The sequence below is a fragment of the Wolffia australiana genome, chromosome 4 (assembly GCF_029677425.1).
Source record: "Wolffia australiana isolate 7733 chromosome 4, ASM2967742v1".
In the NCBI taxonomy this organism is placed as follows: domain Eukaryota; kingdom Viridiplantae; phylum Streptophyta; class Magnoliopsida; order Alismatales; family Araceae; genus Wolffia; species Wolffia australiana.
In genome coordinates, this window is record NC_135838.1 from 12,667,626 (window position 1) to 12,739,714 (window position 72,089).

At 40.2% G+C, this 72,089-nt stretch overlaps 1 protein-coding gene and 3 long non-coding RNA genes across 4 annotated transcripts; 1 reads left to right on the top strand and 3 right to left on the bottom strand.

Annotated features, from left to right (window-relative positions):
• Positions 1-3,362: 3,362 nt before the first annotated feature.
• On the bottom strand, positions 3,363-6,159 carry LOC144701981 (uncharacterized). The gene is made up of 2 exons (XR_013581159.1): positions 5,040-6,159; positions 3,363-3,767 (listed from the first exon to the last, which is right to left on the bottom strand). It is a non-coding gene; the product is annotated as an uncharacterized LOC144701981 (long non-coding RNA).
• A 14,364-nt stretch (positions 6,160-20,523) lies between these two features.
• On the bottom strand, positions 20,524-22,491 carry LOC144701982 (uncharacterized). Its single transcript, XR_013581160.1, has 2 exons — positions 22,353-22,491; positions 20,524-21,346 (listed from the first exon to the last, which is right to left on the bottom strand). It is a non-coding gene; the product is annotated as an uncharacterized LOC144701982 (long non-coding RNA).
• Positions 22,492-22,995: 504 nt separating this feature from the next.
• LOC144701983 (uncharacterized) lies at positions 22,996-23,593 on the top strand. The gene is made up of 2 exons (XR_013581161.1): positions 22,996-23,133; positions 23,221-23,593. It is a non-coding gene; the product is annotated as an uncharacterized LOC144701983 (long non-coding RNA).
• A 6,884-nt stretch (positions 23,594-30,477) lies between these two features.
• On the bottom strand, positions 30,478-30,903 carry LOC144701984 (uncharacterized). Its single transcript, XM_078573820.1, has one exon. The coding sequence runs from the start codon at positions 30,811-30,813 to the stop codon at positions 30,622-30,624; it is 192 nt and encodes a 63-aa protein (XP_078429946.1). The 5' UTR covers positions 30,814-30,903; the 3' UTR covers positions 30,478-30,621.
• Between the last annotated feature and the right edge of the window lie 41,186 nt (positions 30,904-72,089).

Genomic DNA, 72,089 nt, shown 5'->3' on the forward strand with positions numbered 1-72,089 from the left:
AGACGAGGCACGGCGACACGGCTGCGGCGCGGGGGGCGGGGTGCGGTGGTCAGGCGCGACGCGGATGCGGCGTGGGTGCGTCACGAGGGCGCGGGGCGCAGCGAGGCACAACCGGGCGCAGCGCGGCGGTGGGCAACGGCTCACGGTCATGGCGTGAGCAGCGCGCGGGCAGCCTGGGGCGTGGGTGACGTCGGGCATGGCGGCTCGCGGCGCTGCGTGAGCGGCGCATAGGCAGAGCAGAGCGCGGGCAGCAGGGGGACCAGTGCGGGAGGTGTTCACTTCCTCCTAGCGGCGACGGCGGTGGTCTGCAGGCGGCGGAGCGGCGCTGAGAACGGCGGCGTGCGGTGGCGATGGCCGGCTGACGCCGGGGCGGAGCTGAGGACGGCGGCCTGCGGCGGTGAGTGGGTGGGGCGGGCGCGGCGCTTCTCCTCTTCTCTTCTCCTCCTTCCTCCCCTTCTCTTTCTTCTTCTTCTTCTTCCTTCTTCTTCCTTCTTCTTCCTTCTTCTTCTTCTTTCTTCTTCCTCCTCAACGAGAGTGACTCTTGGACTTCCAACGTTATAAACTTTCAATAGAAATTCAAGAGTGTTTTGAGGGGGCGCCCACCCCTCCCTTTTATAGGAGAGAGGTAAATGGGACCCTTAACTACAAAATGGGAAAACAAGATGAAAAATAAAAAGGGGTTTATGAAGGCCCACTAAGGGAGGGGAAAATATCCTCATACAGGAACTTCCCCTCTCTACATCATAGATGAGACGATAGAAAACTACGAAAGGACATAAGATGCAAGAAAATAAAATGATAGACAGAATCGAAGAGGCACGTCGTTACCTGGGATATCTGAATCCGGGTGCACGCGTCGTCACTTTGGCTTGTCGTGCGGGCTGGACGCGAGTCAGTGGCGAGATCGAAGGCGGTGCTGACTCCTCGAGCGATGGTGCTGCAGTCTCGGACGGTGCCGCGCCATCACCATCTCTCATCTTATTGCTCACTCTCATCACACATTCATTACTGTATACATAACTCTTCTTGTCATCGTGATTTACCCAATTGAGATCAAACTTTCCCTAATATCCGTTCCCTGTGGGGAAAACCCTTACTTGTCACTAGCTAATTAAATTATTTACGAGTATAGGTTTATAAATTAAAATTCTCAACGACATAATTTTTACCCTGATTTTGAGTTTATCACCCATCATATTGAGGAAGTCCCACAGCCAATACATATTTCAAGGGTGTGGCTATTCAGATTTAGCTGGAATTGTGCTTTGGTTTGTTGCTAAAACCTAATTAGTTAACACGTGACCCATGTAGTCCTACTCACCTTGTGTTGAATATCACTTTTTGGTTTTCTCATGGAGTTAGTTCTCGTACAAGGCTTGGAAGATGGTATCATTATGCTGCTGTGTGAGTTAAGGTCCATGCCATATATCAAAATATTATAAAAAAACCAGTACAAACCTACACATGTTTGGCTGGAGGATGTTGTTATGAGTGTCTCAAAAGTGACTAGCATGTTGATGAGACCGGTTGAGTTCTACACCATGAATGGAAACTTGGAAAACTCATTTTCAAGAAGCCAAAACTAAAATTAATTCAGAATTAATATTCTAAAATATGGTTAAATTTATGTACATTGTGGGGAACTTGTTCCACCCTTGACTCAGTCTCTAGGTGAGTGTCTTGAATCCATTTATGTACAAGAGAATCCATTTGATTAGAGGAGTCTTGAATCTCCAACACTTCTTATAGAACTGTTGATCTCCTCATCATCTAGATGCCGTTTTGGAATGAGTAGAAAATGAGAACAGGAAGAAGGGGGAAAGTTACCCATATCTAGCTGGCATGAGAACCTAAAATGGGTGCCCCTTTATTAATAATTTATTAAGACTAATGAGGAACTTTTCAAAAAAGCCCTTTTTAATAATATATATCTTACAACATCCATTAGTGTTACGAGTGTGACACTCTAGGCCCATACATGACTTAATTAATAACTTCAAAGGCACCCTAATATGTATGGACAAACCTTATTAATTAAATATATCAACATATAGATTAGACAATCAAGGATCAACTTAACCCAATATATATATTTATATAATGGTATTCAATTTTGAAGTATTGTATATTTTCAAAATTTCAGATGAATAGTTAAAGTAGATTCTGAAAGAGAATATGGATTATGCGAGTGCATGACTTGAACTATTTAGTAGACCATGCATATATATGGATTTTATCCGCTACATTGAAATTCAAAAACAAATGTGTCTCCATATCAAATCAACATACGAGTCCCCATACGTTGTGGGAGATAGGTGGGTTTGCTTCGTACGATCATACTTGAATCCATTTTATGCATAAACAGGCTCCGTACGATCCCCTAAAATATATGATGGGCCCTGATATATTTACGGTCTATCTATTCTACTTACTTATTTTTAGTTTTTAGTATGGAAATGCATCCATTTCCTTTGCATCCAGCAAGATACATGTACTAATGGAGTGAAATAATGGATCTTAGGAAACCGTCGATATTTTTGCATTGATTAATAAAACTTAAAACCTGTACTTAAGTAAATATAGCTAGTGATGCGTATGAACCATCTCAGAAACAATAATTAAAGACTTGATGTTTTTTTAAATATTGATGAATGGCATGAGATGAGATTCATATAAATTACAAGGTTACGATATGAAAAAATGGAAGGTGAGAGTATGATAACATTGAATGATTATAGTTGACAATAGTAATCTAGATGTTAGAAGAATGATTAAGAGTGAGAATGAGTTGTTTATGGGGGAGGATAACGAGATGATGACATGAAAGGCATAAGATGTGATCAAAATATGCAAATATGTAAAATATGGTAGAACCGGAGGATGAAAGGGATGTAAACTAAGGATGATCCTGAAACGAATGAATGTAAGTCAAGGATGCTAATCATAGAACCTTATATTCTGTAAATGTCATGAAAGTTTGGGTGTACAAGAAAAAAATGGATCCATCTCAAAAACTCACTATCTTTCTATCAGCCCACAAATGTGAGATGCAAGTTTAAGGATGATTTTTTAATAAAGATACATGGCTTAATTTATTGATCAGATGACATGAATGGAAAGAGAGGGTAAAGATGAAGCTACCCTTAAAATTTCAACTCAATCAATATTTTCAATTGTCATATATCAATAATTGAAGTTGGAGAAATCCTTGCTGTCCTCTGTTTCTCTCTCCTCATCATCAACACGATCTCTTCCTCATTTTCCATTTACTGTTGAAATATTAAATATTCATTTCTTTAATGAGTGGCACAATTCCCTCATCTTTCATGAACACCAACTCTGTGTTCACCACGGTAACAATGCAAAGGAAAAAGACGAAATAATTTATTCCTTATTAAATGACATAGTAATGAATGTGTTTTTTTAGAGAGAGGAAAAGGGAATTCTTATCACTTCATGACATAGAAATACATTTCTGCATGCCATGTTAATGTGTTTTGTACTTTATGGCTTTTTCAGTTCATGGACTAACGCATGAACGTGTATGAATGAGAGCTTTTGAAGGAATGACATGGCCACATAGATTCATGAGCCACATCATGCTTATTCTCCAATTTTCGCTAATCAGCTGCTGCCATGGATAGGAGCTGCTTTTGATGACTTTTCAGCTTCAGAAATGTGGCAAATTTAATCTTTTTTATCCTTGATCTCCACACAATTTACTGTGATTCAAATGAATCCTTTATTTCTTTTTGACTTTGTCACTGCTGAATTTTTAAAAAGTTCAATGTATCAGTCAGTGATTGGAAATTATTGCATCACAATTTAACATGCCATAGTGACAATTTTTTGAAATCATTAGCTGTGCCTATCATTACAGAAATTGCTGATTGGTTGTCATTCGATGAATTAAATGACAACACGTGGCACATGGGTTAGAACGTTTTAGAATGCTTCATTAATATGAAGCCAAAAAATATAAAGATAGAAAATTTCTAACTTAGAAAATTAACATATTTATAAATAGAACGTAAAAAAATAAAATTAATTTTATTAAGAATATGATGTCAAAAATCCCTTAAAAATACCATTACTTCCAAAAATTTAAGTTTCAGTCTAAACTAGATGTAATCATTTTAAGCTTGATTGCATGACATATGATTATTTCTCTTCATAAAACATATAAATTTCTTAGAATTATCTCAAATGATTTACATGCTATTTAAGTCAATGGGCCACTTACATAAGCATTACATGAGTGGACCTTATTGACACTTAGGTATAATACCATTAAGGGATTCATGCGCATCATTTCATTAAACTCTCTCTAAAGAGCATCCATTGTCTGTCTTTAGTGTCTCTACACTAATGGCTGCAAGATCACCCATACTTATCTTACAATTAGTGTTAGAGACTGCTATTCTATTCATATAACTCAATGTCTATCTCGATGGATAATTGAGGTTGACATCAAATTATCGAATATAATAACACTATTGGATTATGGCTGTTAGTGTGACAACACTAAGTACATGTAGTGGGTTCTCTTTGGAGAGTCCCTGAATAGATCCAAAGAATACATGAATGGTATGATACCTAAACTCAAACAAGTTGATTCATGTCGTGGTTGTATAAGTGATCTACTGATCTGTGACACCAACGACATCTCGTGGATAGATAACTATATTTTGACTAGTGATGTCGCACGTCGTCTCAGGACGTCGTCCGGTCGACACCGAGTATGATGGCTCGGTGCCGATAAGAGATGAAGGTATTGAACGTCGACGGTGTTGTCATCCGACAGATGCAACCATAAGGGGTTATGTAATTACGACGTGATGAATGGATGACCAATGTGTCGTACGGTGACGGCGACGGTGGACTCTCAAACCTCGTCAGAGCGATAAAGGTATCTACGACTGAAAGTTAAAGTTTTCTCTCAATTTGTCTCTCTCACCTACCTAGCCCGAGCGTGACAGAGTCGACACGAAAGTATACTGCAAAGGTAAATAAACGAGCTCCGGGAGAGAACAGTGTACCTTGTTAGTGTGGCTCGCGATGCACAGTTTCGTTGATGTTGGCAGCGATTCAGAGCGGGTGGAGCTGAGAGACCCCAGAGAGCATACGGCGACTCGACGAGCAATCGATGATGTCGGAGCTTCTGGTAAAGGTCGGAGGAAGAGAGAGTGCGGAGGAGCCGCGATAGGCCGGCTCAAGCGTCGGCAGCCTAGAACACCCTTTACGGTGGGACTGTACACCCCAGAGGCTGGCGAGCAGCGGCGATTGGTAATCGATAGTTGACAGGTTCACCCACGATGGGTAATCGGGTCGAGTGCGGTTGCCGAGTGGCGAGGGAAATCACTCCACCGACAGGCACCGGATCAAGCACTTGAGGCGCGTGATACCAGAGTTCCTCGGTGGCCTGAAGATGGCGAGTAGCGGCTGGTAGATAGGGGCTCGGGATGGCCTTCGAACCGGGCTTCCCCCGTTCAACCAACACCACCTTGCTATGCTGACGGGCACGCGGGCAGAACCTGGCTTGTTCACATCAGAAGGTGGCGTGCGACGACCTCAAGAAGGTGAATGGCACTTGTCAAGATCCTGCATCAGCGTGTTGCCCAATTAGGACCCTTTCCCATCAGCATTGAGACCACTAGGACCTTCGTTCGTCTTGCGTTTGGCCCCCAATCAAGTTCTCCGTCCGTCAGCGTTACCGCAACTCACAATTTCGAGATCGATTGAGAGGCACCTAACCAACGGCCGCGGGTCTTGCTGTGGACGCAAGATATCAAATTTGGCTCGCCCTGGAGTGCCCCCAAGGGATCAACCGAGACAGATGGGGAGGACGGATCCGAACCACCATGTACGCGGGAATCTGCACCTTTTCTACCCATGGCGAGTGAAAGAGCCGACAGAAAATGCCGAGGCCTTGGCCGGTGCGGGAAGAATGACGTCGACGCCGAGTTGTCCGATCTGGTTTGAGGGGAACGATTGTGTGAATTCGGCCGGAGAGGGGGAAGCAGAAGCCCCTCTGTCTGCCTCAATCCACTTCGCCCTTCTCACACAATTTCGATGTCTCTCTTCCTCCTCCCTCTATGCACTTCTCTTGGTCGAGGAAGGGAGACCAGACAAGAAATAACACACGATTTTCTTTCAACATCTTCCTGGTCTAAGGGATTAAGGAGCACCCTCTTCCGTTATAAAGGGGGAGGTCAGGGAAAAGAAAGGTCCATTAGGGGGCCCTTATATATTGGGCCCCCTCGTTACGATTTTAAGGGGAGAAAATTAAAACAGAATAAAAATCAAAAGAAGGAGACCAAAGATGAAGGCACAAGGGAGGAGATCCAAAGATAGCTTAGAACCCTCCCTTTGACGACGACGAAGGGCGTACGGGACGTATCGCGAACGCGATGAGAAAACAACGACAAGAACAGGGAAAACACAAAACACGAGAAATAGCGACGAAAAAAAAAAGTGATAAATCGAGCGATTTCACCCGATCTTTGACGGCAGTGGTGATCGGCGTGGATGACGTCGTCGACGATCTCCGATAGCGTGCGCCATTAACTACGACTTCTTAATCCTTTCTTCACCACCTCATCAGCTTCATTCATCTTCTTCATCCATCATTATGCATACATATTATCCTGGGTTAGTAGTGTTATGAATGGAACCTTAATATATTAGCCTCATCTATCACCTACAGTATATATTTATCTTTGAGCGTTCTAATGTGTCAATCACACGCGTAGGAACACAATTGCAAAGCACTCATGCAAGAAGGTGAGTTGGGGGGAGTTCATATACACTAGGTTGCCTCCATAAATGAGTGGTTGAGTGATTATTACATTGAGAGGGTGAGGAACTATCTCTACTCACGACAGGGTAAGTGGTTTATCATTCCCATAGCATAATACTCATTGAGAGCTCATTCTCGAAAGAGGTTAACCTAGCAATGGAGTTAGAATCTCATGGATAATGGAAGTGCAATCGATGATTCAGCTGGTCACTTCTTAACTACTAGGATCAATTGATGAAACTCTTCTCCAAGGTATTAGTTAGAAATTTGAAAGAAAATCCTAAGCACATTGCTAACGGACTAGCAATGATTTGAGTTGGGGGATATGACAAGATGCAAATTACGCATGTTGACTCATGCTTAATCATGTGTCTTAGAACATAATTCACTCATTTATATGCATGTTATCATGATTTTATCTAATTTTCACCGGAAATAGATAAGTCCACTTAAGCACTTATTTTACATTAAAGTTAAAAGAACTATTTCAGTGAAATTTTCCTTTAAAAAGGAGTTGTATATTAGGAGACATATAATTCAAATTTTAGAGAACTTATTTTCAAGATTTTATTCAAAATTTCTTAAGTATTTTCAGGTTACAAAGATTTCAAAATAGGGGCCCATATTCCACGGGGCTGATGTGGCACGCCTAAGAGGCAGGAGCGCCTATGTGGCACACCAAGGATCACTCAAGGAGTGCATGAGTGGCATACACTGGTGTACATGTATGCGTGCATGTGTGTACATGAGCGTGCACAATGGAAGAGAGGCATAGAGTGCGTTAGCGCATTTTTGAATTCTACAAATGGCATCCAGTTTTATAGGCAGAAATATTGTGCACATAGGCCATGTGGGACTAGGTGCATGTACTAACCTTGGTTGTCTTTTTCTGTAGGTCAGATGGGACACATGGGACAATCAAGAGCAATGGACCTTAAATCCATTGCATCCAACAGGTGCAAATGCTCAGAAGCGATGATCCGATGGCTCAGAAGCAATCTGTACTCTTAACGATGAGAGCTAACGACACACAGTTCATATGCACTTGATGAAATGATGATCAGAGGGTCACATCTCCTCTGATGATCAGAATTGATCGGACGGCTGAGAAACTCCTAAAGAATTCGAATAAATGCCCAAAAATAAAAATATCCGTAAAGAGGAAGACATTTCAAATGGCCATACTTCCTCGCCTCGAAGGAGTTCGTGGCTGAAACTTTTTAGCAGGTTCCTCTTATGTAACACGACGTCCAGGGTCGTTCGGCTTGTGTTACATCACAGTAGATCAAACACAAAATATGATATGAGTTTGTGAAATGTTGTGTATAGTTTAAGAAATTAACGAGAAGTATGTTGGATGTCAGATGATCCGAGATGTAATTCAATTTGACGACACCGGTCGGGTTATGACACAGTCAAACTCCCATTGATTCGCGTAATCAGTTCCATTGCCGACGAAGGAGGAACACTATTCGTCCAAGAATGTCCACACCGTCGATGTGTACAATCTGATCCATCACCATCAAGAAAATTCCTATCGTAAAGTTCAGTGGCTAATCCTATAATACATAATCTCTCAAGGCAGCGGACGAGACCAGCATTAAAGAAGATAATTAAAACTGAGTAAATAGAAGGGATGGGAAAGGATGTGACATGCGGGTGCAATCTTGGACGTGCCAAATGCGATGTCCAGCACTGAAGAACGGAGGAAAGGATGACGCTTCCAGGATGAATTGGTTAAGTCGTCTGCCTCTGTGAGTAGTCACGTCAAGGAGATGACGATGGTGGCCTCGTCATTGATGGGGCTTGGTCGGAGGAATCCGTCGTGATAGATCACCTGCGGCACATCAGTTATCCGGTTGGACCACTTGGCTTCGTCGTTGTTGGACATCAGCACTGAAGAACATACATCGGATGGCCCAACAAAGGCAATCGTACGTCAGTAGTAGCGATCGATAGTATTAATCGGCTTCCGGACAGTCTGGAGAGGGGGCTTTGGGCTCGCCATAAGGATGACGTTGGTTCCACAAGGTCAAGGGGGACTCGTCGGCAGTCCCCAAGACGGTAAGATTGCTGCCAGCGTCGTCGTGTAGCACTGATCGATGGACGCAGCGGTGGAAGAGAGGGAATCCACGAATAAGTGGGTCGATCTCCACTTGCGCTTCGCCGGCGGATTTGGGGAGGCATACTGCATGCACGAAATATCAAAAGAAGAAAACCCACTTGGCAGCGGAGCCGAAGATGACCGGACGAGCCAATTCCAACAGCGGCGTGGAGCACCGCCGGATCCGTAGCCTGCACGGACGGCCGTAGTGGTAACACCCGCGGCAGTGGATCACCGGGAATCCTCCTCCGGCAACGATTAGCTAGAAATCAGATCGGCACTTCTAGAAGGAAGGACCGATAATGACACTATGAAAGTGCATGAAGTACAAACGTCAGCCAACTTCTTCGATGTTGTCTTCTTCTTCCTATTCGGCGTTGTATTTTTTTTCTTCTACGACGTACTCTTCTTCTCCAAAACAATAACTGTCAAAAAACAACTTCAGATCTGGATCTTTTCAAAACAACGTGCATGACCGCCTCTACCTTTTTAGGATTGGTGCCTCACCCTCCGCGGTCATTTCCTCTTCCTCAAGGTCATCCATACTACAACACTGCCTGGTACCCAAATAGTCGAGCCACCCATCACATTACCGCTGAAGTCCACAGCCTTTATGGACTGTCCCATGTGAAGGATCAGAATTCGTCTGCGTACGGGATGGCACAGGTCTGTTTATTGAATCCGTGGATCTTCCTCAATCCCATTACATAATTCCAATCGCATACTTAGCCTACGTAATGTTTTACATGTCCCTAAGATCTATAAAAATCTTCTCTCTATTCATAAACTAATGTTAGATAATCATGTGTTTGTTGAATTTCACCCTCACGCTTGTTATGTTAAGGATCGCATGACGAGGGAACTACTCAAAAAGGAATGGCCTCTACATCGAAACTGAACAAGAAAAAGCAATTCTGGGAGAAAGGTAGTCTCCAGATTTGTGGCATCTTCGTCTAGGACATCCTGCCTTTCGTCTACTAAAGCAGATCATTTCACGTTTTGGACTTTCCTTATCTCAAACATTAACATCTTCTGTTTGTTCAGCTTGTTGTTTGGCTTAAACTCGAAAACTTCTGTTTCATTCTAATAGGCATACATCTTTATCACATCTTCAAGTTATTCATTGTAATCTATGGGGCTCGGTGATGCCGGATGTCATCGGGGACGTCATCAAATGGGTATCGAGATGATGCTCTGATACCAAGATGATGCCGGACATCGTCGGCGACATCGTCCAATGGGGTATCGAGATGATTTTGTGACACCAAGATGATGTCGGACGTCGTCGATGACATCATCTGACGTGTAAATTCCCTAAGGGAAATGAAACTACGTGATGCGATGAATTCTAGGCGGATGTACATGCATGCCCCAACTCGAGGGAATTTACCAAACTCTAAGCTTTGGGGTGGGTGATCGGTGATGGTGATGGTGACCTTCTGACCCTCGTCAGAGCGATAGCTATGACTATTGCGTCAAGCGGAATAATTCCATTGGTGCTCGAACGTAACTGACAGGCTCAGCCCGTATTTGGGAACTCACTCAATTTGCAGTTTTTGATAGATAAACTCTCACCTGGTCTAACCCGAGTGCGGTGGAGTGCAGCCGAAAGATATAGTGAAGAAGGTAATATAACTAATGAGCAAGGGGAACGATGCACCTCGTCAGCGGTGTCGATCATCGCCAGAATCTTTGTCGGTGCAAGGGCTGGTTGGGCAGGTAGGGCAGAGGCGTGCCAAGGATGAGCATGGTGTAGCTCGACAAGGGGCGATGGAGGAGCGCTGGAGCGAGACGGTGGAGAGAGAGGCGAGGCCGATGAGGAAATGACCTGCAGCAACGAACCGGCTCAAGTGATCGTCAGAGCCTAGTGAGCATGACCTTCAGAATGATCGGCATTGGCAGAGTTAAACAGCGATGCGAACGATGACAGGCAGCACAATGGCGGGGCGTGGACCAGTGCATCAGCCGGCGTGTAGCGAAGCGGCTTGGTGTGGCGGGAGACCGATCAGGTGGCACGCCGGTTAGATGAGTCCAATAGGGGTGTGGGCGCGAACGCGGCCAGTTGTAGTGGCAGCAATGGCAGCACGGAAGAGTGCACTCACGCGGGACAGCGCATACGGCCACTAGCGGTGCTTGGAGGCGTGCGGCTAAGTCATGCACGCTTGGCTGGAGAAGCAAGTTGGCATGCCAACATCAAGTGCAGAACGTAGTCGGCAAACAATGGTTTTGCGAGTCAACACGGTGCAATTGACGGGACCTCGGTGGGACCGCGAGGAAGACACGACGATGGATCAGCTTGCCCTGGCAGCTCCAGTCAGATGCACAATGGCAATTCAACAGTCGGCATCGGGGGTTGGTGATTTTACTCGTAGGGGGTAATTGACGCATAACAACACCGGCAGAAGCTCTGGGGGTTGGTCCGCTGATGTTGTCGCAGGCCATGAGATGGTTGGCAATTGACACATGGTCACGGGTCGAAGATCAACGGTCCATCTTTCTCGTGGCATGCAGTTCACCAAGCACAGGTCGCACAAGGCGACATGACTTGTGGTAAGTCACAGATGTTGGCTCGCAGACTGCCGCAACCAAGTGCCAACAGTGGTAGTCCACCGTAGGGCACGATGGCTAGTCACAAACGGGCTTGCAGGTGGTTGCAATCCATGTGGCGACCAAAGTTTGCACCACGGACGATGCTGAGAAGGTAACTCCGGGGTCACACGTGGTCAGCGCACAAAGCACATGTCTTGGGGGGAAGGCTCGGACTGGTTACCAGTCGTTGCAACTTTGCTTGCGGAAACTAGTCCAGGCATCGTGTGACGTCATAAACAATCGATGGTGGGTCAAAGATTCCCAAGGAAGCCAGGGGAGCAAGATAAATCCCACCCCTCCTTCCTTCTCCTCCGTTCCCCTCTTCTTCCTCTTACTCCTCTCTTCTTCCACTTTCGTGAGACCAAGGTTGAACAACAACAATTTCAAGATAAACTCCTGGTCTGAGTATTAGGGCACCATCGTGCCCCCTTATATAGGGGCACGATGCCCCTTACTAAGGGCAGAGGAGCCCTTAGTAAGAACTCAAGTGCCCTTACTAATGAGGGGTCTTATACATAGGACCCCCTCTTTAACACAAAATACAAACCTGTTTGACTCGTATGCGAGGAAATGAGTCGACACGACATGGGATGATATGAACATGAACACGACACGATGGATACCGACACAACGAAAATGAAAAAATGAACACGGTAAAATGACGAATACAACGAGCACGTGCCGATGAAAACCAAAACGTTCTTTCACAGACGTGCTTTCACCCAGGGTATTGAACTGAGGTGTCCTTACTTGCGCCTTGGCGTGCCGATCAGGCTGGATGCGAACCAGCGGGGCCGTTGATGGCGAGGATGGTGTCCCCAAAGACATCTCCAATGGAGTGAGCTGGTGCGCTCCATCACCCGACCCTTATTAAATCTTATCTTGGTTTTTCCTACTATGTTACTTTCATTGGTGAGTTTAGCAGGTACACCTGGCTTTATCCACCTAAGGCAAAAAGTGACATCTTGCCTACATGATTCAATTTCAGCAGTTGGTGGAACGAAAATTTTCCACTAAGATCATGACATTCCAATCAGATTGGGGAGGTGATTTCCAATCGCTTAACAAACATTTTCAAACTTGTGGCATAAAACATCAAGTTTCATGTCCACATACACCAGAAAAAAATGGAAAGGCTGAACAAAAACACCCTGTTATCGAAACGGCTCTGAGTATGCTTCATCAAGTGTCTATGCCAATGAAGTTCTGGGATGAAGCAGTTGCTACTACAGCATATCTCATCAATCGCATGATCTCTCTGGTGCTTGGTAACAAGTCTCCTTTTGAACTTTTACATTCTAAAACACCCGACTATACGTTGCTTAATGTTTTTGGATGTCTTTGTTTCCATAATCTTTGTCCATATAGCAAAAAAAAATTTCACTCAGATCCGAATGATGTGTTTTTGTCGGGTATAGTTCATTACAGAAAGTTTTGCAGGCATCAAAGAAATTATGGTAGATAGTACCTATTGATCACTCCTTTTCCATGGAGTGTTTTCATTGTCTATATCACGTACTTTAGGAGGAGGTAGAACTTCTTCCCATGGCCTCAAGCTGTCTTACAGCAAGAGAGGCCTGGGATAAGCTTGCTACAAAACTATCTTCTGCCTTAGAATCGCATATAATTGAGTTGACCTCACGGTTTCGCTCCCTTAAGAAGAGGAGCCGATCCCTGCTTGGCTGCATTTCTGCTTTTCTAACACGACTTGCTTTTCTAATGCATCCTCGCTCCAACTTTGTCGTCCCAAGTTTTGATCTTTGATGGGCCATTTTTTTGTGGCTCGTTGAATCTTAATAATCCTCATCTGCATCTACCTAGCATGAGAACTTTGATTCTGCAAATGAATATCGTCTGTCTTCTTGATCTCTTGAATCTTCCACTGTGATCGTGGCACTTATATTTGTTTGATATGGCACTGTTCTCTTCCAAAGAATGCCTAAGCATGAGATTACAGGGCTGAGAACGAACTTCACGGTTATGTATGAAGAACATGAAAATTTTGGGCTGTGAATCAGGGACTGAAATTGGAAAATGGGTTGATGAAAGTTGGGCATGGTTTCTCTATTTAGATCAGCCAAATTACTTCAACACAACACCCTCAGGATAAAGTTTCAAAAGAAGAAAAAAAACGTAGTAAAAAGATATGCTAAAACGTAACCTGTACTTTATTCTGGGCTTATATTATTATGTCTCAGATAGCTCCATTCCATCTCGAGTCTTCGGTAGGAATATAAATGAACCAATGAGAGAAGGAAGAGGAAGAACAAGTGCGATGAATAGCGCTAGAAAGTGCAGAGAAACTTACTAAAAGCACAAGAATATCTAGATGTGGGAAGATGAAGAAGAAAATGAGAGAGAGATAGAGAGAGAGATGGAGAAGTAGAGAGAGGTGTTAAGATCATCGTAATTTGCTGAAAATGATCGGTAAATCAATGTTGGTATTTATAGAGTAAAGCTTACTCTGAGATATTTTATATAGACAATCCACGTTCAAAAAAATGGTACCATCATTTTAAGTCATGTATGAGATTTCAAATAATTATAATTTTGAAATCAAATGGATTGACTAAGGATATACATTATTCTTATACATTTTGTATGAGATAAATAATCATTGGCTAGTGTATTTATCTATAGAAATCACAAGAAACTATGATAATAAATAATGAATAGAATAATTTGCTTTGCCTTTGGAATAATTCATGCTTACTTAATAGACAATTATTCATCCTAGAGATTCTACAACACATTTCTTGCTTGTGATTTTAATATTCTAATATTTTATAAAAAATATGGTTACATTGAAGATGGTTCATCCCCGATCTTTTTACTTTATGATAGAAGTATACTTGTCCCCCACTTCAATCACACATCCCACATCACATTCAGTATTAATAGTACAAGTTAATTTCATGAGTATGCACATGTGATGTTTATAACAGAGTCTAATGGTATTTTAATGATTGAGAAAATAATGATGAGATCATAATATAATGTTTTCTTGTCATTAAACATAAATCATAAAAATTGCTTTTTGCATGATATGCAAGAAGGACATCAAAATATCCGGATAGAATTACACAATCTTTTCCTAATAATGTGATGAGGATGTTTGATCCTGTAACTGTTTATTCGGTGACACTAGGGATAAATAGGTGCCCTGGAGGGCAAACGTTCATTGAATTGATCTGTTGAATCTTTAGATAGTTTGAAAACTACCAAACAGGTATAATCATGTGAATAGTTGCATAAATTGTCCTTAGGCATGTTTAGCCAAAGACATATTGCAAATGTATTGTTGTGCTTTGACTATGAGCTACTAGTTCCTTGTCATAAAATTAAAAATGGTCTTATCAAGGATAACTTGATAAGTTTATTAGGGTCATTGAGTGGTCAATATGCGATTATTACACCTTGGTATTTGGCTCAAGAAACATGATGTGATGAAATCTTTGCCCAAGAAAGTAGAAATTTGAAAAACAAATAAGATAGCTAGTCAGGGTTTTATATGAGACTGTAGGACTGTCTTATAGATGAAGGATTATGATAACACATTAACTGATAAAAAATCAGCTCCATTATACACAATGCTCGAGAAGAAAATAAGGCAATTTGACATGCCAAGAACCACGTGGATGCATCTAGAGATCGTGTAACTAGATATTATGCTTTGTACAAGAAATCACAAACAATTGAGGATGGATTTGGGAAAATATTATTTGATCGATATATTCTTATATTTAGAACAAAGATGTCCATTTTGATTTGTTTTATCTGTTATGTGAAATGTATTCAGATCATTAATCATGGCCACAAGGTTCAACCCAAACACTCGAACATACTATATTATGGCACAAGTTTAGTCTCATCTGTTGTATTTAGATATTTTTGTGATATCAAGCATACATCCAGAAAGTTCATATGCGGACCCTTTTATATCACTTTCCATGGGATCTGTATGGAAATAAATTCTATGATAATATATATAAAACCTCACTCCATTGATACCATCATTTATACTGGTTTTTTCAGTTCTTTCAAATCACAACCTACTTCTAGGTCCTCAAAACCATCAACCACTAAGTAAAACTTTTTTTCTTTTTTACTCATAGTATATGTATCAATATTTTTATACAATTAGATAGGCAAGTCTCTAGTTAGTCACCTTCTTCATTATTTATAATTTACAATGAAATAATCTTAAATTCATTTTGTAAATGGTTAAAATCATTTATTGCTCTTTTAGAATGCTATTATGATTTTAAAATGCTATTATGATTTTTATGGATTTTCCAGTAGTTTATGGAAGTTTCTGAAGTTAAATTCATAAAGAATATAATTTATAAGCTTGAAAATATAACTTTGACTTTCTTTAAATTTTTTCAATGAATCTTTTTTTTTCTCCAAGAATTTTGTGCTACGCTGGCAATCCGCCACACAATTTGGGGGAGAGAGAAAATCCGATGGCTCAAATTTCTCCAAATTGAAACAATGAAATCTAATGATCCAGATGGAGTTTCTGCTGAAATTTTGAGGGGATTTCTATATTTCCCTCCTCTATCCATCCATCTTGGATCTATAAATATAAACTCGTATGATTGTAAAACGTCCCATGGATTTTGTTCCTAACTATGATTAACAAAGATATTTGCTCATTCAAAATCTCATATAAGTCCGCTCTTGTACTCCAAGATTGAGGGATTAAAGGAGTGATGTTCAAATCAAGACACATGTAGAAAAATCACCACTCGGGCCCTTAGACAAGGTTATTGTGAGATCTTCCTCTTTTTTCAACTCTAGTTTCATCCTTTTTCCTATATTATCATATCATCACATATAACCTTGGTTTCCATTTTATGCATGCTACCTTGAATTCTGCCACTCGTCGGTGGGTATCTGTCTCCATCTCCATCACACCAGCGATGGCAAAATCATCATTCCACGCCTGCAATCTATTCTTCGTATGTGCGTCTTCACCATCATCTACATCACACACAACATGGTATCTCTTCCATCGCTACACTCCACTCACGTCCATCTCCGTCTATTGTCACCTGGAGCTCCCAAAGTGTTGACTAAGGAATTTTAAAATTACCATTAATTAGTTATCTTCTACTATAAAGTCATATTAAAATTCTAAAAATTATTCTAAAAAATCTGCACAATTTAGGTTAAATTGGATTACTTTTTTCTGACATTTCTACAATTATTTTCAAAAACATTTCACTAGTTTTCTTCCATTAAATGAATTTTTTTTCCTAAAATCAATATAAAAATCCTAGAAAATTAAAATCAAAGTGTAAAATTCACTTATTAAATACTTGCTCTTTGTGGATTCAACCATTACTCGCTTTACACTCATCAGGAAATATTAATGTTTCTGTCTAAACTAGAATCCTTAAATGAAAAATTCAACCCTAATTTATTTTTATCAGTATTTTCTAACACTGAAAGTTACTAATTATTTCTTTTTACTTATTTCAGCCAGGTAGTGGATGGCTTTGTCTATGTATCTGCTATATTGTCGGTCTGTGGAACACTATCATTAAGTTGTCTCTTATTTAAGATGATATTCCAAATCAAGTGAACTGTTGTAGGAAGTTATCTAACTTTGAATGAGATCTAGACTCTTTCACTTGTGCAATGTCACGTTTGGTGTCACACAACAATGGAATAGGGTTTATGATTAAATATGAATCCTGGGTTAGTGATGAACATTTTAATTGCTTTTTCTACTTTGGAGAATCTAACCATTGTGATGTACTCTTTTTCTCATCGTCAGGTTTTAAGTTGACCTACTTGGAAATTTTCCAATAGGCTACACATTCAATCTGTATAAGAAAATTTCAAATTTAATCTTTCTATCATTTGAATATCATTGAAAAGTCAAATTTAGATAACCCTTAAGTTTCAATCCGTATTCTCCATGGCCTAAAATATTTCATTTTTTCTTCTCAACACATCAAGATTATATATCATAATGTTTTTTGTGCTCATTACAATTAGAGCTTAGGCCACTTTAGGCCTCATGCATAGAATGAAGTACATGATTAATCTTATTATCATAGCACAATGAACCTCTCGCAAGGACACCATGTGCCCGACATCGGCCTCAATGCTACATGTGCAATGTCTAGATTCACCATGACATCGGTGCACCTTTTCCCTTGGTAGGATACAGTTCCTGCATCCGTGGGTATAGTACCTGCATACCATAGCGCAGGCATCAATAGTCTACATATGCAACCAACCCTTGATATGTCGAACATGAACACCATCTTGCATGAGCACCAAGTGATGATTGGGCTTAAAGATCAGGGATGTGTGTCATCAATCGTGATGCATGTTGTGGTAACACGATAGACTTGGGTCTGCGTCAAGAATCTAAGTATATGGGGTTTTCCCTTGGGCAAGGCTGTTGTGCACTCTACACAGTTGGCACACAGTCTCCTTGCATGATTGTCACATACTTTGGTGCCTTCCACTTGCCCATAGTTTGAATTTCTGGTCATGTGCCTTTAGCACCCACTGACCATGTATCATTCTTCAGTTGAAGTTGACTTATAACTATTCAAGCTAGTTTAGGAGATCAAGCCATCCATCAATTTTAGGAATAAAGAAATGAATATAACTTACAAAAAATCACTTAAAATTATAGTTTCATGATGTATTTATTATACTTTCATATTAAGACTGTATGCTAATGATCGTGCATATTTATATTGATTTCTGATATATGGTATAGCCATTTAATTGAAGATGTATACATATCATGTTACCAACTACACACATATATATGAGCCCAAGACGTTCTTTAAAAAATTTAATGAATAAATATCATGTTTATGATGGTTGTATCTATTAGTTATTGATTTTTCTCCATTTTTATGCCAAATCTCTCAGGCTCATATTTCTATATTGTCTTATGAATAATTATATGTCCTATGTGTGATGAAGTTTTTAATGAAAAAGCCACTTGTATTTGGTCATAAATTCTTAATTTTGATGCTTTTGTACTTAGGTGAATGCATTTTGATACAGGAAGATAATATCAAGAGCTAAATATGAATCATGGTAATCCTTGTGGCCACCCTAGTTTGACCATATTGTTCAAACTAGTGATTTCTCCTTAGTTTCCTTTTTGTTCTTAGTTCATTTACATGGGCCATACAATTAAAGTGAACTAAATTATTTATCAAATGGATAAAGTTTTAATATTTTCTGGATATTCTCTTACATGTTTGGGGTAAAAAAACATAAAATAAAATATGAAATAAGACAGAAGCATGATGGTGGCAGTAGCTCAGGTAGGTGCTCCACTGGGTGCGGACACTTTTAATATTACATGTTATCCAGTGAGTTTTAAACCTTTTAATACTATTTCTTTGAAGAAAAAATAAATCACACATATTTGCTTTATCAACTTATTTTCACTATAGAAATTCTTCCATCTGGATCTTCTCTCCCTTTCAGCACTCAAATTGACATTATAGGAGAAGAAAAGTTAATAATGAAAGAATAAGAATTATGATTATAGGAATAAAATATTAAATTGATACTAGATATAAAGATGAGACTAGATGATATATATATATATATCTTGAATGCCTTTATCAGAACCATTATTTACAGACTTTACACGGTGGTTAAACTTTGATACCAGTAAAATTATTGGTCTTGCTTTATGAATAATATACATTCATGAGTCTCATACCTTCTCCATCTTTAATGTCATGTATCATGGTTTAGAATTCCTTAGATATGATTCTAAGGTTGAATGAGATTTCGTGCATTACCCTCTTTTCACCATTTATCCGTTCCTTCTCATAGACTTATGATGACTAATATTATCACCAATTCCTGGATATTAAAGCTTAATGATTACTGTTTGCTAATTGTATTGGCTTACATATATTTGGGTTTTTTATAATATTTATGATAAACTTCTAAAACTTTTAGTTTTTGGTATCCATTCTCACAAGAGTGGATGTGTTTCTATGGCATCACCAATAGTTCTTATTTGTCCATTCTTATAGATTTATACTTTTATTTCACTATCTGTCTGTTAAACCTCCTTGATTATGAAATTATCAATTTCTGTGACTTTATTGTGATACATGAGAGTACTGAAGTCCACGTCGGGTATCACCCCAAATTTGATTGCTAGGGCTATGCCCAAAATATTGGATGAATGGTTAGGGATAGAAGTTGATGTCTGGCCTAAAATACAAGGCACACTTAGTCCAGTTTGCACAGGTTCATTGAAATTCTCTCAGATGAGTACCAATGTGCACCTTGTCACACACAAAATCCAATCCATAGGCTCATCGTCAAGTGAAACAAAGACAAGAGCACAAACAATGGTTTGGAGACATCTAGAGAAAGCCCATCGTAAAGTCCATTAGGACATCCAAGCAGATCACAGATAACAGTTCTTCAAGATGATTTACAGTTCTTCGAAATGATACTAAATATTAATTGAAATAAATATTTATATAAAAAGTAAGTTATATTAAGAATAGTGCCTTAACATATATTTCTATAGCTAATTATTTTTCCATCTTAAATTTTAGATTTATTTTTTTAATTCTTCCCTTCACCATCATCATAAAAGAAAATGTAAAAATTACTCCACTTATTATCCCAAATATCTGTAAACAATATTAATTCCTTATAATAATATAATGGATATATTATCTTATAATGATATTACCCTACCTTACTTTCTTGTTCCTCCCGTTAGTTATTATGTATGCCTTTTCACTATATTCTTCTTAAACCACTTTGTCCCTTCTATTATTCTACTTCAGAACTGATTTATCGTACGAACCTTACTATCATCTTATTTTCCTTAGCCCTAACTCAAACATTAGATGAATCTCTAAATTCCAGGCTCCTAGGAGGCAAACTCACTCTCAATATACAGATTTGGGTGAGTTTCTATAATTAAACTTTATTTGATATAGGGGAATTAAATTTATAATAAAATTAGATATAAAATCCTTGGTTGCTTGTCACTAAACAGGGATCCAAGAAATGAATGGAGAAATATATTGGTCTTTTCAAAAATCATGAAATGAAAAATTCAAACAAAATCGGTGCCAGCTGCCCAACATGTTGGCTCTCGTTCTGCGAGTAGATGCTCAACAATAATGCTCTATGGTTCATCTCGACACTGATGTAGGATTTCAGCAGTTTTTAGAGTGACTGGGCCATGCTTGATGAATATGGGCATCCTCCACCCATTGTGCGATGTTTCGGAATTTTTTTTTTACAATAACGAAATTACCAATCACTGAATTCACAACATTAGTCATTGCGCTCACAACCAACCTTGCAGGCACTACCAAAATTTGAGCAGATTATTGACATTAGAATGGAGATATGGCTGAAAGGAGAAAACTTCTGCAGGATTATGGTCCAAGTTGGAGTCATTGTATATGACTAAAACACTTAAGGGAAAACTATATTTGAAGCATAAATTTATTATGTTGAGAATGGATGAGGGAGCTTCTATCAAAGCTCATATTGAGGAGTTCAACTCCATTGTCACAGGCTTGGAGAATGTTGATGTAAAGATAGATGATGAAGATGAAGCTCTTCAACTTCTTTCTTCATTACCACCTTCTTTCATGAATTTCTTGTGAAACTTTGCTTTATGGAAGAGAGTCAATCACTCTTAAAGATGTGAAAGCTGCATTATCGTCAAAGGACATCTTGGATAAAGGGCTTACAGGTGGAAGTGGTGAAGGGCAGGATTCTGAAGCTTTTGTGTCTAGAGGGCGACCCAAAGAAAGGAGCCATGATGCAGGAGGTAGATCAAGATCAAAATCAAGAGACAATGATAAATCCTGCAATTATTGTAAAAATAAAGGGCACATCAAGGCTGATTTTTGGAAGCTTCAAGAGAAGCAACAAAGCCAAGAAAGGAATTCCCCAAGGAAGTCTGAAAATGTGACAGAGGCAAATGTGGTCAAGGAGGAGGTAAGTGAGATGGTTCTTATAGTTAACTCCATCATATCCAAATATGATTGGATTTTGGATTCGCCATGTACACATCGCATGACACCAATAGAGAATTGTTCTCCAATTATGAAGAAATTGATGGAGGAGTTGTCTTGATGGGGAATGATGGCCCATGCAAGACTGTTGGTATTGGGTCAGTAAAAATCAAGATGTATGATGGTGTTGTGAGAACCTTGACTGCTGTCAGGCATGTTCCTGACTTGAAGAAGAACACCATCTCCTTGAGCACACTTGATGCAAAAGGCTATCGGTACTCACGTGAAGGTGGAGTCTTGAAAGTCTCCAGAGGCACGCTTGTTATATTGAAAGGACAATTATCTCTCGGCATTTATACTCTTATGGGCATTGAAAGCATTGGTGAAGTTGCCTAATGTCAGACGTCGTCTAGGACGCCATCCAATCGTCACCGAGTATGATGGCTCAGTACCGATAAATGATGATGGTATCGAACGTAGACAATGTCGTCGTCCGACGGATAACCCTAATGGGTCGATGTAACTACGATGCGCAAAAATGAGTGCCCTACGTGTCGTACGTGCAGGCTCCAACTCGAGGGAGGCGCTGAGCTCCAAGCTTGGACGGGGTCGCCGGGTGACGACGGCGATGGCCTCTCGAACCTCGTTGGAGCGACGAAGGCATCTACTGCCGAAGGAAATCATTCTATAGGGCTCGCACGCAACGGACAGTCTCGTCCGTACCGCTAAGACACTCAAAATCGTTCGTACTTTTCTCTCAAAGCCTCTCTCACCTACCGAGCCGGAGCGTGGTGGAGTCAAGATGAGATCTACTGCAACAGGTAATTAAACTGAGTGACGGGAGAGGACGGCGTACCTCGTCGGTGGGCTCGTAGTGTAGGATTTGTCGACGGCCAGCCTAGTCTGAAGCGAGTGGGGCAGAGAGACGCGTGAGAGCGGCACCGGCTTAACGAGCGATGCAAAGACGCCGGAGCGTATGTAAAGGAGAGGAGTCGAGAAGTGACCACGGTGGCGACGCGGCTCGAGCAACTCCGTTGGGCTCGGCAGAGCTAACGCGCGTGGGTCAGTCAGCCCGGCCGAGTCATGTAGCGGGTGCGAGCGGCAGAGTCCTTCCAGGCGGAGCGGGAATTCTGACAACTGCCGGTAGCCGAGGGCAAGCATGGCCGTCACGGGCCAGCAGTTGTCGTGGACGTCACACTTCATTCAGTTATTTCACGGCCGAGGCAGTTCCCCTTGATCAAGAGAACTCAAAGGTTCACTAGGCTTGACCGGAGGATTTCTCGACCATGACGGCCCCGGTCTGGAGGGCGGGACCAAGAAAGAGGGCTGTTTGCAGGTCGTCGACCCGTTGATTCCACAGTCCGAGCAGTCTTTGGTCATTCGAGTTCTCGCTTCCCTGATTCCGTTCGTGAAGTTGTCCAAATCGCTTCACCGGTTCATTGACCCCCTTCTCTGGCCAATCAGACTCTGCTTCACTGATCATTTGATAATTCAACCAAATCGCATCCTGCCCAACGCGATATCGACCACGGCGAGTCCTGATCAGTAGAACCCACTGCGACAATTTCCCGGGGGCGGAAGTCACGTTCAGGGCAGAATCCTGATCAGACAGAGTTCCACAGATCACATCTAACCTGGTAAGTTGCCGACCCAGGTGAGTCCCTAATCAGGAGAATGGCGAATGTTTATTCCGTTTGTAAATGCCCTTTCTAAATGTCCGGCAGAAGATCTAGGGGATGGCGAAATCAAGCAACGATTCAACTTCCTAGGCAATGCACACCTCGATTACCACTTTGTTTGGTATCCTCAGACGGGAAACGACCAATTAGGATCTTAATTTGCCAGAATTGCCGGTCGACAGTGATGGAGGTCGCCCGTTGATCAGCGGAGCGGGCAGGGCGGCCGACATGGGCAGCGTCTGGGTATAAGATGAGGGAGAAGGTCGTTCGATCCCTTTCCCATGTAGTTTTCCCCCAAGCAATTCCTCTCTTCCCGGCGTCTTCTGCGATCTCCTCTTCTCCCCCCCCTCTATTGAATTTTCTCTCGTAGGAGGGGTTGAGACCAAGAACGATATCAACAAAGAACTTATTAATTCCTTGTCTAAGGGATTAGGGCGTCCCCCTCTTCCATTATAAAGGGGGAAAGAATGGGCCCTTAAGTGGATCAACAAAAAGGGGGGGAGAGGGGAATAAGTTTATCAAGGGTCCTCATATAAATGGGCTCCCAATAACACATTAAGGGGAAATAGAAATGAAAATAAAAGGAAAAGAAGAAGCAAGGGCACAAGGGAGGGGGTTCCATAAATGACTAAGGATCCCTCCCCGTGTCGACGACGAAGAACGTACGGACACATCGCGAAGGCGACAAAAACACAACAAAGAGACGGGAAAACATAAAACACGAGAGAAAGACAATGAAAATGAAAAGTGATAATCGAGCAATATTTTATCTGAGCTTCGACGATGGTGGGGGGCGGCGCAGACGACGTCATCGACGATCTTTGATCGTGTGCGCCATCATTGCTGTTGCAAATACACCTACTATAGAGGAGGACATCACAAAGTTATGTCATATGTGACTTGGGCACACGAGCCAAAAGGGATTGGAATTGTTGAGTAAGAGAGGCTTGATATGTGGTCAAGGTGTTAGCAAGATGGAGTTTTGTGAACATTCTATTTTTGGGAAGCAAAAGAAAATTACCTTCAGCACAACAGTTCATAGAACTCAAGGTACACTCGACTATATCCACTCTGATGTGTGGGGTCCTTCTCGAGTCCCTTCTAAAGGTGGTGCCAATTACTATGTCACCTTCATTAATGATTTCTCACGGAAGGCGTGGGTATTTTTGTTGAAGCACAAAAGCGAGGTATTCAAGGTCTTCAAACAATGGAAGGCACTCGTTGAAAATCAAACGGGAAAGAAAATCAAGAGGCTGCGTATAGACAATGGTATGGAATTTTGTTCATCAGAGTTTGATAAATTCTGCAAGGATGAGGGCATTCCAAGACATCGTACAGTTCGCCACACCCCATAAAAAAATGGTGTGGCTGAAAGAATGAATCAAACCTTGCTTGAGAGAGCCAGTTGCTTGAGAGAGCCATCTCAACTGTTTGTTACCTTGTCAATCAGTCACCGGCATCTGCTATTGACTTCAAAACTGCAGAGGAAGTATGGTCAGATAATCCTCCAGACTATTCTAATTTAGAAGTATTTGGCTGTCATGCCTATGTTCATGTTGATCAAGGAAAGCTAGAGTGAAGAGCAAAGAAGTGTATCTTCCTCGGTTATGGTCCCTTGATCCAAAATCGCCAAGGCTTTTGATTGAGAGGAATGTTACTTTTAATAAAACTTCTCTTTTGCATAAAATTGAAGGATGTTAATTCCAAAATTGACATTCAATATGATACATCGAGGAAGGTGGAGTTTGAAAACATGGGTATTTGTCGACCCTCGCAAATGAAAGAAGAAATTTCTATTCCTGATTCACATGAAAGCCCTTTGAATGATGATTACTCTCTTGCACGATATCATGAAAGAAGATAGGTAAGACCACCATCGAGGTATGGGTTTGAAAACATGGTTCCTTATGCACTTTCTGTTGCTCAAGATACCATTTATGAGGAACCAAGAAGTTTTTCCGAAGCAATTACCTCTAGTCAAGCCGATAAATGGTTTGTGGCCATGAAGGAGGAGATGGAATCTTTTTTACAAGAATCACACATGGGATCTCGTGAAGCCTCCTATAGGCAAGAAAATTGTTGTTTGCAAATGGGTTTTTAAGAAGAAAGGTGAAAGTTCAAGTGTTGAAGGAGAAAAATACAAGGCACGTTTGGTTGAAAAAGGTTATAGCCAAGTGGAGGGGGTTGACTATACTGACGTATTTTCCCCTGTGGTAAAACATACCTCAATTCGTGTTTTGTTGTCTCTTGTCGCATCTCATGACATGGAGTAAGCAAATGCATGTGAAAACTGCCTTGAGGAACAAGCGGGGTAGATGAATTGGTTGACTCATCAGGCGCTTCAAAGAAAGAGTTCTCCTTCTCCCAAGCTGTTCCATTCTTTCGAACCAAAAAGAACGCGGTCAGTGCCACTCGGGTTCCTACGACCAATTCTACCTGCAGAACTCTGGATTCAGTGTCAGAGAGAAAGCATTAACAAGATATTTCTAAGGGCTTTACCAAAATAAGGCTACAGAGGGAACTTGTTGCCATGGAGATCTTGATGAAGAAATTTACTTGAAGCAGCCAGAATGCTTTGAAGTCAAAGGTAAGGAGGACCATGTGTGTTTGCTAAAGAAACCTTTATACGGACTAAAGCAGTCTCCAAGACAATGGTATAAGAGATTTTATGCTTTTATCACAAGAGATGGATTTACAGAGTAAATTTGACAATTGTGTTTATATTATGAGGTCGTTAAAGAACTCTTTTGTTTACTAGTGGCTTTATGTGGATGATATACTGATTACAACAAAGGAGATATTTGAAGTCAACAAGCTTAAAGAGAAGCTGTGAAAGGAATTTGAGATGAAATATTAGGGAGCAGAAAATAAGATCCTTGGAATGGAAATTCTAAGGAATAGAGTAGTACATAAGCTTTATCTCTCCCAATCTAAGTGAGATTCTAAGCCAGTGGCCACACCGCATACTGCTCATTTTAAGCTTTCAAGTTCATTGTCACCAAAAACAATCCAAGAAGAGAGCTATATGGAAAAGGTCCCATACTCTAGTGCAGTTGGTAGCTTGATGCATGCAATGGTTTGCACTCTCCCAGACATTTGACATGCTGTTAGTGTTGTGGGCAGATATATGGCAAAACTAGGGAAGGCTCATTGGCGTGCAGTGAAATGGGTCTTTCGATATCTAAGAGGTACCATTAATACTTGTTAAGAGTTTGGGAGATGTGGAGGTGCTCTTTGTATATATGTTGATTCAGATTATGCTGGAGACCTTGATAAGAGGTCTCTTACTGGTTATATGTTTACCATTGGAGGCGGTGCTGTTAGCTGGAAGGCTACTTTACAGCCTACAGTTGCATTATCTACCACCGAGGCAGAATATATGGCACTTACTGAGGCAATCAAGTGATGTAATACGGTATTGACTGGGAACGTACGGCTCGAATTACACCACAGTCGACGACTATGAATGCACTAGTTAACTAGATGCTATGATTCAATTTTGAGAAGTAACGACAAGTAAAATGAATTCACTAACAAGTACGACAAGCAATTAAATTGGCGAAGTTCGATTGGGCACAATCGACTTCCCAACATCCCTTTGGATCAATTCAGACGCGTAAAGTGAGAGGTAGCAATGCTACCCATTAGCGTCCAAGTCTCCACGTAAACGGTTAATGGTTACTCAAAGAGAAAATCCCTATCACTCAAAAAGTTGAGCAAACATGGATTGAATGATGGGCTCTATCTCTCGAAGCACAGAGAAATAAATCGACAAGGGACTGTAGGAAGTAAAGATCTGCGAAGTGGGAGGGAATGGTAGAACCTGATGGATCAAATTATAAGTCATTGACGGACAGGGCGGTGTGAGCAAATCTAACATTCGGTGGTGCACCACCTTAGGACATCTGAGGCCAGTGTGTACGCGTAATCCTTGAGGCACGCACGAGACCAGCGGCTGGACGCACAGACACGTATGTTGCAGGGCTGAGATGTTGTGGGTCGATGAGGTGCTCAGTCACGGCGTGCGGCGCGGTCGGTGGATCGCGGCGCGCATGGCTAGGATGACGAGCGGTGCGGTCGCTTAGATACCAGTGTGCACGGTTATTGTCGGCGTGTGGCACAGTCGATAAGGTCACGTTGCGCATAGTCTGGACGGCGTGTGGCGTGGTCGATGAGGCCACGGTGCGCGCGGTCAGGACTGTGTGCGTGTTGATCAAGCGGGTGCAAGATACGATCCCATGAAATATTCTTGTATCAAGAAATCCAAGAGCAGGTCCCAGCCAACGGAAGATGGTGGGAAAGACAGTAACCCACAACCAGATGGCAATGGAGGGACTCGGTGTAGTGACAGTCGAACGTGGATGACAATGTTGAAAGCGAGAGGCAAAGACTCCAAGGCCCTCCAAGAAGTGAATTCTCGACGATTCTTCAGACAAGATCGATCAATGTAAACTGCTAACTCCTTGATACGGCGACGAATGGAACCGATAGAGAGAGGAGGAAGGGGACAACGATCCACGCAAGGTGTCGTGGACGACAATCTACCACGTTGTTCCCACGTCCTGGCTAATGGGCTAACTAGGATTACCTATGGCTAGAAGAGAACTAGGAACAAGAAAACCCCAATAGAACTTAAATTCAGATTCCAGTCTATCTTGTCCTCTTGGGCATGTCGTCCTTATATACGGCCGAGGGCATGCCCAATTGGGCGTAACTGGAGGGAACCGTCTCGAGACGAGCAGTTCTCCAAAAACAAAAAGGAAAATAAAAACATTCGGACAGGACAAGGCCAAAACACGACAGGCCCCGTCCAAGATACAACAAGAAATCACAACAATAAAAGAAAATAAATGATGACAGAGGCGGCTTCACTTTATGCAGAATATTTGAACGTCGCGTCGCGGGCATCGGCTCATGCGGCTCGGTGCTGTTGTTGGTGTCATTCCGTCTTTATGGCGAGATGGTCCCCCATCATCAAGGGAGCAATATGGCTAAAAGGATTGGTTGGTGAACTGCACTCGTGTCAGGAGAAAACTATTGTGCATTGTGACAGTCAAAGTGCCATACATTTGACAAAAGATCCTATGCATCATGAGAGGACTAAGCATATTGATGCTTGGTATCCCTTTGTTTGAGACATTGTGGCACAAGGTGACATTATGGTGAATAAGATCAGTACCAAGGATAGCCTGGCCGACATGTTGACCAGAACCCTTTAGACAACAAAGTTTGAGAAATGCCTGGATATTATTGGAGCTCAAAGATTCAATCTTTTCAAGCTGTGTATCTTCTTGTTCAACTCAGCCAAAGGTTGAGATTTGTGAGGGTTGACTTGTTCAACTCCTATGTTCTAGAAGCTTCCGTAATGATCTAGAATTTTCTAGAATCTTCTAGAATATTCTAGATGCTTCTATAACATTCTTCTAGAGCCTTCTATATACTTCTACACTATTCTAGACGCTAATGGATATTTCTACAAGCCTGTGGGTCTTCCTAAGTGTTCTAGAAAGCTGTGGCAACCTTCTAGAGAGGGAGGTTTCTATAAGCTTCCAAGGAGCTCTATAAAAGGAGGTGTCCAAGAAGGAATTATTGAGAGCATCCTGTGAGCGACGTTGGAGGATTCAGACTTAGTTAATTAGAGAGTTGGAGAAGAGTTGGGGACAAAGCATCTTGCAAAGACGCTTTTGGAAGAAGGTGATACCAAGTCTGTATCTTCTTGTTGGTTAGTCCCTTTCGTGAAATTGTTCTCTTTTCTCCTTTTATACTTGCTGTTTTGGGCCTCTATTGCGAACACTTATCATCCCATTTACGAAGGTTATTTTCCCCAAATCAGTGTGTGGGTTTTGTTTACTCTCATCCCTATACTTTTGGTGGATTCTCGAGCTTGCTTGGATACGGTCTTTATGCTCCATTAAGCTAAGATCCTTAGCAAATAGAATACCCAGCATATCAAAATAAAGTAATAACGGGAAAAAAATGAACTATCCAACCACTATAAGTTATATGCTTTAATGGGGGATAATCCTTGGTACTGGGAAGAAGATAAATTTGAGGGAAAGATTACTGATACTAAAAATAATTACACTGAAAAACCAAACTAAAGTATCTGTCCATTCTTAATTGTCCACCGTCCAAGGCCTCTGAAAAGGGCAGTTTTTCATCCCGAGGCAAAAAGACACTGGACCGAATGAATTGTTCACCCCACGATAAACAGACCGTCATGTACGAGTCCGTGCACTATAGTCCAGATATACAATAGCAGACACTTCGGTATCCAATATTCATTGAGACCAAGACGGATTCAGACGATGATATCAGACACTCGCACCGATCTTGGTAGTGTTAGATTTTTGGTCAAAATCGCCATCTGATTACAAAGATATTGGCTGTAGAGACAATTTAGGAAACATATCCCGTACCAAAAAGTCTTGAAAAAAAACTTATATATGAATTCCTTTGTTAATTGAGAAAAAAATAAAGATGTCTAGGTGTATCAATTTGACGAAGCAGATGATAACTTGAGCGTTGCACTCATCTGGAGGTTTCTGTCTGTGTTTTCTCCATGGTCAATTGGTACGTTGACAATGCCGCTGGGATGGTTGAACCGAGAAAGAGATAGACTTAAGAGTGAGAAAAAACGGGCTCTCTTTTCCGAGTTCAAAATTATGAACGATTAACCTAAGATATAATATATCTAGATCATATCAAATTTCAATAAGGATATACATCGGATATCGAAAAATCTGAAATCCAAGTCTGATATAAGGTAACCACATCCAAACCTCCAGAGTCCAGACGAAAGTTGATGCCGATGTCCGGGTGGATGTCGACATCGGATATCAGATACAGATTTACCTCTTTCGGTATCTGAATTAGCATCCCTATCGGGTCGCGCAATCTGATCAGGCAACAGATCGCCTTTTAATTCTTAACCGATTACTAGATAGATGATGTGTCTAAAATATGATGCTCTAAAGCGTTTTACTCCAATTATTCAGTTGACTCCATGATAGTTGGTCGGATTATCCGAGGGGTCTTCAATACTGCAGTGCGGAAAGGTCTCCTTGATATCTATGCCGATCAAAGCGATCCCTAAACGCTGAAGTACGAGGGCTAGTCCTAAATCAGTAAAAAACGAATTTTCTGTGTCGACTCGCCTTGGTTCAACGGGAAAAATGATTTAAAGCGACTTTTCTTGATTAGTCTCGTCGACCAATTCACCTCAAAACTCTCACGTTCTTCTTACGTTATCCATGCAAGCAAAGACAGTATCCATTCGATCTCACCGGAAGATTGAGAAGATGAAGAACACGGAAGATAATCATTTACAGAAACAACCTTCACACGCAGGGTCGATGCAGACGAGGAAAATTAAGATGGACAGGCCACAAAACAATGGCCCGTCAAAGTTCGAATCTTTGGAGGACAAATTATAGCACGGATGCATCAGAAAAGAAAGCCAAAGGCGACGGCGGACAAAGACGCAACGAGAACAGCCGGTCCGGCTATAGCTGCGGCGCCGGAGGCGGGGCTCGGAGCGGGCGGAGTGGCCGCGGCTGCCATCTCGACCAAAGACGATGCCACGACGACGGCCAACCCCACCACCGCAACCAACCTCGACCTCAAACCAACCTCCATCGCCAACCTCTGCGACAACTCTACCAGCTAGAGCAAGAGAAGACGGGCGCAGAGAAGAAAGGCAAGATCTTTCGTTGCTGAGCAGGAAGAGAATGGCGGGTTTTTATAGTGCACCAGGACATCTACAGTTTCCGCCCAGGGAAGTTTCTACGAGTCTACTAAGACGGTACTATAGCAGTTATTTACTGTATTGTGATATTTTTCTCTGAGCGAGTCTCCGAAAAGACTTCGTAACTTTTCCGATGAGTTGGATAATTGCTGGTATCGGAGGAGACTGAGTCTTCGAAGACGATAATTAGACGCGGGATGTGGGGCTTGTGAAACCCAGAAATAATTTATAATGGATCTTTAAGAAGTAATAAATATGTCTTTGCATGTGTGTCTTGGATCTAATAGACGAAAACAAACGCTTCATTGAAGATTCGGTCGGACCTTTGCCACCAAGCGGTCGCGTATTTTTCTTCGAAACCTCACCTGACGTCTACTTTTTCGCGGAGAGATTGACAGATTGGGGCTTAAACTCTTGGCGAAAACTCCTTTTGATTCATCAGATGGCCTATCTGGCAGTGGGGCATTCTGAGCTGTTTATTTAAGTCTCTCACCTGTACACCACGACCGAATCATTTTACGGTTCCACATGTAAAAACTTCCATAAAACTGTGGTGATGATTGGGCACAGAATGCCGCCTCTCCATATTGGCTCATCTGTATATATAACTCTAGAACACGTCACATTTTAAGTCTTCCACTTGAACATTCTTCAGACGCCACATTTCTATGTCTAGCTAAAAATGCAATTTAATATGTTAAATAAATTTGTAAAGGTGTATTCTGGTAAAAATATTATGACGTGGACAACTTATGATAAAAAATATAAATAATCATTTAGTGCAAGAGCGGTCGTGGCGAGCGCGGGTGCCAGGCACTGTGCATGGTGGTGCAGTAGTTGGCTAGGGGCAGGGACAGCCAATGCAGCAACGACAGAGTGGGCGGCAGCTGGAATTAAGATTTTCCAAGGAATCCCAAATTCATAGTTGCAAAATTATAAATAAGTGGAAAAATCAAAGTAACAATTGAATTAAAATAAAATTTAACTTTTTCTTCTTTTTTTCTCATAGTCAATGTGCCCCCCATTACAAAGGGGTGAAAAAAAGGCTCACATAGAGGAGTCCTAAGGCCTCCCCTAGTAGGGAAAGGCTCACACATGGGCCCAAACACATTAGCCCGGTTACATGAATACATGGACCCAAATACATAGGCCCGACGCACATACAAAAAGAGGACACAAAAGCAAGAGGAAGATAACGTCAATCTATGGGGGCCCATTGAGTAGGCCACATATGTGGAGGTCGGGTCTCTCGTTCAGCCCAGGCTCCGTGCGCTAGCAGAGATCAGTCTTCGGTGCTAGATGGTCCCCATCAGAGGGGGTCAAACATCCATTCCAACATCAACTGGGCAAGTGAAATGCAAATGGAAACGGTTGCTAATGCGACGTTAAAATCAATAAGAAGTATAGACTCAACATTGAAAGACCCTAGCAACCACCAGATTACGGCAAGAGGGACCTAGGTATGCCACTAGGTTCCCATCACCCAGACCTCTGATTGAGGGGCGTAGCATTAGAAATCCTAGCTCTCAGGTCAGTACCCGTATGTATCGCGACCTTACCTCCAACGATGGAGACATGCTCGGGATGCATTCAAAAAAATAATAGGTCACCGAAGGAACAGTTGTAAGCGTAGCTACGTGGCAAAAGCCCAATCGATCTTGACGGTTGCGATGAGGATCTGGCATGGCACCTGATGAGCCAAAAATAGGGGTAAAAATTATGCAATTTTTAGCCCTTGTGGTTGTAAATTTTGGCTTATGCAATAAAATTTATAAAACCTCACTTAAGATGCACAGTGATGAGTGAAGGTATCGTCCAAGGGAGGCTAGCAAGGAGTTCAATTTGATGATTTTGAATAATTAGTACCGCTTGATCTTCGATGAAGAGCAATTTAACCGAATTGGAAAGAGTATTGAGAGACGAAGGTAGAAGAGATGAGAAAAGTTGAAGAATTTAGGAGCTCTAAGCTGAATTAATTGATCCAAGGGATAGGATCAAGGAATTCACTTCAGAGGGACTTAAGAAGAAGGGTTTTTAACTTGGTTTGTTTGTTTTGTAGATTGGATAATTCAGAACTAACTACTACACTATTTGATTAGGATAAAAGAAACTAAAGTTTTAATACCTTGGAATTCAAAGTTAAATTTTTTAGAGTTTTTCTTTGGGAATGCAATTAAATGCCTAGTTGAATTCCTCAATTTCTCCTCTCAATTCTAATCAGGGCTTGTACATGCTGCTCAAACCAAGCGATTTAGAAGTTCAGATCAGAATCAAGAAGAACAAACAAGAAATTGAACTAATTTCATTCAAAATGCACCAAAATTCAAATACAATGAAGGAAAATGTACCAAACAGGTTGATCCAGGCTGGGGCTCCTCTCTATCTTGCAGCTGTGATAGAGAACCATCAAGAATGACCCCCTCCTCTCGAAATTCGGCTTTTATACCTAGGTAAAATGGAATAAATTACCATTTTACCCCTAATGAGTAATTAATTTATATCCATCAATACAGGCTTGATCTCAATGTTCCAACCATACAGATAGAAAGAGGGGATCAAGACGAGCAAATCCATAAAAAAACCATCTCAGTCGGACTTCTGGATTGAAAGTTATGAATAAATGAATTTAAACCAATATTAGCCATTGGATTAAATTCATTTATTTAATTTTTTTCTCTTTTAACCGCTCGTTGACGTGTCGTTCTTTTATTGGTAGCGACTTTTCAACTTATCCAGGTGGGCATCTTCTCGTTGCGCCACGTACCCCCCTGGCGAAAATAGAAATAAACAAAAAAAGGTAAGACGGAATATGCGTATACATAGAGCATGAACGTGGCCCTGCGTTTCTACCAGCGCAGACGAATCTGCAGGCGCCACATCACCGCTCGTGCATGCGCGTTGTACGCGCCGCGTGGGTGGTGAACTTACCTCCTGTAGCTGACGTATGCGCAAGCACCATTGGATCTTTATTTGACGGCCATTATTTTGCCACGTTGACACGCGAGAAGCTCTTAGACATTTTTTTTTCGGCGAAACCCTTTATAAAACACGAAATTGCGTGTGGAGGCCGTCCTGAAATATTTGTGTATATGTCCTTCCCGCGTTCTCTCTCCTCCGCTTTTTTTCTAAAACATTAAAACAATTAATAAACCAATTGCAATAAAAACCTGAAACTTTTTAAATCACATCTTTACGCCTGCAGTCACGACCGAGAGCTGTTTTGAGGGTCTTTTTGCAATGAAATTTTGCAAAAAGGCCCTTCAAAGTTCGAAAATGATATGAATACTTTTGTTTTTCTTATAAATATACCTTTTTTCCTTAGAATAAATACATTTCCTCTTCAAATAAATCTCGAAAAAATCCTTAAAATTCGTAAAAAATTCTAGAAAATTCTAGAAAATTCACTGATTCATCCCCATGCTGATAAATCTCGAAATTAAATATTAAAATTGCCATTTTCATTCAAAAATAGTTTATTCGAGCTCCAATAAATCCTTTAAAATTCATAGAATTAACATAAAATTAGGGAAAAATCAGAAATAACCTGAAAACAATATTTTAATCTAAATATATGATAACAACCCCATTTTATGCTCTTTCAGTGCATAAAATTGTGCTAATAACATGAAATAAAAACCGAATAAAAACCGAAGGAACAGTTGTAAGCATAGCTATGTGGCAAAAGCCCAATCGATCTTGACGGTTGCGATGAGGATCTTGCATGGCACCCATCGATATCAGCAGTGTCGTGGGACCGGGCACAGTGGCAATACATGAGACAAGCAACATGGTGGCACAAGTAGGAGTGTAGTGCGGGTAGGCGTGCATTGCAGGTAGGCATGCTGCACTGATAGAAGGGGGACCAGCCCTCTTAGAGGTAGAGTTGGTCGTGCGGTGTGGTGTGAAAATTTGCACCGAGTGTGCGAATCTTCGCACGCACCAAATGGCATGTGCGGTGTGCAATGCGCTTTTGTCCGGAAAAGCGCACTGCACAACAAACCAAAACTCACATTTAGTTGGTTTTAAAGTATTTTTTACGCCGATGTGGAAAATAAAATTATTACATGTTGCATACTTAATATAAGTGGTAAAATTACTATGTTTAAATCATAATATAATTGCTAAAATTACTATGTTTAATCCATAGAATTGAAATCATCATTTTTAAAAAAAAATTATTTAAATTGTAGTATTTTATTAATAAATAAATTGTTTAAAACTCATTTTAAAATTTCAAAATAATAAAACATCAAATATCATGAACTTAGCTCCTCCTCCATGAACATTAAAATTTTAAGTTGTAAAATTCTCCTCCTCCTCCTCCTCCTCCTTCTGATTCTTCTTCTCCTTCTCTCTCCTTCCTTCTCCTTCCTTCCTTCTCCTTCCTTCCTTCTCCTTCTCCTCCACCTCCTCCTCCTTCTTCTCCTCCACCACCTCCTCCTCCTCCCCCTTGTCCTCGTCCTCGTCCTCGTCCTCGTCCTCGTCCTCGTCCTCGTCCTCCTCCTCGTCCTCGTCCTCGTCCTCCCCCTCGTCCTCGTCCTCATCCTCGTCCTCCCCCTCGTCCTTGTCCTTGTCCTCGTCCTCGTCCTTGTCCTCGTCCTCGTCCTCATCCTTGTCCTCATCCTCATCCTCATCCTCGTCCTCGTCCTCATCCTCATCCTTGTCCTCATCCTTATCCTCATCCTCATCCTCATCCTCGTCCTCGTCCTCCTCCTCGTCCTCGTCCTTGTCCTCCTCCTGCTCCTCCTCTTGCTCCTCCTGCTTCTTCTTCTTATTCTTCTTCCCCTGTTTCAGTTCTAAGGCAAGGAATAATGTAAATTAGCAGTTTAATTCAAGACAGCGGTTGTCAAACTTCTTGCAAAATGGCTGTCAAAATATTTTTTGCAAATCCAAAATCATCCACAGGTAAGCAAAGGCCCTAAAATTAGGATTGTGTTTTTGATTAGAGACTTGAGAGAAGACGACATTCAAAGCATTCTATCGCTGCAGCAATGGCACCTCCTCGCTCTACTTCATTGCCCATCTGTAATATAGCATCATAAAGACATAATGTAATTTTTAACCTGGCTATGACCTCTGTGTTTTCAACGAATGAAAGGAGACCAATGACATAAATATGAAAAGTTGTTTCTGATTGAGATAAAGATGTATAGAGACCTTAAAGTGATGAAGATGAAAATATGGTTACCAAATAAAGAGATGAAGAGATGCAAATGAAGATGGAGAGAGCGATAAGACAATCAAAACATCAGAGTATGGATACATATAACACTGTAGAGAGAAGGATAACAAAATAGATAAGGCAATGAAGATGAAGGGGTGGTTACTAAATAGATTAGAGAGTCATGCCCCTCCTCTTCAAAATGTTTTTGCCTCATTTCAAATCAAGAATGGTTCAACACTGTGAGAGAAGCCACGATTCATCATAAGAGGTAGACCAATGATAAATAGCTAGTATGATTCATATTATATGAGATTAGCTGCTTAAAAAGAGTTTACCCAACTAAAAAGATATAATAAAATAACAAGCAGTGAAGCATACCATGGGATTTTCGTCGCTGTCTTCATCTGATTGCTTTACGTCGGTGTCTTCAGCCTCTTCCGTTCGCCACACCTGTTACTTTTCACCAATGCAATGGTTCAGTCCCCTTGAGAGGAGGCGAGCTCATGTACACATCTAGCTCGTGTCCAAGGGTAATGGTTGGCGTCTGCTCACTACTCGATAACAACTCGTCCAATGCTTCACTGAAGAATCCTGTAGACGTCCATTCCAGTTGAAAGCCGGCTGAGGAATCTGAACAAATGGTGTTGCTATCGTCGGTGATATCTAGGGATTTTAGTAAGTGTTGCATGTACATGATTGTTTCATCCTGTTGGTTGCGGTCTAGTAAACGTAACTTCATGGAGGGGCTTGACGAGGGCAGCAACGGTGAAGGCTGTGTTGTGAGTGAGGACTGATGCATATCTACTCATCTTACCCTTCATTGCCTCGCAAACCTTGTACACTCATGTCCGTTGCTCAGTGGACACAACACTATTCACTCGTAAAATATGTCCCTCTCTAATTCCTAACATCACACTGCTGAGATGTCTCATCACTGCTTTGATAAAAACAATTGCTTCATTCGTTGTGGGTGCTTTTGAATGGCATGCTACTGTAACAGCCAACTGAAGGGGTTGCAATATACCCACAAAATCTTTTCTCATTGCCCATTCCTCGTTACATAAGACTTGTTTCCGTAACACATTCAATGCTATGATATCTACAACATCCTTCTTCTCGACAACAGCCACTAACATGGCATATGTAGAATTCCATCTCGTTGGACAGCCCAATGGAATTTTTCTATGATCAGGCAGCCCAAACTGCTTGCATAATGCTACATAGTGTTCTTGACGCTGAGTTGAGCCGCGTATTCCAGCTACTATCTCGTGAAGTCGGTTTATGACATCGCCCAAACTAGACGCACAGAACACAAGAAGTATGCTTCCTTGCTCAACATCATGCATACCGGCCATATCATCCTCTTCTATAATCAATGACTCTGATGGCACGTTTGACACGCGTAGTGAGCTCATCCGAGCCTAGACAACAAGGTTCAGCATGTGCGCTACGCAAAGCCCGTGGCAGCTTGCACTAAAATCAGGGTTTTCTAACTTTAGACGCTCCTCTAGAATAGTCATCATCTTTCTGTTATTTGACGTGTTGTCTGCAATAATTGCACACACCTTCGTTCTTGGATTCATCAATGTAGTAAAACACATAAAAAAATACTAAAAGTTTTTATGCCGTAACCCATACCTTTTTCTTCCAGTCAAATTCCTTCAATAGTTCAAGGATGCGTGCACTCATATTTTCACCACAATGGGAGCCAGTCAATTGGCGTATCCTAGAACATGCTCGCACAATGTCCACTCGGAGTCTACCCAATGCACTGTGACACCGAGGAGAGCGATGGTGTTCTCACATGTTCACACGTCAAGTGTTAGTGACACTCAAGCAACCACCACTATTTTTTTCCAAACAAATCTCTTCATATCCTGGTATAGTACGAAGGCTTTTGCCCTCACAGCCCTTACGGATGGGAGTGGTATTTCTTCTTGCGCAATGTGACGAAGAAGCCGTATGAAATCTTTCTTCTTAACAATGGTCCACGGTGAGTCATACAAACATATGAACCGCACTAGTTCTTCTTTGGTCTTCTCTATTGTACATCTAGTGTATTATTGTTTCTTCGTGTCTCCGGCACCAAACATCTCTACAATAGATCGCTCCTATACTGGTTGACTTGTCTTTCCTTTCAAAGACTGGAATAATTTGTGATGGAACCTTTCCATGTACCGCCACAAAGGGGTACTACAGTGATACTCTTTGCGGTCTACAATGGTGCCACACAAGGTGCATTTAAACTTTTTCCCACCTATGTCAGTAACGTACCTTACTGCATTACATGCATTAAGGTGAGGTTTTTTGATTCTCGTGGTTGGGCTATTAGGAGTGTCTTCTTCTGCGAACATTTCTGCAGCGGTCTGCTGCTACGGGGGTGTACCATCTTCCATCCTACAGTTTCATTCATGATCATGTAATGATCATTTGAAAACTAATTTCAAAACTAAAAAAGAAAACTAGTAAAGCATGAAAATGGATCAAAGTAGATAAAGATCTCACATCAAGTAGAAGAAGAACAAGAGGAATAAGATGAATAAGAATAAGAAGATGAAGAGGAATAACCTGAAGAAGTAGAATAAGAAGAAGAAGAGGAATAAGAGGACGAAGAGAAATAACCAGAAGAAGTAGAAGAAGAACAAGAAGAACAAGAAGAAGAAGAGGAAGAAGAAAAAATAAGGAGAAGAAGGAGAAGAAGGAGAAGAAGAAGAAGGAGAATAAGAAGAAGAAGGAGAAGAAGGAGAAGAAGAAGAAGAAGAGGAAGGAGAAGAAGAAAAAGCATACGGAAAAGGAGAAGAACAAAAAAATTCAGAAGAAGAAGAAGAACCGCTGTAGAAGAAGAAGAAAAACTAGAAGAAGAAGAAGAAAAAAAGGAAGAAGAATAAGAAGAAAAGAAGAAGTAAACGAATAATAATAATAATAATAAGAAGAAGAAGACAATGAAGAAGAGGAGGAAGAGAAAGAAGAGAAAGAAGAGAAAAGAATAACAAGAAGAAAACGAAGAAGAAAAAGAAGAATAAGAATAAGAAGGGGAAAAAAGGATGCAGAATAAGAAGAATAAGAAGCAGACTAAGAAGAAGAAGAAGAAAAAGATGAGAAGGAAGAAGAAGATGAACAAGAAGAAAAATAGGAAAAAGAAGAAGAAGAATAAGAAGGAAAAGAAAAAGAACAAGAAAACGAAGAAGAAAAAGAAGAATTAGAATAAGAAGGGGAAAAAAGGATGCAGAATAAGAAGAATAAGAAGCAAAGTAAGAAAAAGAAGAAGAAAAAGATGAAAAGGAAGAAGAAGATGAATAGGAATAAGAAGACGGAGAGGAATAACCAGAAGAAGTGGAAGAAGAACAAGAAGATGAAGAGGAAGAAGAGGTACAAGGAAAAGAAGAAGAAGCAGAAGGAGAAGGAGAAGAACAAAAAAATTCAGAAGAAGAAGAAGCACTACAGTAGAAGAAGAAGAAAAACAAGAAGAAGAAGAAAAAAAGGAAGAAGAATAAGAAGAAAAGAAAAAGTAGTAGTAGAAGAAGAAGAAGAAAAAGAAGAAGAAGAAGAAGAACAAGAAGAAGAGGAAAAAGAGGATGAAGAGGAAGAAGAGAAAGAAGAGATGGAAGAGAAAGAAAAAGAAGAAAAAGAGGAAGAAGAGAAGAAGAAAGAAAAACAGAAGAAGAAGAAGAACTGCACTAGAAGAAGAAGAAAAAGAAGAAGAGGAAGGGGAAAAAAAGGAAGAAGAATAAGAAGAAAAGAAGTAGAAGAAGAAGAATAAGAAGAATAAGAATAAGAAGAAGAAGAAGAAGAGGAATAAGAGGACGAAGAGGAATAACCAGAAGAAGTAGAAGAAGAACAAGAAAAACAAGAAGAAGAAGAGGGAAAATAAGAAGAAGGAGAAGATGGAGAAGAAAAAGAAGAAGAAGAAGAAGGAGGAGGAGGAGGAGGAGGAGAAGAAGAAGAAGAAGAAGAAGAAGAAGAAGAAGAAGAAGGAGGAGGAGGAGAAGAAGAACAAGAAGGAGGAGGAGAAGAAGAAGGAGGAGGAGGAGGAGAAGAAGAAGAAGAAGAACAAGAAGAAGAACAAGAAGAAGAGGAGGAAGAAGAAGAAGAAAAAGAAGAAGAAGAAATAAAAGAGGAAATGGAATAAGAAGAAGAGGAAGAAAGAGAACAGTAAGAGGATGTAGAAGAAGAAGAATACGAAGGAGCAGAGGAAAAATAGGAAGAAGAATAAAAAGAAAAAGAAGAAAAAGAAGAAGAAGAAGAGGAAGCAGAGGACGAAGAGAAAGAAGAGAAAGAAGAGAAAGAAGAGAAAGAAGAGAAAGAAGAGAAAGAAGAGAAAGAAGAGAAAGAAGAGAAAGAAGAGAAAGAAGAAGAAGCACACGAAGAAAAAGAGGAAAAAGAGGAAGAAGAATAAGAAGGAAAAGAAAAAGAAGACGAAAACGAAGAAGAAAAAGAAGAATAAGAATAAGAAGGGGTAAAAAGGGATGCAGAATAAGAAGAATAAGAAGCACAGTCAGAATAAGAAGAAGAAAAAGATGAAAAAGGAAGAAGAAGATGAATAGGAATAAGGTGACGAAGATGAATAACCAGAAGAAGTGGAAGAAGAAGAAGAAGAAGAGGAAGAAGAGGTAGAAGGAGAAGAAGAAGAAGCAGAAGGAGAAGGAGAAGAAGAAAAAAATTCAGAAGAAGAAGAAGAACCGCAGTAGAAGAAGAAGAAAAAGAAGAAGAAGAAGAGGAAAAAAAGGAAGAAGAATAAGAAGAAAACAAGAAGTAGAAAAAAAAATAATAATAATAATGATAATAATAATAATAATAATAATAATAATAATAATAATAATAATAATAAGAAGAAGAAGAAGAAGAAGAGGAAAAAGAGGACAAAGAGGAAGAAGAGAAAGAAGAAAAGGAAGATGAAGAACAAGAAGAAAAAAGGAAGAAGAGGAAGAAGAGAAGAAGAAGCAGAAGGAGAAGGAGAAGCAGAAAGAAATTCAGAAGAAGAAGAAGAACCACACTAAAAGAAGAAGAAAAACAAGAAAAAGAAGGGGAAAAAAGGAAGAAGACTAAGAAGAAAAGAAGAAGTAGAAAAAGAAGAATAAGAAGAATAAGAAGAATAAGAAGAGGAATAAGAGGACGAAGAGGAATAACCAGAAAAACTAGAAGAAGAACAAGACAAAGAAGAGGAAGAAGAAGAAGGAGAAGAAGGAGAAGAAGGAGAAGAAGGAGAAGAAGGAGAAGAAGGAGAAGAAGGAGAAGAAGGAGAAGAAGGAGAAGAAGGAGAAGAAGGAGAAGAAGGAGAAGAAGGAGAAGAAGGAGAAGAAGGAGAAGAAGGAGAAGAAGGAGAAGAAGGAGAAGAAGGAGAAGAAGGAGAAGAAGGAGAAGAAGGAGAAGAAGGAGAAGAAGAAGAAGAAGAAGAAGGAGAAGAAGGAGAAGAAGGAGAAGAAGGAGAAGAAGGAGAAGAAGGAGAAGAAGGAGAAGAAGGAGAAGAAGGAGAAGAAGGAGAAGAAGGAGAAGGAGAAGAAGAAAGAAAATCAGAAGAAGAAGAAGAACCGCAATAGAAGAAGAAGAAAAACAAGAAGGAAAAAAGGAAGAAGAATAAGAAGAAAAGGAGAAGTAGAAGAAGAAGAAGAAGAAGAAGAAGAAGAAGAGGAATAAGAAGACGAAGAGGAATAACCAGAAGAAGTACACGAAGAACAAGAAGAACAAGAAGAAGAAGAGGAAGAAAAAGAAGGAGAAGAAGGAGAGGAAGAAGGAGAAGAAGAAGGAGGAGAAGAAGAAGGAGAAGAAGAAGAAGAAAAGGAAGAAGAAGAAGAGGAGGAAGAAGAAGAGGAAGAAGAAGAAGGAAAAGAAGAAGAAGAAATAAAAGAAGAAGAAAAGGAATAAGACGAAGAGGAAGAAAAAGAACAATATGAGGATGAAAAAGAAGAAGAATAAGAAGGAGAAGAGGAAAAATAGGAAGAATAATAAGAAGAAAAAGCAGAAGAAGAAGAGGAAGAAGAGGACGAAGAGGACGAAGAGGAAGAAGAGAAAGAGGAGAAAGAAGAAGAAGAACAAGAAGAAAAAGAGGAAAAAGAGGAAGAAGAGGAAGAAGAATAAGAAGGAAAAGAAAAAGAAGAAGAAAAAGAAGAATAAGAATAAGAAGGGGAAAAAGAGGAACTAGAATAAGAAGAATAAAAAGCAGAGAAAAAAGAAGAAGCCGACAAAGAAGAAGAAGAAGAAGAAGATGAATAGGAATAAGAAGACGAAGAGGAATAACCAGAAGAAGTAGAAGAAGAACAAGAAGAAGAGGAGAAAGAAGAAGAAGATGGATAAGAAGAAGGAGAAGAAGGTGATGATAATCAGAAGAAGAAGAACCGCACTAGAAGAAGAAGAAGAGGAGGAAGAAGAAGAAGAGAAAGAAGAAGAAGAACAAGAAGAAAAATAGGAAAAAAGGAAGAAGAAGAAGACATAGAAGAAGAAGAAAAAGAAACATAAGAATAATAAGGGGAAAAGAGGATGAAGAATAAGAAGAATAAGAAGCAGAGTAAGAAGAAGAAGAAAAAGAAGAGAAGGAAGAAGAAGATGAATAAGAATAAGCAGGTGAAGAGGAATAAACAGAAGAAGTAGCAGAAGAGGAAGAAGAAGAAGGAGAAGGAGAAGAAGGAGAATAAGAAGAAGGAGAAGAAGAAGAAAAAGAGGATGAAGAAGAAAAATAATGAAAAGGAGAAAAGGAAAATTAGGAAGAAGAAGAAGAAAAGGAAGAGGATGAAGAAGAATAAGAAGACAAAGAGGAATATAGCAGGAAGAAAAAGAAAAATAAGAAGAAGATGAAGAAGAATAAGAAGACGATGAGGAATAATAATAAGAAGAAGAAGAAAAAAAAAGAAAAGAAGAAGAACAAAAAAAAGAAGAAGAGGAAACAAAAGAAGAAGAATACGAAGGAGAAGAATACAAAGGAGAAGAAAAAGAAGAAGAAGAAGAAGAAGAAGAAGAATAACAAAAAGAAGAATAAGAAAAAGAGGGAGAAGACGATGGTGATGAATTTCTGATGATGATGATGAAGATAAAGAGGGAAACGAATAAACCAAGGTCATACATGATCTACACCATGTCATTGAATCATTTAAAAAATGAATATCAGGAGAGAATATGAAATTGCCGTAGATGCTGATTCTCGTCATATGCTAAGAAGAGCGAGAGATAAAGATAGAACATGATAATTAAAAACATAAGATGAAAAACATAAATTTCCTGTCATCAGTACAGATCTAAACAGAAACAACAAGAAGAAGAAGATAAATATAAGGGAAAGGAGAAGATACTATCGGTGAAGAAGTAATACTAACAGTGTAGTAGTGGAGACCAGAGAGGAGAGGACTTAGAGGAGCGGCCGACCGGGGCAGCAGCGGGCAAACGACTCAGCAGGGGCCAAGGGGAGCAGCCGCGGACTCAGTAGGGGACAGTAGTGGAGAAGAGGGGGGCAGCAGCGGAGAGGGGGGCAGGGGGTGGAGGGCGGACTAAAGAAATTCGCACAACTGTGAAATTCCACACCGCACCGACCCCTGCGTGGTGTGCGGTGTGGTGTGCAAAGATCATGTGCGGTTTACCGCACAACCGCACCGCACATCCGCACAACTGCACGAGTGGGATTCACTCTCACTGTTTGACCATCCCTACTTAGAGGGGCATAGAGGCAAATAGCTACGGCTGTATGGGGGGTGGGGTTGATGACGGTGGTTCTCTGGCAGCCTGACGGCGCAACGACAACATGTGGCATGGCGGGAGCACCCAACTGTGTGTAAAGGGTGAGCACACGAAGGGGGCCAGGCCCACATCAAGGCGGGTGGTAACGTCGAATTATTTTGATTGATCTTGGAAACTTGCCCCAGTCAAGTGGATTTCTCACAACTTCTTGAAGTTTTATTTGAAAAACAGGACTTAGGTAAATATAATGGTGAATTTGAGTTACAAGTGGGAGGAAAGTATAAACCTAAACCCTCAAATAGATAATGAGCGGAGGACCAATACACGAGAAGCCCACTATAGAAGCCCATTCAAATCTCCTTAAAGATTGGGTCAACTAATGGTAAGAATTGCAGAACTAACCCACAATTTGAATTTGAAAGGTCTATTTTTAAATCTGAGGAAGGTATCTGGGTCTTGGCTGGAAATCAAGAAATCATAGCCCTCCAATCCCTTTGAGTTAAATCCAATGGATGGGAGAGATAGGGCAGTTCTATTTATTCTCTTCTCCCATATCTTTGAATCTCACTTGGATTTTTGCTCCCAACTTGTTGGAGGCCTTGCATCAGATTTATTTGATCCATTCTCTTCATATAAGAGTGTGGGAGATAGAGTTCAAGGGTGATCAAGATTCTTGGTGAAAAGGCTCCACTTGGCCATTGGAGAAGTGAGAACGAGGTTCGTGTGATCTCCTAAATGTTTGATTTGAATTGTCTCACTGCTTTGTCTAGGTAAAAATTCCAGAGTATAGCCTAGACTTCAAGCTTTCCAATGCATCAAACAGCACAAAACATTCCTCCAATAGCAAAAGTTACAACATTTTCAGGCTCTTATCCGCTCGGCGGAGCACCACCATCTACAAATTGCAACCGAAGGTTTTCTTCAATGTTAAAGATTATTTATTACGCTATAAGTTCTACAAAAAATAACATTTTATTATTGGAACTTATCCAAAACAAAATAAGTTTTTATTTCATTCTTTTAAAATAATTTTGCCTAGCTTTTAAAATAATACATGAAAATCCAGAAAAATATAAATCACCTAAAATAATTATGGTAAAATATATATCAAATGCAATTTACTCTCTTATTACCTGATTCTTGTGGATTGGACCCTTACCCTATTCTAAGTAATGAAAATTTTATAAATATTGTTGCATAAATTGGAGCCTCAAAATGAGTTATTTAACCCAAATTATGGTTTATCACCCGGATATGGCAAGCAAGGAGTGGTGTGACTGCTTCGACTATGCGAGCAAGAGCACTCGACAGCAAGGAGATAGATGCATGATTGTCTCCAACGATGAGACTACGTCGGCCAATGGTGCGTGACTGGTGAGGGAGCGACAAGGGCGTGAACGAGACTTTAGGCAGTAGATGTTTGGCTTTTTGGTGGCGAGGCAGCAGGGCTTTGTGATGGAAAATCGGCAGGCAGTGTAGTGTCTCCGACAGCTCGAGCATGATGCTCAATAGACCAGTGGCGGTGGCAGGTTCCTATAGCGACATAGTGATTCAGTTACAGGGCCATAGTGACAGACCTCTGGTGGTGCTGACGGTAGTGAGAGGTTTTCCCTTGGCAGCATTTTGTGATGAGGTGGAGTGGCACCTTTGGTATTCAGAGCGGCAGTGGAAAATCCTGGAAATGTTGGCGAGACTGATTGGGCAAGGGGCAGCGAGGGCTCCCTCACCAGCGATCCAGCAACGCAGTGAGCATCCTTGACATCTGACAACGTCTGATGGAAGGGGACACACGCGACAGTGGTGCCCTTTTGACAATGTAATGGCACAACGGCAGAGGGTGCGATGGTGGCAACATACAAAGTGATGGGCATGACGAGTGGCGGCGGCAACGACAACAAGCAGTAGTGGCAAAGTAGACCAAGGGGCAGCAGGTATGGCGCAGGTTGAGAGGCGCATACTGATCGGTGATGATGGAGACGAAGGTGCATGACATGAGGTGGCAGCGACAATGGTGAGGCGCATGGTGGTGGCACCAATGGCAGTGAATGCAGCGGCACTGATGGCAACGAAGGCGGCGGCGGTAGTGGAGATAGGCTTCCACATGAAACGCCCTTTACTCATAATGACAGTATTGGAAATAGCTCTTAACGCTCAAAAAAATAAATAAATTAAGATAAACATAAGTATTTTCTTCGTTTCTTCAATTCTTCTCTACCTTTAATGAGAGGTACCTCCCCCCCAACATTGGGGTGAATATGAGCCTCCCCCTCAGAAATAAAGGGTAATGTCTGACATGTTGGGTCCTATGGGGCCCTCTAGAAATGAGAGGCCCACACATAGGCCACATGGCCCCACACACACTCAAACACATTGGGCCAATACACATAGGCCCAAACATACAAACACATAGGCCCACATACAAGGCCTTCAAAATGAAAGACGCAAAAAACCACAAATGAAGATAACGTCGACCTCCGGGGCCCGTTGACTAGGCCGAATACTTGAAGGCGTGGTCTTTCACCTCATCCCTGGCTCCTTGAGCCGGTTGAGACCGGTCTTGGGAGTTAGATGGTCCCCATAATTAAGAATATATGTTTAAAGACTGGTCACCATAGTGTTATGATCTCATCATCATTTAATTATTGCTTACGTCTGATGACTTCATTATAATCATTAAAGAATAATGGCGATGAATAAATCTTTATTTCATTCAAACTCAAATCAAAATATAAAACAATGGTTGTCTGGATAATCACATATTATCCATTACTGATCATTTAAAAGTTCATTCATTTCTCAATAAATCCTAGTAAAGCATGTGCCCAAACCATAATGTTCACTAGACACATAGCAATGGGGACTTGAAGTCAAACATACTCAGCATGCACGTTTAAGATAGTAGGTAATTTTTCTGGGGCCAATAATAACAAGAGAGCAGAGAAGGCTTCTCACTTTAATACAATACAAAAAAAACATAACTAAATTAATGTGGCACCATAAGTGATATATCTAAAATAAAGGATAAAAAATATGATCTTATGGAGTACTTCAAATTTGTTGTGACGAAATGAATGTATGTCATGTGAATGATAAACATAATTATCAATGATTAAACTATGAATGACATTAAATTGCTACGCATTTGATGATAAACTCAAATAATATAAATAATCATATAGTATAGCTATCAAGATTCTATTCTAAAAACATACAGGTTTTATTAATATTCATACTAAATGAAATGATGTAATTTCTTCTCACTAGGAAAATACAAATTTGAAATTCAAAAATATATGATTCATATTTGGATGAAATCAATAGTACATATCAAGTTACTAGAAACTATTAAATTATACTTCCAAGAAAAATGTTTGTGTGGACTTCATAAAAAATTAGACAATAAAGTTTATGGGATAATCTTGGTATTAATTAGTAATTTCATCAAAATATTTATACAAAGTAAAATATGTTTGTTCGATTATAGTTACTAAGTTATTGTTTGATTTATTTAATTATTTTTGGTAATTGATCTACGTATCTGTTGTCACGATAGTAATGAATCAAATTACTTAAGGAAGAGCAAGAGAAGGAGATATGAGAACATGAGGGAGAGACAGCATAGAGAAGGAGACAGCTAGAGAAATTGTTGATTTCCCATATCCAAACATCCTACACAATTTTCATACTTTTATTATTGGGTGAAATGCTAGAAATGTTTCTATATCTTAATTCTACCCGCTATAACTGATTCTAACAGCTATATTAAGATGGATTCCTAGTTGTTGAAATATTTCTTATGCATATTGATTCCTTACCCTCTGTATTTACGCCTAACTTTAAAATATGTGTTATGTGTTCAATTCTTACTTCAAAAGACATAAACTGGATGCAGAAAATAACTGCAGAATTAGATACTCTCCTTCAAAACAATACATCAACATTAGTTAGGGGAAACTCATATCACTATAGCATTAGCTGCAAATTGGTTTACAAATATGGATAACAAAAAAGACACACTCGTAGCAAAGTGACTTAACCAGCAAGAGGGCTTTGATTTTATGGATATACTTAACCATGTAATCAATCACAAAACAATCTATTTAGATGAGATTTTGAGTTGGAAGATCCATCAACTAAATGCGTCAAACACAATTAAATTATACTCGGAAGAAACAAATTACATAAAACATCCCTAGTTTCAAAATTTTGACTCATCCTAAATATGGATATCTTTTAAAGAAATCAGTTAATGGTTAAAAACAATCACCTACAGCATGGTTTCATGAATTGGTTTCGTGGCTTCAAGTCCTTAGTTGTACAGCTTCAAAGATTGAAGGGTATTTATTGTTTCTATTTCATAGATAGAAATCCCATTTCTTTTAGTTCTGTATAAGAGATACTAATAATGTGCCCCATTACAATGAAGTTCAAGAACGACTAGGGCATGTAGATCACCAATTTGTTATGCATGGTGGTGATCCCGCAAAATATTTTCTTGGCATATGATTAATATCACACTTGGAGGGATATATTTGATGAACTCAAATTTTACATATTTTAATTATGTCGTTGTTGTGATTTGAGTGTCAAGAAATAAATTTATAAACCTCACTTAGGGTCGATCCTCGGGGAACCTAGGTAATGAGGTTAGGTGATTTCAATTTGGATGAGAGAGAAATAACTATGATTATAAGAATGTGATTTTAAATGACATATGAAGAATTATGGAATTTTAGTAGTTGGCAGGGGACATGAGATGATTTTAATATATAAATAGATATATTAGATGATGTTTTTAGGGGTTTTGGAAATGGTTTGATCAAAGGACAAGAAGTAGAAGAGAGATGAATACAGACGACTTTTAGGTTGTTTTTACATCTAAATGAGTAAATCAAACTGAACTAAAAATCAAATAATATCCAGATTATGAACTGGAATGAGGAACAAGGTTGGAATAACCTGAATCGTTGCACAATCCCATTTTCATGCACCAATCCTAGGCCGGGAGATGCTAGACTTGCTCTGGTCGCTTTCGTGCTTTAATCTTGCTACGAAAATCACTCCCAAGCATAAAACAATGGTGGTAATGGGCTATTGCACCTCTCCTATCCCTTCTGGTAGCCCTTTGCTGAGAAGAGAGCAAACAACCTCTACTTGGCATGGGGGTTTCCTTGTCCGAACTCTTCCTTATGAGAGTGTAACATCCATGACATAGAACTCCCCTTTCTGTGTTCCATTCCACATCATCTCAAACCATTGCCTTCCGAAAAAAAAAGAAAACATCATAAAATAAAAGATATCCACCACCACATCACGTACATATATTCAAACCCTCTCCACATCCACTCGCCGCTTGCCAAGAACCCTTTTGTCAACCTATTCACATGCACGTATAGACTCATGTATGGTGACTTACTCTCAAGTACTCCACCCTTCTCCGCATCGCCATCCTCTATTCACCGTCATTTCTTTCCCATTCTCCTCCTCCATGTCAATCCTCACTTCTCTTGTCCCACTTCAAAAGTTGAGGCCAAGTTAATCAGTTCCCATCAAAATGTTCAGTAAATGAAAGTTCAAGAGAAGAGGATTTTTATGTATATTATCTTGTTTATTATCAAACCAAGAGTAAATGTTGGCTGCTCTTCTTGTGTTCTTATGTTTCTCATAAAAAAAATAATTATGTCATTGTTGTGATTCGAGTGTTAAGCAATAAATTTATAAACCCAACTTAGTATAGTAAATAAGCAAGGGTCGATCCTCAGGGAGCCTAGGTAATGGTTAATATCACATCAATTTTATGCATGGTGGTGGTCCCTCAAAATAACTTCTTTGCATATGATTAATATCACATCCAAAGGGATACATTCTTTCTTAGTGTAAGTACGTCTTGTCATTACTTCAATGCTATAGCATGGAAAATTTTAAAACATTGTATTCCCCAATTATAAACATATCCTCACTTTCCAGTCATAACAATAGTGTAGTTGATGATTCATAATATACACACATTTTTGGTGCTCTAGCTCACTCTAACCAGTCCTGTTGTTGCAATTAGAGTGAACAGATGATGTAACACCGTGAGTCGGGATCGTGAGCTCGTGTTACACCACAAGGGAACAAATGATATAAGAAGCGCCAAAATGAATGATGTGAGCGTTTATAAATCAACAAATATGTGCAACTAGGTATCGCCGATTAGGACAGAAGGACCTGGTAGATGACACGAGGGATCTAGGGGCGGGCAAGCTCCCAAGGACAGGTAAGATCCACTCAATCACCGACAAAGTGGGGAGGCAACCACTGCCCGAGAGTGTCAACGGCCTTCATTAGTAACAACACCAATCCAATACCAAGGAGTCAAATTCTTCACTCTCGTGTTGATGGCTAATCCTACGACACTAAGCTCCGGTAGAGGAGTGATGAGGACAGCACTGGAGTATTCAATAATACTGAAATAAAGGAGGGTAATGAGTTGGCATGATCTGTAGGCAATGACCTGGTTTTATGGCAAGACACGTGGAATCTTCGGGTGAGAATGTCGGCGAAGCAGGTGCCACTTTGATGGACAGGGTCGCAGTCATCGTGGTTGTGGCTGAGCAAGTCGGCATACGACCAGGTGGATCTCGGGTTATTGGGCAGGCTTGGGAGGCCAGCAAGGAGCTTTGTCCAGCATGGCAGAAGCAATCAGACGATGGTCGGACATGGTTGGGCAGCACGTGAGTGCAGAGAGGATTCTTACATGGTCAGATGTAGTGACTTCGCACTTGAATCTTATGGGGGCAACGATAGTGACTTCGCGGTGGTGAACTGGCAGCGGTGGCGGCATGGATAGGTGATCATCGTACTCTAATCTACTCTAGAAAATGTTAATGATAATATCCACAAAGGGAGAGGTGGAACTCCAGAGTGAATGAAAACTCAAATTTCAACACGAAGCCCAAAATGTCTTAGGGCACACCATCCCTTATATAGGTAAAGGTAGTTGCTCTAATGGGCCAATTAGGGGAAATGTCCAAAGAAGAACATTCCCCTAATGGTCCACAAAACTCAAGAAACATGGAAAAGATGATGAAGCCCAAAATACGGGGTCCCCATAAAGATCCATAGATACATAGTGCAAAAGTAAACAAACTGTCCAGGCCAGTCGTCAAATTGTATACTTGAAGCTCGGGTCCTTCGCGTCGGCTCGGACTCCACGACACGGATGTCGACGAGTTTGAGCTTGCTCTTCCCGATGGTCCTCCATCAATAGAGCTTCCCATTCTTGAGGCCATGATCTGGATGAACATAATGTTTCGTTGCTGCAGAAGCTGCAAACAAAATCATTACAACATCAACAAAAGCATGAATTGAATCACTGGTCAACATATCACCTCTATGATTTCTTGGATCCTAGTAAAAGACGAGTGGATCTGATCATGTATGCAGCCTCTACATGTATCCACATAATCCTTGGCACGTTGAATGTTCTCCTATACCCTATTGACCTCTGATCAACCTTCGTCATCATCATTACACTGTGCCAATCGCATTAGAAATGGAGAGGAGCTATGAGGAAAGGAAAAAATAAGGGGAAGGTCACTTAAAAATTCTAGCATGCATGAATTTCATTCAGCACGTTCCTTATTTATACTAAGTGGGTATTTTTCATAAAAACTCCTCAAACATAAGTATATCTACCAACGTCCAAAAGAAAAATTATGTGTGACCCTCTAAACCCATGTATCATTCTAGTTAATGATTCAAGTGGCCCAATAACCTTTATTGACCTTCGAAATTAATTAACTATATTATCATATAGATTTATTAACATCAGATAGATTTAACTCAATTGATAGGTTATGTCTCCAACACGTAGGGTCCCCAGCTACACCTTGTGTTCTAGATGATACAAATACGCGTATCAACTCACTCAAGGAACCTGATTATCATTGGTTACCGTATACACATAGTCCCTCATTCACTTGACATGCCTAAGATGACTTAGGATGTCCTCAATGGTCAAACCCTAATCTGGCATCCGAGTTAATACTAATACATTCAGCAATCATTTGAGAATTCTTTTCTGATATTTCACTGCCTTGGCCAAGGACTTCATCTCATCGTCTTCCTTGAATTGTCTCCTCTCATATTGAGGGTGGAGGATACCTCAATCATCTTCGTGAACATTTTGATGCACCCGAAATAAGACTATTTAGAATCTCATGATTAGAGACTCTTACGTCATAGCGAAGGTACAACTGTCCATTCATAAGTCATCTTTGATGTCTTAGGTTTAAGGACCACTTACACAATTGTGATATGAACCAACCTGATTCAAATTTTGGTATAATACCATTCAGGGATTTTTACGGATCGATTTAGTGAGCTCTTTTCAGTTACGAGCTCCCACAAACTATCCTTTGTGTATCCACACTAATGGCTATGGGACCGACCATACTCATCCTATGAGAGAGGCTAAATAGAGTTATATGAGAGAGATGGATTACAACTAATTTGTTATCAAATTCATGTTGTGACTACATTGGTGACACCTACTTGGCGGCACATCCATTGTTTGATGTGCATATGAAACACATTGATAACACTTATCACTTCATCTGTGAATAAGTTGCTACCATGATGCTCTAAATCAAATTCATTACCAGTGAAGGACCATTATAATTGCTATAAATGTCACAATTAGTTAAGGAAACTTACTATTGTATAACATTAATTCCACTCTATAAAGACAACTTACTTGAATGGATCATTTTCTAGAAATCAGAAGTCTTCATGAGTTCTCTCTCTTCTCTCTATTTCTCTCCTCTTTTTCTCTCTCTCCTCTTTTTCTCTCTCTCATCTCTCTTTCTTTCTCTCTTTATCTCTCTCTTCTCTCTATTGCTCTCCAATCTTTATCTCTATCATCTCTCTCTTTCTCTCTCTCCAATTTTTCTCTTTCTTTTTCTCTCTCTCATCTCTTTTTCTTTCTCTCTTTCTCTCTCTCATATATCTCTCTGTATCTTTCTTTCTGTAACTTTCCCTCCCTCTCTTTCCCACTGTCTCTCTCATATAAAATCTCATGAATGCTCTTTGAACCAATGAGCATGTCATCCACATGGAGCATCAAAATAATGCATGACCCATCATCACACTTCTGCAAGTAGACACAACAATCAAACTCACACCATGTATATAGGAATAGAACTTTTTTTACCACTACCTCAAATATTACTTTAGTCAATTAAGCAACTTTCTCAATTGACAGAAAAGATGTTTAGCTCCAGGTGTAACGAAACCCTCTGGCTGCTGTTGTAAATGGTCTCCTCCAAATCTTCATGGTGAAATGTCATCTTCACATCCAACTGCTCCACCTCCAAATTAGCATGTTCAACAAGATCTCAATGATGAGAATATCTCATTGTAAACAAATTCCTTCCTTTTGAGCAAAGCCCTTAGCAACAAGACACGCTTTGTACTGTGTCTAGCCCACACTTGACATTGGAGGCTTCTTCCTAAAGATCCAATTCTATACAATTGCATGTTTCCGCATGCGCAGCTCCACTAGATCCCATGTGTGGTTCTTGTCCAAAGATTCTCTCTCCTCAAACATTGCCTTTAGTCACTTCCCTTTTTAGGACAATAGTTCACCTCTTTGAATGATGTTGGTTCCTCGTCTTTTGGAAACAAAGCAAAAATAACGAAGGCCTCTAGATGAGAGGGAGTTCTTGTCACCTGCCGGCCTCGTTTAGATGGCTTTCTCTCCTCCAAGAACTCTAGAGTCTCCATACATTCAACAATCATCTCGGGAGGATGTTTCAGTTCCTCTGCCTCTATCCAAGTCATCTTCTCCACCGGAGTATCATGTAATTACAGGGATAATTGCTCAGCAATGGATGCCTTCAAGATATGGTATTCATCCAACACCACATCCTAATTGACCAAAATCTTATTTGCTTGAGGATCTTGAACCCTATAGCCCTTTTACTTCACCTCCATAACTCAAGATAATTCACCTTTTAAACTTTGGATCAAGATTCGATCTCTCGTTAGCACACATGAGCACATAATATTGATATCCAAAAATACATCTTCAGCTATCTCCCACCAAGAGATAAATAGGGCGATCTATTAATCAAATAAATGGTCGCGTTCACTACCCCAACCAAAAATTACAAGTGTAGCCCCGCATTCAACGTTAAGCATTGTGCACTCTCCACAATATTACAATTCATGTGTTTGGTGACACAGTTTTGCTGAGGTATCTTCTTCGCTCTAAAGTGACACTAGATCATGTGCTCATGAAAAAACCGATTAAACTCCAAGTTCTTGAACTCCATCCTGTTATCTGTTCGCAAGACCTTGATCTTCCTCCTTGTTTGGTTCTCAACCTTAGTACACCATGTCTTAAACCAAGAAAGCACCTTGGACTTGTGCACCAAGAAATGAACCCAAAATTTCGTAGAGAAATCATCAACAAAGGTCAAGAAATAAAGAGCACCTCCTCTTGACACCATGTCAACCAGAACCCAAAGCTCAGCATGAATGTAGCCGAGGGTGTTCCCAGTAGTATGCTACGTTGCCTTGAAGCTCACCCTACGCTACTTGCCCACAAAAAAATACTTGAAAAATTCGAATTCACAATATCTTACTCCAGGTGGCAGTCCATGTGCGTGAAGCATCTACAAGCCTTTTCACTCATATGGCGAGCCTCAAGTGTCATAATAGAGTGTCATCAGTCGCTGGCTCATGTGGTGTTGTTGTAGCAGTGCCCCCTACAGTAATGCTCTGTTCAAGTGGGTAAATATTGGCTCGCTGTTGACTCCCCTTCATTATGGCAAGAGAACCTTTACAAACCTTGAGCACCCCATTTTTGGCCGGAGAATAAAATCCATTTCCCTGTATTGCATCAAGCGGAATCAAGTTATGAGGTAAAGCGGGTACATGTTGCACATTCCGCAACACTCTGAACATGCCATCAAACATCTAAATCTTCACGTTGCCAATGCCAACAACATCACATAGAGCATTGTTTCCCATAGAAATGGTCCTTGCCAAACTCCTATAAGAGTTATACCATTCAACATGTGGACACATGAAAAGAGCAGCCAAATTCAAGGATCCACTTGTCTGCCAACTCCGCACTCACAACAAGGGCAGAATAAACTTCACAATGATCACTATCCTCCATCTCTAAGATGGTAGTCAAACTCATCTCTCCACCTGTTTCGTACCAGCATTGAGTTTTGGAAAATCCTACCTTTAGTGCCCCTTCACATGACACTTATGGAAAGGCTGGTTTTTCAACTAATTGGCCCTTTACTTGGACCAACACTTCTTATTTTCCCTGGTTTTAATTATCATCATTGTACAAGCTCTTTCTTGCTTGCCTTGCACGAAAAAACTCATTAATTTAGAAATGACATCATCAAGACATGGGATGTTCATCCCACTTTCGGACATCTCATCTATCCAATGTCTTCCACATCTGGACAGGATTTGGAAGATCAAATGATATCTCACACCATCCCATAAGTATTGAGAATTAGTGCTAGGGACCTTCATTTGCCTGTATCCTATTGGTATCCTTCAAACCTTCAAGTTTGGAATCATTAATACCAAATAACATCAGTTTCTATCAATATGTCATTCACCTTTTGTTTCCAAAGATTTAAATTGACTGAACAGCTGAATTTCTCAACATCAGATCAAGAAACAATGGAAGTTGGCATTTAGTAGTCTGTAACACATCCACTCAAACATGTAGCTCTGACCCAACTTGGTGGGTACAAACACTCGTATAGGCATACTTGGACGTGAAAAGATGCACACCATAGTGAGGAAGATCACTCAGCCAATATGAGGACAAACTCCAAGTCGTAGTCAGAAGCCTCATCATGTCCTCAAGTCATCACCATCAAGAGAGCACTAACTCTTAGAGAGAGGGAGAGAGAATGTGATGTGGGGCACAAAAGCAGAATTTGTAAGATTTTTAATTAACACCAAAATAATATTAATTAAGTATTCCTTGAGCGTGATCTGAATGGATTTAATCCTGTAAAAAGGTAATTAGTCGCTAAGGCAGGGATTTAACAATCACAATTAGGGAATTACTATGATATCCCTAACTTAATGGAAGCGGGATATTCCAAATTCTCAATCAAAGTCCAACACGCGGATTCATAAGATCAACAACCAGTCAGCGAAAATCAGCAGTTATCATGAACCAACAATTTGCTCAAAGTTAAGGTGTCACAACGTATCTGAGAGATGGGAGACAATAGCTTGATTGTTTTAATGTTGAATGGCCTTAGTTGATGTTGACTTGTAGCTCCATCAACCGGTGTGAATAACAAGAGGAGAAGGTGTAGGAAGTGGATGTAATGGGAGTGTAGGATTTGGTTAGCATAGAAAGATGTTGATTTGTAAATTGAGAGGGCCGGAGATGAAGTGTGGAAAATGAACTTAGTAGATGGGGTAAGGCGTGAGAATGGATGAAGATAAGAAGAAGGGAGAAAATTAGAAGTGAGATGGAGTTTATGGGGGTGAGATGAAGGGGTGTGTTCAATGAAGTCAAGGGTGAGATCACAGGAAAATGATCGAGAATATAAGTTATGATGAAAGGGAAGGAGGAACCCAAGAGGAGGTGACCGATGTTGAAGACAAGAAGCCGCAGAAGCCAAATCCGTTGCTGTTATCACCAGATAATCACTAGGGAATCATTATTTTCTCATAAAGAAAATTCACAATAATTATCAAGCAAAACTGTTCATACAAATAGGCACATAGCCCTTTTAAAGAAAATAAAAGATGTACTTACAAAGCAAATAAACCGTGGACGGTTTAAGAGAAAGTGGTAGAGAGAAAAGGTGGGATTAGTAGTTTACATGGAGAATGTCAAGGGAGAAAGGTAAGGGAGAGAGAGGTTTTGAGAAAAATCAATTTGCAAGTTATAATGAAGAGAGAAATAAATTTAGAGAGAGAAAAAAGTAGTGGAAGTGTCAATAATAGTGGGCATTTACGAGGATGAGAGAGAGGATAAAGCGAAAGAGAAAAGTTTGAGAAAACAGTTAAAGAACATGTCTGAGTGAGGAGAGAGAAAAAAGAATGTGAGAGAGAGGAGAAAATTCAAAGAAAGGGGCTGAGGGAGGAGAGAGAAAAAAGAACGAGAGAGAGAGAGAGAAAGAAAAGGGCGAGAATATGAAAGGTGGAACTGCTATACATTTTTCCATCATTCTCTCCGTGCTGGAGAAACTCGCATCACACGAGTTTATGACCTCGATGCTGACACCCATGATTTGTCCATTACCTTGTAGGTGAATCACTTTCTCTTTAGGAGCATTAGTCCTCTCCAGTTCTTTCTGGTTTTCTTGCTCCGGCAAACGACTATATTGCACTTCTTTGGGGTCAGTGAAGTCATCAAAGTATCCATCGGATTCCTTGTTTTCATACTCAAGATCAGTTGTCTCATCTTCATTAAAGTCATCCTCAATGTCATCCATGTTGTCCTCCTCTTCATTGTCTTTATCATCCATCAATTCCTCTTGGTATTCAAGTTCAATGTCATCTTCTTGATATTCAGGTTCAGTTTTTGCCCCATCATTCTCGGCGTCATTAAAGTTACCTCATTGGGATGAAGGTCGAATAAGAGGGAGTACAAACCTTGGCAGCGTGCGCATTACACTCATCCTAGCATTCATATTCGCTACAGGCTGACTTGGTATGATTAATTAAGCTTCAGGTTCATCAACTTGTGATTCCTCGTGTAATGGTTGTCGATCCCCATTAGCGTCAATGATGTCTTGATTCCCATCAAGTCCTCATGGGTTTGAAGAATTCGATTCTAAGGAAGGGCTCATTGGTGCTGCAAAAGAATGTTAGCACAAGCGGGGTGCAAGATCAAGTAATTTAGGCAGTGAGATGCCACAAGCATCTGAAAGGTCAATTAGCCCATTTCACAAGAGTTGACCACCCTATGGATGAGAGATAAATTGGTCAGTGATAAAATAATGAATTTTATCTTTCTCACTTAAGCATTCAATAATTGGTGGAATGGGGTTCGTGTCAATCTGAAGAAAAGGGGAAAGGCTGAATCAACTAACTAGGAATATTGGGCAATCCTTTATACTCAATTAAATCAGAGACATTGAATGTGGAACTAATACCCGAACACTTTGGTAGATCAATAACATAAGCATTTGTCCCTAGTTTCTTTAAATTTGTGAAGAGTCCAGCTCCTCGATAACAAAGTTTAACATAAATTGGGCATCTTAGCTGAATTTAACCATATTATTATAAGAACACCTCTTGAAATTCTTCAAAATGACGATGGGAATCGGCTGATTTCTTATAAATCGATTCTGACGATGATAATTTCTTTTTATCTCAACATGTATCGCATGAATATGTTGTATAAATGATTCAGAAGAAAAAGATGTTTGATCATGAACGCTATTCAGATGTAAATATATTGGTTTGCGAGGATTAAAACCATTGGCAAATTTAAAAAGGAGTTTTACCCGTGGATCGACTAACAGAACTGTTATATGCAAATTCAATAGGAGGAAGTAGAGGATCCCAAGTACAATGATGTTCATGCATAAGACACCGAAGAAGATTTCCAAGACTCTGATTAACAACTTCAGTTTGACCATCAGATTGAGGGTGAAAAGAAGATGTAAAATATTTAATTTGATGTCCATGTAATGCCACAAGGTTTTCCAAAAATTAACTCATAAAATTAAAAATTAACTTAGAAAAATGGTTTTAGGAATAACATGGAGATGGACAATTTCATCACAGAAAATATGAGCGTTGTGTGTGGCATGTAAAGTTTTACGACATGAAATAAACTGAGATATTTAAAAAAAATGATTGACTATAACGAAAATTGAATCAAATTTCCTTGTAGTTTTTGGGAGTCCTAAAACAAAGTCGATACTAATATCTTCCCATGCTTTTTTTGGAACGAGTAGAGGTATATATATCCCGGTGTTTTGTTAAACAGCTTTACCAAGACCAGAAGTATGACATTGAGACACGATTTGAAAACATGGCATTTAAGACCAGGCCATTAAAAAGTTCTTTTACTTCACTTATTTAAGACCAGGTCAACCCTCACAATCTGCAACATAGGGCTGCGGGGGTTGACATTTTCAACACCAACTCTCCCTCTCTCTCTCTCACACTCTCTCTCGCACTCGCCCTCCCTCTCTCTTGGTCTCCTTCACTCTCACTCCTCTCCCTCCCACCCACTCTGTCTCATTCACTCTCACTCTTCTCTCTCTCACTCTCCCTCCCTCCCTCTCTATCGCTTTCACTCTCCCTCCTCTCTCTCTCTCATCTCCCTCCCTCCCTCTCTCTCTCCTTCACTCTCCCTCCTCTCTCTCTCTAACTCTTTCCCACTCTCTCTGACTCTTCCTCCTCCCTCTCTCTCTCTCTCTATCTTTCTCTCTAAGTGAGCAGAATAATATTAGCCCATAATGGAATACATGTTACTTTTTAGCATCTCTTTTTATTATGTTGCTTTTCTTGTTTTCAAATTTTATCCTCATGGTGGTTTGTTGAAGTAATTTGGGTGGAACAAATTAAAGAAAGTGTGCCCAAATTTTGTTGACCCATTTTTTCATTTTCAGTCCCTGATTTGAGCTTTAAAACTTTCATGATCATCATACGTAATCCTGTGAAGTTCGCTTTTGCCTCTATCATCTACAGCTAAGGAATACTTCGGAAGAGGACGAGTCCATGCAAACAAAGATAACATCCATGATCGCACCGGAAGATTCAAGAAATCAATAACATGGATGATGTTCATTTACAGAATCGAAGTTCATAGGAAGGGTAGATGCAAATGAGGAAAATTAAGATCGACAGGCCACAAAACAATGACTCATCAAAGATCAAAACTTTGGAGGACGAAGTTGCAGCGAGAATGCATCAGAAAAGCAAGCCAAAGGTGACGACGGACAAAGACGCAACGAGAACAGCCGGTCCGGCTATAGCCACAGTGCCGGAGGCGGGGCTTGGTGATAGCGGAGTTGAGAAACTCGCTGACAACAGTCAGCGTCAGGATGGCCCAATGACAGTCAACTATACGTCAGCGACATAGGCTTAAATAAGATTAGTTTAGTAAGAAACTGGAACTATATAATACCTGATATGGGATTGTAGCTAGGATTCAATATAGGAAAATCTAGCGCTAGGATTAAACATAGATAGGTCAATCTAGCGGTTAGGATTAAATCTAAATATACACATCTAGTGGCTAGGATCAAATTAAACATAGCCGTTATGTTGAGTTATAACGGCTAGGACCAAAGATTGACTAGCGAGATCCAACGGCTAGGACTTAACAGAATATAGCCGGTGGATCTTCTGTTACAACGGCTAGATTAGTTAAGGAAATTTATATATAATTAGTCATTATTATCATATAAATATAACAACAGACTGTGTTTATTTTTTTGAGGAATATACAATCGAACTTCAATCCTATGTGCTCTTCTTCCTCTCTGTCTCTCTTCTTCCTCTTTCTGTTCATCAGCCTTCCAATTCTCGAGCACGCCACGTGAAGGGACTCACATTCTTACATGGTATCAGAGCCACTCTAAGCAGGCATCAAGAGGATGGGGGAAAGTTTTTCGGTGGCTGTGAATCGTTCGATGAACTAAATTGCCATGATAGGACAAGCTCCGGTAATAGTTCCCACCGGAGGAATTGTGCCGACAAAGCTCAATGGCGATAATTTTTGGATTTGGAAAAGCGCCATGGTCCCAATTCTAAATGGGTATGATCTTATGCGATTCATTGAAGGTCTCTCTCCACCTGTTTCCGTTGCAGATGAAAAAGGGAATATAGTTGAAAATACAGAGTTCAAGAAGTGGTGGCGAATCGATCAACAGGTACTAGGATTTATTCATCAGACTATCTCTGAGCAGGTTGCATCTCACATTAGCAGAGCCCGGTCAGCCAAAGAGGCGTGGGAGAAGCTAGAATCAGTATTTGCTGGATGGGATCATGAACGTATAATGGACCTTCAACGCAAGTTCCATAATATGCGAAAAGGAGCAAGGAGCACTGAAGAATATGTCAGATACTTTAGATCGGTTACTGAAGCATTGGATGCTGCTGGACAACCACCTTATGAGCAGGGCAAGATAGATACCTTTCTGAGGGGACTAGGGTCAGCCTACTCTTCATTCATTGTGAGCATCAATGCCAACATTGGGCATCTCAAATTCGACAAAATTATCACCAACCTAAAAGCCCACGATGCATATCTGAGATTTGAGAAGGAAAATGGAAATTTTCCACCGATAGTCAACAATGTTCAGAGGGGCCAATATTCTTATACCAAGAGGGAATTCAACAACAACAGAGGATTCACTCATTTTCGCGGAAGAGGAAGAGGAAGGAATCAAAGATTCCAACCTCGATGCCAAATCTGTTCACAATATGCACATAGAGCCAGGGAATGCCCTGAATTCTAGAGAAACAATTCAAGTTGGAGACCCTCTTCTTCGAATATTCAAAAGGAGGCACATATGGCTCAAAATGCATTTTTCAGGATGGACGACAAGTACGCATGGTACCTGGACAGCGGGGCCACACGCCATGTAACTTCGAATGCTGAAATCATCAGGAAAGCCCAAGAATACCAAGGAAATGATTCTCTACAAGTTGGAAATGGCACAGGTTTGAGAATTCTTTCCATTAGATCTTCTAAGATTTCTACTGAAAATTGTATTTTAAATTTAACTGATATTTTACATGTTCCTGATATTACCAAAAATCTTCTATATGTGAGAAAATTAATTATAGATAATGATGTGTATGTCGAATTTCACAAAACCTGTTGCTTGGTGAAGGACAAAGCAACGCACAAGACTCTGCTCAGAGGAACCGTTAAAGATGGTTTATACTATCTCGGTCCACAAGAATGGGATAAGTCAGCATTGGTTGGGGAGAAAGCATCAGCAGAAGTATGGCATTCCAGGCCAGGCCATCCTCAAATGCGTGTCTTACAATCTATTATAAGACGATATGGCTTACCTTTCCTACCCTCTGATGATCAGTTTGTGTGTGACGCCCGTAATGTTGCAAAATCACACAAACTTCCATTCTCCCCCACGTATCATGTTATCTGAAGTATGTTTAGAAGTCGTTCATTCTGATCTTTGGGGACCAGCTCCTCTTCAAATTCAGGATATGTGTACTATGTTGTATTCATTGATGACTTTAGCAAATAAACCTGGTTATATCCCTTAAAGAAGAAAAATGATCTTCTTCAAGTATTTGAAGAATTTCAAAAAACGAGTGGAGACACAATTCAATGCCAAAATCAAGTATCTACAATCAGACTGGGGTGGAGAATATAAAGGACTTTACTCGTACCTTAAAAACAAGGGAATTGTCCATAGAGTCTCCTGTCCTCATACACCAGAGCAGAACTGTACAGGCGAGAGAAAGCACATGCACCTCATAGAAACCGCGCTCTCTCTCCTAAAAACAGCTCATATGCCACAACGATATTGGGATGAAGCTGTATCAACCGCAGCTTATCTGATAAACCGACTAATAACTCCGATCCTGAAAAATAAATTGCCTATGAAACTCTGTTTAAAACAGAACCAAACTACTCAATTTTAAGAACCTTTGGGTGTCTATGTTACCCTTATTTACGTCCTTATGCAACTAACAAGCTTGATTTTAGGTCAGATAAATGTGTCTTCATGGGATACAGCTCTCTGCCCACTGGCTACATATGTCTCTCTTTAAATACCGGGAAACTATTCATAACTAGACATGTTATCTTCTACAAAGATAACTTCCCTTTCTCTGCTATGTTGTCCAACCAGAATCCTGGTATCTTGGGTTCTTGCCCTAGTGAACCAAGATCCAACCAGTGTTTGAGTCAGAATGATCAAATTCATATTACTCTTCACAATGATTGTCCTATCTCGTCCAAATTGGGTAATGTACCCTTAGAGACTTCATCTAGGAATGTCATACTGACTTCAGGCGGGATAGATGAAGTGACTGAAGGATCCCCATTGGACGATCCTTCTCATACATGCGCAGACTTGCCAGATGCAGTATCCAATGTCTCTGATCAAATGTTTAAGACTCCAACAACTGTTTCTGGCAAATCAAAATCTTTGTTACAGAAATATCCAGATGTGATTCCCACACTGGATTATACACCTGTGTCACCTAAAATAATCAAGATCAAACCTATTCATAAGTTCTACAAACAACATAAGCTTGAAATTCGAGTCTCAATACTTTTTCAATTAAACATCCGTTACCATAGTGTCTAGTATCCACTCTAACTGCTCATATTGAATCTACGTCCTTCTCTGTGGCTGCCAAAGATCAAGAATGGATGAATGCGATGGATAAGGAGTATCAAGCACTAATGGCCAATAACACCTGGACATTAGTGCCCAGAAACTCTAACTTTCATGTCATAGGCTGTAAGTGGGTATACAAGTTAAAATACAAACCCAATGGAAAAATCGACAAATACAAGGCTAGATTGGTGGCAAAGGGCTTCAATCAGCAAGAGGGGTTTGATTTTACTGAAACCTTCTGTCCGGTCATCAAACATACAACTATCCGTATTCTCTTATCACTAGCAATCAGTAACAGTTGGCATATTCATCAATTGGATGTTTCAAACGCCTTCTTACATGGAGACTTACAAGAAACAATCTATATGGAACAACATGTAGGATTTAAAGATAAGTTAAAACCGGATCATGTTTGTCTCCTGCATAAATCTATTTATGGTTTAAAGCAGTCTCCGCGAGCTTGGTTTACCAAGCTCACCACCTTTCTGTGCAATACTGGATTTCTAGGATCTAAGACAGATTCCTCGTTATATTTCAAACTACAGAATGATCCTGCGTTTATTTTGATATATGTAGATGATATTTTGATTATATGTCCCAATAAACATGAAATTTCAAAACTTGTGGATTGTTTACACTCGAATTTCGCTATTAAATATCTTGGGGCAGCTGATTACTTCCTTAGAATTGAACTCGTTAAAGACAAAACTGGTTGTCTCCTATCTCAATCTAAGTATATTGCATCCATTCTTCAACGAGCTAACATGCAGCATTGCAAGCCTGCCAACATTCCATGTGCTGTCTCCTCGACAACTCAAGATGAAGCGTTATTCTCTTATCACACCCTATATCGACAAATCGTGGGATCACTACAATACCTCATGATCACACAGCCTGACATTGCCTTCTCCGTGAACAAAGCGTGCCAGAAAATGCATGCTCCCACTAATGCAGATTGGCAAGCTCTGAAGTATCTTCTGAGATATCTTAAAGGGAGCATCCTGTTTGGATTAAACTATCATCTAGATTTTGACTTTACTCTCAGTGCTTTTAGTGATGCAGATTGGGCGGGGGATCATGCAGATCGACGGTTAACGAGCGCATTTCTGATTTACATCGGGAATAACCTGATATCCTGGTGTTCTAAAAAGCAGCCAACAGTGGCCAGGTCCAGCGCAGAGGCCGAATACAAGGCACTCGTTAATTGTGCCTCAGAGATTTTGTGGATACAGTCTCTCTTCCGAGAATTGTCACTCACACCAATTGGACCGCCCACACTCTGGTGTGACAACCTCGGCGCCACACACCTTGCGGCCAACCCAGTCTTTCACGCCAAGACGAAGCATATAGAGATTGACTTCCATTTTGTGCGAGAGCAGGTGGCCAGCAAGAACATCAGGATACAGTTCATTGACAGTGATGGCCAACTTGCCGACGTCCTAACCTAGCCGCTTCCAAAATCTAAATTCGCTCGCCTGAGAGACAAGCTCAATGTCGTCGAAGCTCCGTCGTTGAGCTTGGGGGGGGGGGTGATAGCGGAGCTGAGAAATGCGTCGGCAGCAGCCAGCGTCAGGATGGCCAGACGACAGTCAACGATACGTCAGCGACATAGGTTTAAATAAGATTGGTTTAGTAAGAAACTGGAACTATATAATACCCGATATGGGATTGTAGCTAGGATTCAATATAGGAAAATCTAGCGCTAGGATTAAACATAGATAGGTCAATCTAGCGGTTAGGATTAAATCTAAATATACACATCTGGCGGCTAGGATCAAATTAAACATAGCCGTTATGTTGAGTTATAACGGCTAGGACCAAAGATTGACTAGCGAGATCCAACGGCTAGGACTTAACAGAATATAGCCGGTGCATCTTCTGTTACAACGGCTAGATTAGTTAAGGAAATTTATATATAATTAGTCATTATTATCATATAAATATAACAACAGACTGTGTTTATTGTTTTGAGGAATATACAATCGAACTTCAATCCTCTGTGCTCTTCTTCCTCTCTGTCTCTCTTCTTCCTCTTTCTGTTCATCAGCCTTCCAATTCTTGAGCACGCCACGTGAAGGGACTCGCGTTCTTACAGTCCCCGATTCGCGGCTTAAAACATTCATGATCTTCATACGTAATCCTGTGAAGTTCGCTTTTGCCCCTATCATCTAATGCTAAGGCATACTTCGGAAGAGGACGAGTCCATACAAACAAAGATAACATCCACGATCGCACCGGAAGATTCAAGAGATCAATAACATGGACGATGTTCATTTACAGAATCGAAGTTCAAAGGCAGGGTAGATGCAGATGAGGAAAATTAAGATGGACAGGCCACAAAACAATGACTCATCAAAGATCACAACTTTGGAGGACGAAGTTGCAGCGAGGATGCATCAGAAAAGCAAGCCGAAGGCGACGGCGGACAAAGACGCAACGAGAACAGCCGGTCCGGCTATAGCTGCGGCGCCGGAGACTGGGCTCGGAGCGGGCGGAGTGGCTGCGGCTGCCATCTTGACCAAAGACGATGCCACGACGACGGCCAACCCCACCACCGCAACCAACCTCGACCTCAAACCAACCTCCATCGCCAACCTCTGCGACAATACCAGCTAGAGCAAGAGAAGACGGGCGCAGAGAAGGAAGGCAAGATCGTTCGTTGCTGAGCAGGAAGAGAATGGCGGGTATTTATAGTGCACCAGGACATCTACAGTTTCCGCCCAGGGAAGTTTCGGCGAGTCTGCGGAGAAGATACTAAAATATTTCTTTACTGTATTGTAGTATTTTTTTCCCCGGCGAGTCTCAGAAAATAGTTGATACCTTAAGCGATAAGTTAGCTAATTGCTCATATCTGAGGAGACTGAGTCTTCGGGGAAGATAATTAGACGCGGGATGTGTGGCTAGTGAAAGCAGCCCTGACAAAGAATCTAGCTTATATCAAAAAGAGGAAAAACACACGCGTCATTGAAGTTTCGGCTTCACCTCTGTTGAAACTTCGCGTGTATGTATACATTTCGAAGGAGTCAAGTCCCATATTTGTTGAAACTTCTTGTGTATTATTTTTCTCGTCGAGTCCCAGAAAATGACTCGCAAGTTAAGCCATAAGTTGGATAATTGCTCGTATCAAAGGAGACTGAGTCCTCGAAGACGATAACTATACGCGTGATGCGGGACCCGTGTATGTATACGCTTACAAGGACGAAACTATTGCTGTATGGAATCATTATTTTTTAAACTCAGGTTGCGTTATCGTTAACCTTTAATTTGTTGGCACTAAGCCAAGTGAAATCACTCACAAAGAAGTCCCTCGCTTACTTGGGGAAGAATGGAAGATGATAGAAGAAGAGACAAAAAAAAACTCAAGAAGAAGTTCACCCCATAAAAATGAAAGGTTACATACTTATAAGAAAAGAAACGCCATAAAACTGGGTCGACCGAAGCTTGGTCAACCTCCCAAATCGGGCGGAGAGAGTGAGCCACGTAGAGAGAAAAGAACGGGCGGCCCTTCCTTTTTTTCTCTTCTTTTTTTTATATTTGGCGAGGTTACTCTCAACATAATTAATGTAGTATTTTGTCAGTAAGCCATAATTTGAATGGACTTGCCGGTCAGTGGTCTCGTTTAACGCGGTGTGATAGTTTGTATAGGATATCTTCAAGGTTATTCTGATGAGGCGTTTTTGACCTAGGTTTGCCTTTTTTTAATGATGGAACATCGCTGGATCCAAAGCTTGTACAACTAATTTGAAGGCTGAGTTATCTTGTCGTTTAAAAACCTTTCATGAATATTTAGTAATTAAGCCATAACTGGCATGGACTTCCGGTAAGTGATATCACCTAATGCCATTTCATTATTTTGTATTGTTTATGTTCCTGGTGCTTCCATGTCTTTAGTAAGAACTTTTAGACCCAAGTTTGAGTTTTTTGTTGATAGAGCACCTCCTGGATGCTCTATGGAATGTAACAACTAATATGAAGGCTGAACTTTAGTAAATATCAACACAACAAGACATGAATTAAACTTGATAAACCTTAAGATATGGTTAGATAAAACATTCAGTTATTTGAAACAGCACCTTAAATTAAAATTTTTTCTCCTGACCTATATCCTTATAAGACTAATGAAAAAAGTATGTTACTGATAGGTATTCAATTTTATACTTATTGAAGAAAGTCAGGATATGTATGCCATTTTCTTGCCCTAAATGTATTTGGATGTGGGTCAATGGCCTAAAGGCTTAAGGTTTATCAATGAATCTAAGTGTTGTGGATATGCCACAATATCAGCATTTCCGCTAAACAATATTGAATCTTTCATTATAAAAAATAAAAGATTCGCCCTCATCAATTTGGTGAAACTTTCCCAGCTTTGACATAACTAAAATTCATGTGCATCTTGAACCTACATATCTTCATCCCTAATTCGCCCGCATCATTTTCATCAAATCTTTCCATCTTTTGGCATATTTATTCATGAATATATATATATATATAAACATATGGGACCACTGTCCCTATATGATTCCATCTCTAGATAACCACAATGCAACTTAATCAATAATGAATATATTTTATAAACTCACAATCATAAAAATGTCCATCAAAGGAAAATCATCATAAACTAAATATCCTTGATAAAATATTTGGTTACATTCCATTAAAATTTTTATCAAAAAAATTTAAAAATAACAAATCTAAAACCATAAGAGATAACTATTATGAAACCATTAAAAATGTAGTCCAGCATTAACAAATATTCAACTTTTGTTAAAAATTGTATATTATTTTATGTTATGTTATGTTATGATATGTTAGGTGATGAAAGCAGATTGCCTGTTAATTTTTAATGTCATTGCAATTTAAATTTGCCTACAATCGAATAAATTTGGTAAAAGTATAAAGCTCATTCAAACATATAGTCGGAGAAAGGTCGTCTCCTCAGGGACTGACCTTTAGAGATGTATTTAAGAATTGAATTATTAGTTTATAAGCAATAGTAGTGAAAGTAAGGATATAAAGTATACAAAGAAATATGTAGTTAGTAAGTAGAGAGAATAATAGGTGAATAGATAGAAAAGAATATCAGATATTGCATATATATCTTTTTTAGATACTATATATAATAAAGAAGTGGGATACTAGATATTATAGTTAAGTATGAGATTAATATAGTAAGTGGACAAGTAGAAAGTTAATAAGAGTAATTAGTTTAATAAGAGTAAAGAGGAAGAAGAAGAACAAGAAGAAGAATGGAAGAATAAATTTGATGCATAGCAAAATATTATTTAATTAAGTGTAGATGAGTAAGCTAGAGAAGTATTTATATATACTAAGAAGATAGGTAGGGAGAGAATAAGTAATTATCTACCTATAATATAACTAAGTGGTTAGATAAGTATAGGGAGAGATTAAAAAGGAATAAAGGGGCCAGTAATAGAAATTAAGAAGTATGTAAATTAATATAAGATCACCTATAATTATATAAATTGGCTTATATAGTTATAATATTTGATTACAGAATTCGTATACGTATTTTATATACTTATATATATATATATATTTACATTTTTATAAATGAGTTTTGGGTATTACAGGGATAATTTAGTCGAACACGTTGGAGGTGTTCGACCAAATGCCCCAAGGAGGTTGGGATAAAAGACAATGATTTACATATTTTTATATCCCTTTCATATATATAGATATATATATATATATATTTGTTTATGGTAAAAAATAGTAATTAATGGGTAGTTATGTTGAATGTCTATCGGGTGTTTGAAAGAATGCTCGACAGAGGTCCGGATTTGTATATTTCGATATTTTAAGATTTTTATGAGGTTGAATAAATCAAAATTATATAAATAGACATGTATCCCACGAACACCCAAAGAGTTTGATGGAACGCCCAAACGAAATCGGTGCATGGATTTTGATCAAACTGGACTAAATAATAGCTTGATTCAAATGGATGCTAAACTTGTACTCAATTGCAACAATAATGACTAGGAAAACTCATTGATCCGCCCTGAATCTGATGGGGGACCATCTAGCTTCAAAAAACCCCGTCTCGACCAGTTCGTCGAGCAAGGGCTGACGCACAATACCTAGCCTTCAAAGTACTCGACCTAGTCAATCGGCCCTGGAGGTTTGACTTTATATTTCGCTTATTTTTTCCTTTTTTTTAGGCATTGCACAAGGAGCTCCAAGCCAGAGAGGAGCTCCCGCCTGGATCAACTTGTTTGGTACCTTTTCCTTCATTGTATTTGAATTCTTTGGTGTATTTTGGATGTTATTTGTTGAATCTCATAATCGGTCTTCTTGATTTCTGTCTGAACTTCTAAATCGCTTGGCATGAGCGGCATGTACAAGCCCTGATTAGGATTGAGAGATTTAACTGGGTATTCAAATGCATTTCAAGAAAACTATAAAAAAAACAACATATAAAGGGTTAACTTTCTAGGAGATTAAATTTCCCATTTCAATATTCAGTAGAGTAGTTTTGCCTAAATTATCAAATCTACAGAATCAGCCAAAATAAATCTAGACCTTCTTCTCAATCTCTCTATTTGAATTCTTTGATCCCTTCAATTGGATCAATTAATTCAAATTAGAGTTCCTTATTTCTTCTATTCATCTCATCTCTTCTCTCCCCCTTTCTACATTTCTCCTCTAATTAGGGTAATTAGATCTCTGTTGAAGATTAAATTAACCCTAGTTAGCTTCAAATTATTCAAGAACATCAATTTGATTCCTTACTAGCTTTCCTTGGACGATACTCGTACTCACCATTACACATCCTAAGTAGAGTTTTTATAAATTTTATTAGATAAGCTAAAATTGACGACTAAAAGGGTTTAAAATTGCATAAAATTCACCCCTATTTTTGGCTTATCACCCCGCATTCAACCTCAAGCATTCTGCCCTCTCCACGATAGTATGATTCATGTGTTTGATGACACAGTTTTGCTTAGGTATCTTATTCAGTGTAAAGTGACACTAGATCACGTGCTCATAACAAAATTGATTAAACTCCAAGTTCTTGAACTCCATCCTGTTATCAGTTTGTAAGACTTTGATCTTCCTCATCGTTTGGTTCTCAATATTAGCACACCAGGTCATGAACCAAGAAAGCACCTGGGACTTGTGCACCAAGAAATGAACCGAAACTTTCGTAGAGAAATCATCAACAAAGGTCAAGAAATAAAGAGCACCTCCTCTTGACATCATGTCAACTGGAACCCAGAGCTCAGCATGAATGTAGTCAAGGGTGTTCCTAGTAGTATGCTATGTTCCCTTGAAGCTCACCCTACACTACTTGCCCACAACAAAATACTTGAAAAATTCCAATTTACAATATCTAACTCCAGGTGGCAGTCCATGTGCGTTAAGCATCAACATGCCTTTTCACTCATATGGCGAGCCTCAAGTGTCATGATAGAGTGTCATCAGTCTGTGGCTTTTGTGGTGTTTCTGTAGCAGCTTCGCCTACAACAATTCTCGCTTTTATTGTGTAAATGTTGGCTTGCTGTTAAATCCCTTATATTATGACAAGAGAACCTTTCCAAACCTTGAGCACCCCATTCTTGGAAGGATAATAACATCCATTTCCCTGTATCGCATCAAACAAAAACAAGTTATGACGTAAAGCGGGTACAGGTCTCACATCCCCCAACAATCTCAACATGCTATCAAAAATCTAAATCTTCATGTTCCCAATGCCAACAACCTCACACAGAGCATTGTTTCCCATAGAAACGCTCCTTGCCGAATTCCTACAAGAGTTAAACCAGTCAATGGGTGGACACATATGATAAGAGCATTCAAATTCAAGGATCTACGTGTCTACTAGTGTTTGCCCGTCCCGATACCGGTACTGGATGTCGGTATCGGGACAGATGCTGTACCGGATACCGGAAAGGCAATTTCCAGTATCCGGTTTTTTCAATATCAGGATACCGGATATCGGTATCAGATATCAGCTGCTACAGTGTTGATATCCGATACCGATATCAGTCCCGATTCGGCATCTGTCTTCGTCTCGAGGGGCAGATGCCGGTATCGGATATTGGATGTGGATATTGAAAACCGATATCTACATCGACCTATTTCGTAATTTTCATTAGGTTGACCGTGTATTGTCGATTCAAAATTTTTTAATTGAAAATACACGGTCATTCGGTCAGAGGCTCAGAGCTTGGATGAAGGTGGACGGCGGAGGACGGTGGAGACAGACGGCAGAGGCAGACTGCAGAGGCGGATGGTGGCGACTGACGGCGGCGGCTATAGAGGTGTGTCTTCTTATCTCTCTGATTTTTAATTCTATCTTTTGATTTTCTTGCTTTTCTTGTCTCTCAGATGTCACTTTATTTGTTTTGATTTTTGTGTGTCCGCTCTTGCTATTGAATGTATACCATGGCAAATGCATACCAATCTCTCTGATTCTTCTTCACTGTTGAGTGTTGAGCGTTGATCTTCTACGTCTCCCTCTCTCTTCTCATTCTCTCGTACTCTCCACTCTCCTTTCTTCACTCTCCAGTCTCTAGTTTCCAATTCTCCCTCGCCCCTTTCTTCTCTCTCGATCATTCTCATTTCTCACTTATCAGATAATTCTCCCTTTCCTTCCCCCAGTCGATGTTACAATCTAATTCTCCCTCTATCCCTCATTCTTTATTTTTCTCAGTGTTATCTCGTTCACCCTCTCTCTTTATTGTTCTCAGTGTTTCTCTAAATCTCCCTCTCTCCAGAAATTATCTCACTCTCCGGTTCCTTTTATCTTTTTATCTCTAATTCTGAGTCTCTCTCAGTCTCTCTTACTCTCTGATTATTTCTCTAATTCCTTTTCTTTTTTATATCGTTCACCCTCTCTCTCACTCCGTAACTTTCCCAGTCTCCCTTTCTCTCATTTCATTTCAGTGGATTTCTTTTTTCAGTTCTCCCTTTCTCCATTAATTCTAACTCACTCTCTGATTCTTTTTATGTTTTTAGTTCAAACTCTTCCTTTTCCTTCCTTATT

Excerpts from the sequence above, each read along its gene's own strand:
- LOC144701984 (XM_078573820.1), bottom strand. The coding sequence starts at position 30,813 with ATGGAGGTTGGTTTGAGGTCGAGGTTGGTTGCGGTGGTGGGGTTGGCC.